General features: G+C 36.9%; 2 protein-coding genes and 1 pseudogene across 5 annotated transcripts; 1 reads left to right on the plus strand and 2 right to left on the minus strand.

Moving 5' to 3' along the window:
* The first annotated feature begins 19465 nt into the window (after nucleotides 1-19465).
* Nucleotides 19466-24188, plus strand: LOC145143640 (centromere protein C-like). The gene is made up of 12 exons (XM_079074815.1): nucleotides 19466-19708; nucleotides 20692-20867; nucleotides 20962-21050; nucleotides 21156-21252; nucleotides 21341-21504; nucleotides 21730-22373; nucleotides 22468-22542; nucleotides 22641-22728; nucleotides 23120-23205; nucleotides 23362-23455; nucleotides 23537-23644; nucleotides 23805-24188. Exons 1-12 carry the CDS (start codon nucleotides 19565-19567, stop codon nucleotides 23927-23929), a joined length of 1890 nt encoding a protein of 629 aa, XP_078930941.1. The 5' UTR covers nucleotides 19466-19564; the 3' UTR covers nucleotides 23930-24188.
* A 1199-nt stretch (nucleotides 24189-25387) lies between these two features.
* On the minus strand, nucleotides 25388-29222 carry LOC145143656 (nuclear pore complex protein NUP50A pseudogene; annotated as a pseudogene). The gene is made up of 2 exons (XR_013724691.1): nucleotides 29076-29222; nucleotides 25388-26843 (listed from the first exon to the last, which is right to left on the minus strand). The product of XR_013724691.1 is annotated as a nuclear pore complex protein NUP50A pseudogene (transcript).
* A 4551-nt stretch (nucleotides 29223-33773) lies between these two features.
* Nucleotides 33774-43573, minus strand: LOC145143672 (coatomer subunit beta'-1-like). 3 transcript variants are annotated; one of them, XR_013724713.1, is made up of 26 exons: nucleotides 43250-43572; nucleotides 43025-43045; nucleotides 42873-42934; nucleotides 42657-42711; nucleotides 41968-42004; nucleotides 41558-41883; nucleotides 40487-40618; nucleotides 40252-40400; nucleotides 39616-39684; nucleotides 39042-39192; nucleotides 38861-38926; nucleotides 38535-38723; nucleotides 38298-38438; nucleotides 38139-38213; nucleotides 37376-37552; nucleotides 37204-37295; nucleotides 36730-36846; nucleotides 36548-36662; nucleotides 36400-36471; nucleotides 36116-36312; nucleotides 35928-36021; nucleotides 35750-35856; nucleotides 35508-35637; nucleotides 35210-35422; nucleotides 34239-34298; nucleotides 33774-34131 (listed from the first exon to the last, which is right to left on the minus strand). XR_013724713.1 is itself a non-coding variant. In XM_079074816.1 (26 exons), exons 1-25 carry the CDS (start codon nucleotides 43250-43252, stop codon nucleotides 34270-34272), a joined length of 2778 nt encoding a protein of 925 aa, XP_078930942.1. In that variant the 5' UTR covers nucleotides 43253-43573; the 3' UTR covers nucleotides 33774-34131; nucleotides 34239-34269. The 3 variants fall into 3 exon arrangements, 1 of the variants encoding a protein (XP_078930942.1); XR_013724707.1 differs by having other exon boundaries at nucleotides 35188-35422; nucleotides 43250-43571; XM_079074816.1 differs by having other exon boundaries at nucleotides 35251-35422; nucleotides 43250-43573.
* Nucleotides 43574-72089: the final 28516 nt, after the last annotated feature.

Consider the following 72089-nt stretch of genomic DNA (forward strand, 5'->3'; position numbering starts at 1 on the left):
TTTCCGATAAAACCGGGATGTTTTTATTGGAAATCGGGCTTCTCGCGGGCAGAGTTTCGGCTTGGAAACTTCACTTCTCGGGATCTTCGGGGCATCGGAACTTGCTTCGGGGCTCGGGAATGATATTGGGGCTTCAGGGTATCTCTTGTACGAAAATCGATGCAAAATGGGAGAGAGAGAAGAGAAAATGAGCAAAGGAATCGGCTGCCCTCGCATTCTATTTATAGGGTGCTGAAACTTGATTTACGTTGGGCGTAATTTCGGAGTACGCTGGGCGTACTAAGCTCTACGCTGGGCGTACGCTTCGGATAAGCTTTGGTATGCGTGCCTCGAACTTCAAAAAATCATAAGTTTTGCATACGAGCTCCGTTTTCGACGTTCTTTATATCCACGCGTAGGTGAGACTATGCTCTACAACTTTCATTTAGACTTCGTTGGCTAATTTTGACTTTATTTTTATTATATTATTTTTAGTAGGTCGGGACAAGAAAACTCTGTTGTAAAATCATAACTTCTTCATTCGACGTCCGTTTTCGTCTGTCTTTTTACCGTTGGACTACTAACGACGAGATCTTCGATTCTCGTTTAGATTGTTTCGGCTAAATATCGCTCGATCTCATATTCAAACTTCGGGCTGTATACTGCTAAGCCGAAATTTCGAAAAATCATAACTTCCTCATACGAAGTCAAATTTAGACGTTCTTTTTATGCACGCTCTCAGTTTAATGTATTCTACGACTTTCGTTTAGATCGCTAAGTCCAAATATCTCTCTAACGTAAATTCACTATTTACGTCGCGAAACTTCGACAGGTCATAACTTCAACAGGTGATAACTTCTTCGTCATAACTCGGATTTCGGCATTCTTTATATTTTCGGAAACCTTGTGACATATAATTCAACTTGGTTAAGATTATTAATTCTAAATAAACTTCCATCAAAAAGTCATTTTTGATGCTTATCGTCTCTAAATTGACTAGCCCGGGTCTACGGGCGTTACACTTTGTCCCAAAAGTCCCAAGTTTGTGCATGATGCGTTTTAGACATAATAAGTTGTCCTTTCAGAGCCTATGAAGGGTTCTAAATGATAAAAATGAAGTCCCGATAGCTAAAAGTGTCCCATGCAAGTAGTAGGAAGGTCTTAATGGGTTAAGACCATGTATTAAGGGCTTTTTGGACGTCCAAAGTCTTAAAGTTCGAGACTTTATGATTCTGGGGTTCGTTTAGTCAATGGATCTGGAGTTTGGGCTTAAGTTCTTAAGTCATTAAGCACTTATTAGGGTTTTGGTAAAAGTCGCGTACGCCCCACATAAGTTTTGTACGCCCAACGTACCGAGTCAATCATCCTGATGGCGGTCAACGCATGGCGGAGTACGCCCAGCGTACCAAAGGAGTACCGCCAGCGTACGCCCTCTGTTGGGCTTTTGCGATTTGGGTTTTGGATTGGGCCACCTTTGGGTCATTATGGTTTGGTCCTTTGCTGGACTTTCCGAATAAATGTATTTTGGGCCTATTATGGAAATGGACCTTTGGGTGAGGCCCAATTATAGAGTTAGGCCCAATTGGGAAAATTGGGCCTATGATGGGCCTTGTATATGTGGACTTTTTGATCGTGGATTTGGTATTGGGCCTTGGCCCAAATTAGAGAAAAGGCAAAATGGACTATTACCCTATGTGAGACCCTTGGTCAAGATTGATATCCCAATTGTTGACTTAGTATTCGTTATTTTGGATAGTTCGGGATTTTTGGTGAGACAGCGGTCGGAGACTTTCAGTCCAGTTCAACACTACTTGTGAGGTGAGTTCTTCTCACTATATCAACATGGTCTAAGGCACCAAGGTTAACCCTTTATGATTGTATCCTGGTTATAGTATGATGTTATGTTAGTGATCTGTTAAATTTGTATCCTGGTTATAAAATTATGTTATGTTAGTGATCTGTTAGATCTATATCCTGGTTATAGGATGATGCTATGTTTAGTGATCTGTTAGATCGGTACCCTAGTGTATAGGAAGATGCTATGATTAGTGATCTGTTAGATCTATATGATTACCTGTACATGCTAGCTAGCGTATGATATTTATGTGTTGATTGTGTGATTGGGTGTGGGTTGAGGCGGTCCTGCTTTGTGCTCTAGGCCAACATACCCAGGGAGGCCCGGATAGACTGCAGACCCGGTAGGGTGTACTAGTCAGGTCGAAGGCCTGGAGAACGGTCCAAACAGGCTGAAGGCCCGGAAGGGAGGACCAGACATGCTGAAGGTTCTGAGAGTGGGCCAGAGTGACTGAAGGCCCGGTGAGCATACTGAAGACTCTAAGAGTGGACCAGGTAGACTTAAGGCCCGGTGAGGGCGGACCAGTCGTACTGTAGACTCTATATATGCATGTTGTTTGTATGATATTGTTATGGTTTGTATGGCGTTGGTATTTTGGGTGAACTCACTAAGCTTCGGGCTTACAGTTGTTGATTTTGTTTTAGGTACTTCAGATGATCGCGGGAAGGCGAAGGCGTGATCATGCACCTCCTCATATTTTATGATTTTGATTTATGGGATACCCTGACATGAAACTATTTTGAAAACACTTTGTAATAATTAATGGTTTTTGCATGGTTGAAAAAGTTTTAAATTGGCTTGAATTTTATGGATGTTGTAGAATCATCAAGCAACTCAGATCCACCCTTGTTGGCATCCTCTGAACCTTTGTAAGTCATCAAGACTTGATCTTTTTGGTTCCTTTCTTATAGATCTAGGTTTACTTGCATATTTTGGTGCATAATTGAGTTTTTAATGGTTGAATGTGATAAAGTTTGCAACTTTATGACCCATCAAGGTTCTTTGAGCATAACACCTTCTGGATCTAGAAGTTAGATGGGATTTGGAAGTGATGCATGTGGTTTTGGTCATTTTTCCATCTTTTGACCTACCTTGAGTGAGGGACATGCATGGGTCATGCATGTCCACAAATTTCAGATTTTTATGGACCTTTAGGGTCCCAAGAAGCTTCCTGGAGAATATGAACAGAGGGCTTGACGGATTAAGGACTCAATCCATTAAGTTGTCCAGATGCAGCAACCACGGCGTGGCAAGGTGCTTGCCACGACATGGTGAAGGGAAAAGTCATGAATATTTTGGCGTTCAGCTATCACGATGTGCCCATGGTTTGGCCACGACGTGGCGACCTTTTGAGTTGACTTTGACCATTGACTTTTTGACCTTGTTGACTTTTGGTCAAATGGCCAGTTTTTTAGAGTGTAGACTAAGGTTTGACCTTGGATGTTTCTTTAGGTAGGTAGTAGCACTGGTTTCACGACTCTACGAGTTGTGATTGTTTCGACTTCGAGTATGAGGTGAGTCTTCTCACTATACTATGTAGGTTGTTATATTGTATTTGTGACTATTACATGAAAGAATATGGTTGGATCACAACACATGTATAAAAGAATGTGGTTGGATCACATCACTTGTATGAAAGACTGTAGTTGGATCATAACACTTGTTTGTATTTGTGACTTGCATGGAAAACCATGGTTGGATCACATCACTTGTATGATTTCATATTTTTTTAAATCTTAATCAATTTTTTGCCACAAAAAAAATATCTAAACCTCATAAATACCGCAAAACACCTAATAGGCGATAAACGAGAGATAAAAAATTGTTTTATTGTCAATATGTTGTATCGCTAGTAAAGATGAGATCAATGGACAAAACCCAAAGGAAAGCATCATTGTGAACACAAGTGGAGGAACTATTGTAACGCCCGTAGATCCGGGCTAGTCAATTTAGAGACGATAGGTGTCAAAAACGACTTTTTGATAGAAGGCTATTTAGAATGAACAGTCTTAATAAAAGTTGTAGCATATGTTACAAGGATTCCGTACATATAAAGAACGCCAAAATCCGAGTTATAACGAAGGAGTTATGACCTGTCGAAGTTTCGCGACAAAACCGACATGGCACCAGGAGGCGTAAATAGTGAATTTACGATAGAGCGGCTTTTAGCCTTAGCAATCTAAACGAAAGTCGTAGAAAACGTTAAACCGGGAGTGTGCATAAAAAGAACGCCCAAATCTGACTTCGTATGAGGAAGTTATGATTTTTCGAAGTTTCAGCTTAGCAGTGTACAGCCTGAAGTTCGAATATTAGATCGAGCGGTTTTTAACCAGCACGACCTAAACGAGAATCAAAGATCTCGTTAATAGTAGCGTAACGTTAAAAAGACAGACGGAAACGGACGTCGGATGAAGAAGTTATGAATTTTTAACGGACCAATCTTGTCCCGGCCTGTTAAAAATATAACTTTTTAAACAAAGTCAAAATTAGCCGACGAAGTCTAAACGAAAGTTGTAGAGTACGATCCCGACTACGCGTGGATATAAAGAACGTCGAAAACGGAGCTCGTATGCGAAAGATACGAATTTTGAAGTCGGAGTATGAATTTACGAAGCCTGATGCGAACTCGATGACGTGGCCAAATCTCAGCCGTTCCTTGTTGCCCACCCCTCGCTTCGGATGGTGACAGCTGGTGCGAGGACTACGCCCAGCGTAATCCGAGAACGCCCCGCGTAGTCCATAGGATGCCTTGAGATGCGAAGTACGCCCCTCGTCGGAAGAAGTTACGCCCAACGGACTATTTCGTATGCGGTCCGAGACCAAGCCACGATGACCCAGCAGCGAAGCGATGCGTGTCTCGTACGAAGCCACACTACACCCAGCGTATGCCTTCGGTACGCCCAGCGTAGACCGAAGCTGGAGCCTATAAATAGGTTGCGAAGGCAGCCTCTTTTCTTCACCAATTTACTCACCATTTCTCTCTCTACTTTCTCTTACTACCCCTACCCCCCCCCCCCGGTCTAGGTAAACCCCCTAGCACCCGAAGGAAGCCCCGAGGCTCCCGAAGTCCCGAGAAAAAGGGTCTTTCGGCTCGGAAACACTGCTCCAAGCAAAACCCGGTTTTCGAGAAAACCCGTTGTAAGTGAGCTACGCCTACGCTATTTTTAATATAGCTTTTATTTAATTATAGTAACGTTATTAGGACTTTATAATAATTATTTAGGCTATTATTATGGGTTATATAAGTGTCGTTATAATATATTTTTAACCACTCGCGGTACGGGGAATCTGGTTTAAAGGGCCGCATAGGGTTGTTGGATTTCAGAAGTGCTATATGCCAAAATGGTCCTGCCCTCCGGTGTTTTATGTCTGGCCCTTGTCTGTACATAGTGGTTGGAAAATATTATTTAAACGCTTATATAATAATAATAATGCTAAGACTAATAATTAGTCACGGTAAATATTAGACTAAAATCTAGTGGTAATAATACTAGGTTTCGTCGGAGGAAAATAGAATCGTTAGAAGCGAAGCGCTGCCCGAGATTGGAATCATCACTTTAACAAGTGAGTGCATAGTTACTTGCATCTTACACATAGATATGAAGTATTTAATATAAATTACATGCTATGTGTGCATATTGTCTGTATACTTGCCGTCTATGCTGGTGAAAGATTTTTATACATGTTTTAAATGATTTAAACTGTATATGTATTTTATATCTACAAAATGTGTTGGGTAAAACATGGGTAGATTAAATAGTTGCTGTGTGACAAAAATAAAATGATGAGAGATGATATAGACTATGAGATAAGGGTGAGAGGTGAACCATGAGAGAAGCCTTTTACCCAAGTGTTGGCCCCGTCATCTAGCAGAGTATGGATGACAACACAAAAGAAATCAGAGACTCGCTCGAGTATACTCGCACTCGATACCCAACCCTACTTGCTCTTTAGTACCCTAAGGATTCTTACTTGGACTGCTCACCGATCCGGTGTTTCCAGTAGTACGGGCCCTTATACTACCTTCCACAGCGCATCGGTATTCACCCCAAGTCCTCCTCCTAGGATCCCAGATCACAAGTACTCTATATCTCACTAAACTCAGGCTACTCTCCGGTAGACCACTCATAAGCTTCTCGCTGCTACCTACTTACTCTCGAAGTATCTCATAGTAGCAATAACTCCTAGGCTAAGGCATCACAAATCAGGCCCACTCTAGTCCTAACCATGAATACCTAGCATACTCTAGCATGCATAACATACCACATAATATCTCATAACACATAATGTAAGGGTATTTTGGGAAATCACCGTTCGGGCGCTGGCTGATCGTATACACTGCTCTGCTCTGCTCTTTTCAAAATCCTTTTACTCTTTTAGAAAAGTTTTATTTCGAAAAATTCCTCAAATCCTCAGTTTGAGTTCAAATGCGCTCGAAGGTGCATCCGAATCCCTCAAACCAAGGCTCTGATACCAACTTGTAACACCGTAATTTTTCAAACAATTTTTCACATTTTTAAAAGCATACTTTCATTCATAGATATTATAAAAATCTCATTGTATCACATATCAATCCATAGAAACACATCCCAAGACCATAATGTATAAAAACTCCTCATGTGTGTACTGATCATGCCGACGCCTTCCTGCGATCCTCACTGGTACCTGAAACACATAACACAACACTGTAAGCATAAATGCTTAGTGAGTTCCCCAAAATACCACATATAACACATATTAGCCACTCGAGGCTGTAACTCTGTGGACCCTCCGGTCCTAACTCTGTGGACCCTCTGGTCCTAACTCTGTGAACCTTCCGGCTCTAACTCTGTAACTCTGGAACATACATGACATGAATCACATAGAAATAATGCAGTGTATCACAATCACATAAATAGCATACAAGATACTCTGTCACATAACTCTAATTACCACTCTAGGTAAAGTATAGTGAGAAGACTCACCTCGGGTAACTCGGTAATTCTCGAGCTCGGTAAAATCTGGTCTAGCCCCCGCCTAATCACATGGAATAAGTACTCTAATCAATAAAACCCTCAAGGCTAGACTAATCCCTCTCTTAGTACTCTCAGAAGGGTAAAAGACCATTTTACCCCTCTCATGTCTCAAAGACTCTAACATTGACCAAACCCTAAAAGTCAACAAAAGCCAACGGTCAGACTTGACCTAGACTCGTCGAGTGCACTCGTGTGACTCGGCGAGTACATGCATGTCCTCTTCGTCCCTGGTTCTCACTCGACTCGCTGAGTCAACCCTACACTCAATGGGTTATTACAGATCGCGAATCGCGGGGCAACCCGACTCGACTCGTCGAGTCCCTTATGGGCTCGGCGAGTTCCTCCCATGAAAACACTCAAACGATCTTTTGAGGTCAGATCTGCTTCACCAACCAGTAGATCCAACCTTCTAACACTCGAAAGTCATGTAAAGGTTCAAACTTTACGTTCATGCAATGCTTATAAGACCAAAAATGGAGAAATAACCTTTTAAATGGCGTTTTACTCTCAAGGCTCACTTGAAAGCTCATAAAGCTGGAAGCTTGGGACCTTTTGGACCTCTCAAGGTCCAGATCTATCATCTATACCCAAAGGGACCTCATATGCTTCTCAATCTAACTCAAAATTGTGCAAAGGAAACCCTAGATTCAAGGAATCTATCAAATACACGAAATGGGAAGGAACTTGTAGCTCAAAACGTGAATCTTAGTGTGAACAACACAGATCCAAGCTCCACAATCAGCCTAGCTTGTTCTACCTCCTTCCTTCTTGCTAAAACACACAAGAAATGGTGAGTTAGCCTTCCTCTTGCACCACAAACGATCTCTCTGCTCTCTAGGGTTTCTCAGGGGTGAAGTGGCCGCAAATGGAGGCCATAAAGGCCTTTAAATAAGGCTCAGGCCCTGAAATTTAGGGTTTCACTTTACAGCGCGGACTCGCCGAGTCCACGCATCGACTCGTCGAGTCCCTCATTAATCCAGACAAGAATTCGCGATCCTGCTCGGCGAGTCTGAGCGCCTACTCGCCGAGTCCCTCCCTAAAACTCAAGGTAAATACTTAAAATAAGATACCTGGGAATCCGGATGTTACAATTCTCCCCCACTAGAATCAGACTTCGCCCTCGAAGTCTTGCTCAGCAAACAACTCTGGATGCTGCTCTCGCATCTCCAACTCCGGCTCCCAAGTCAGCTCGGACCCTCTCCGATGTTGCCACTGGACCTGCACCAGGGGCACCTCCTTGTTCCTCAGAACCTTGATCTTCCGATCCCGGATCGCGATTGGCCTTTCTGCATAATTCAGGTTCGCATTCACTTGAATATCCTCCAGCGGCACCACCGCCGACTCGTCGGCTATACACTTCCTCAACTGAGACACGTGGAAGGTATCATGAATCTGGCTTAACTCCTCGGGTAGCTCTAGACGATATGCTACCTTTCCCACCCTCGCGGTCACCCTGAACGGGCCAATATACCGGGGCCCTAGCTTGCCCCTCTTCCTGAATCGAATCACTCCTTTCCAAGGGGACACTTTCAGGAGTACGAAGTCTCCCACCTGGAACTCAAGCTCGGATCGTCGCCTATCCGCATAACTCTTCTGGCGACTCTGAGCCGTCAACAACCTCTGTCTAACCTGCTGTATCTGCTCTGTCGTCTGAAGCACTATCTCAGTGCTGCCTATCACGCGCTGCCCTACCTCTCCCCAGCAAATAGGAGTCCGACATCTCCTCCCATATAACAACTCGAAGGGAGGCATACCAATACTCGAATGGTGGCTGTTGTTATAAGAAAACTCCGCCAACGGCAGATACGTGTCCCAACTTCCCCCGAAGTCCAACACACATGCTCGGAGCATGTCCTCGAGCGTCTGAATCGTCCCCTCACTCTGCCCGTCCGTCTGTGGGTGGTAAGCGGTACTGAAATGTAGCCTCGTACCCAACTCCTCATGGAACTTCTTCCAGAACTTGGAAGTGAAACGTACATCTCGGTCTGACACAATCGAGATCGGTACTCCATGTCGCGATACCACCTCCCTCACATACAACTCTGCCAATCTCTCTGCAGAAGAGCTCTCACTGATAGCAAGGAAGTGAGCGCTCTTCGTCAGCCGGTCGACAATCACCCAAATCACATTGACACCTCTCGCGGTCCTTGGCAATTTGGTGATAAAATCCATGGAAATCTATTCCCACTTCCACTGGGGAACCTCAAGTGGCTGCTACTTGCCGTGCGGACGCTGGTGCTCAGCCTTAACCCTGCGACAGGTCAAGCACCTCTCAACAAACCATGCTACATCCCTCTTCATACAGGGCCACCAGTAATCTTTCTTCAGATCCAAATACATCTTAGTGGCCCCGGGATGGATCGAGAACCTCGATCGGTGCGCCTCCTCCATCAAAGTGGTGCGCGTCCCGCCTGCATACGACACCCAAATCCGACCCTGAAAGGTCATAAGCCCACGGATATCGGTAACGAACTCAGGTACCTGTCCAATCACCCGCTCTCTCTTGCGGTTCTCCGGTCTCACGGCCTCTGCCTGGGCCTCCCGAATGGTGTCCAACACCGAAGTCATCACTGTCAATCTCAAACAAACATCTCGTATCGGGGCACTCTCCGCCCTGCGACTCAGGGCATCAGCTACAACATTAGCTTTGCCCGGGTGGTATAGGATCTCACAATCGTAATCCTTTACCACGTCCAACCATCTCCTCTGGTGCATATTCAGATTGGGCTGATCCATCAAATACTTCAAGCTCTTGTGGTCCGTGTATATGGTACACCGAACCCCATATAAATAGTGACGCCAGATCTTGAGGGCGAACACCACTGCCCCCAACTCCAGATCGTGGGTGGGATACCTCGTCTCATGAGGCTTCAGCTGCCTCGATGCATACGCTATCACATGCCCCCTCTGCATAAGTACTGCACCCAACCCTGATATCGATGTGTCACAATACACCATAAAATCCTCCATCCCTTCCGGGAGGGCTAACACCGGGGCTTTGCATAACCTCTGGCGAAGTGTCTCAAACGAGGTCTGTTGCTCCGGTCCCTACGAAAAAGCCACACCCTTCCGGGTCAACCTGGTGAGAGGCACGGCGATCTTGGAGAAATCCCTGATAAATCTCCTATAGTAGCCAGCCAACCCCAGAAAACTCCTGATCTCGGTGGGGGATCTCGGCACCTCCCAACTCATCACCACCTCAATCTTGGCCGGATCGACCAATATCCCATTCTGGTTGACGCGGTGTCCTAAGAACTGGACCTCTCGTAACCAGAAATCGCACTTGGAGAATTTGGCGTAAAGTCTCTCCGATCTCAGAACTCCGAGGATCTCCCTCAAATGCTCCTCATGCTGCTCTCTGGATCTCGAATACACCAGTATGTCGTCGATGAATACAATCACCGATCGATCCAACATCGGTCTGCACACCCTGTTCATCAGATCCATGAACGCTGCCAGTGCGTTGGTGAGCCCAAAAGGCATCACCACGAACTCGTAATGCCCATAACGAGTCCTGAATGTCGTCTTCTGGATATCCTCATCTCGCACCCTCATCTGGTGATATCCAGACCTCAAGTCTATCTTGGAGAACCAAGATGCTCCCTGCAACTGATCGAACAGATCATCAATCCTCGGCAGTGGGTAACGGTTCTTGACCGTTAACTTGTTCAACTCCCGGTAATCAATGCACATCCGGTGCCAACCATCCTTTTTCTTGACAAAAAGGATCGGCGCTCCCCACGGCGAGCTACTCGGTCGAATAAACCCCTTCCCCAGCAGCTCCTGAAGCTGCGAGGATAACTCCTGCATCTCTGGCGCCTTGGCGATAGGCGCTGCCCACGGAATCAAATCGATGCGGAACTCTACCTGCCTCTCGGGAGGCACGCCCGACAACTCCTCGGGGAAAACATCCGGGAACTCACGCACTATCGGGACCTCATCGACCGACCTCGGTCTCTCTGCATCTACTCTCGTATCCACCACATAAGCCACAAACCCACTACAACCCTGCTGTAGGCTCTGCCTCGCTCTAGCGACCGAACAAAATGCTAACCCAGAACGGGTACCCTCGTCATAAACCGTAAGAACTCCCCCACTAGGGTCTCGTATGGTCACCAACTGTCGCTCGTAGTCGATGACCTCTCCAAACCTGCTCAACCAGTCCATGACCATGATGACACAGACATCTCCCATCGCAATCGGGACCAAATCAATCGGAAACTCAACGCCGAAGATCTCGAGTACACATCCTCGGATCACATCAGTGGCATACACCGCTCTCTCGTCAGCTATGGAAACTCGCAAAGGTCGACTCAACGCCTCTCGACAGATACTGATGTGCTGACTAAAGGCTAACGACACAAAAGACCAACTCGCACCCGAGTCAAATAACACCAAAGCAGGTACAAAACTCACAAGAAACGTACCTACGCATATCATAATATAAGCATAACACCATAATCTCAAAATAAATAGATGAAAGAACACATACCCGCCACAACATCTGGCGCTGCGCGGACCTCCTCCGCTGTCAACTGGAAGGCTCTCCCGCGAGCCTTTGGCGCCTCGGCCTTCGCTGGTCGACTCTCTGCAGCTCGAACGGTAGCAGGGGCAGATCCCTGTGATGCTCCCTGGGCTAACCCCCACAACTGCGGACACTCGGCCTTCCGGTGTCCTGTCTGGTTGCAGTGAAAACAGACTACAAACCCCTTGGGGCAATCCTTGGCCATGTGCCCCTCCTTGCCACACTTGTAGCAAGACCCTGCTCTGCAAACCCCCTCATGACTCTTGCCGCACTTGCCACAAGTGCGGCTCTTCTGGTTCCCTGATCTCGAATCGGCGGGCTTGGCCCGCTTGGCTGCCGGCTGGGACTGTGTCGGTCGCCGATCCCTCCCTTGAGACTCCGCCTCCTCCCTGGCTTGAGTCTCGAGCTCAATCTCCCTCTTCCGGGCATTTGCCTGAAGCTCGGCAAATTTCCGGTACGACGAGTTCGCCACGGACTCGTGGATGTCTCTCCTCAAAATGCTCAAATACCGACTCATGCGTGCCTTCTTGGAAGACACGTGCTCAGGGCAGAACATCGCCCTCTCATGGAAAATCCTGGTGATCACTGTAACAGACTCGGTACCCTGCTTGAGGGTCAAGAACTCCTGGGCCAAACGTTCCCTTTCCACCGGGGGAACGTACTCAACACGAAACATAGCGGCGAACCTCTCCCAGGTCACCGCGGCAAGCTCTGCAGAAGAGTAGTGCGCTATCACAAACTTCCCCCAGTCCTTCGCTCCCAAGCGAAGCTGGTTCAGCGCGAACCGAACTCTCAGATGCTCCGGACAAGAACACGTATAGAAGCATCCCTCAATATCCGAAATCCATCTCATCGCAGCGATCGGATCCTGTGTCCCATCAAACTCTGGTGGCTTCGTGTTGCTGAACTCTTGGTATAGCAACGAGTCACCCCCCTGCGGTCTCGCAGCAGCGACGGCTGCGGTGGCCGCAGCAACAGCAGCATCAGTAAGAGCAGCGTAACGCTTGTCAAAAGTCTCGATCAGGGTGGTCTTGATAGACCCAAACATCTCTGGTATCTCGGCTCGGATGGCAGCAACTACCTCCTCATGAATCAACCTACGGATCTCCTCATCACTGTACCACTGGTACCACTGCCTCCTGGGTGGTGGCGCGTCCCAACCATGATGTCTCTGAAATACAACACAAAAGAAATCAGAGACTCGCTCGAGTATACTCGCACTCGATACCCAACCCTACTTGCTCTTTAGTACCCTAAGGATTCTTACTTGGACTGCTCACCGATCCGGTGTTTCCAGTAGTACGGGCCCTTATACTACCTTCCACAGCGCATCGGTATTCACCCCAAGTCCTCCTCCTAGGATCCCAGATCACAAGTACTCTATATCTCACTAAACTCAGGCTACTCTCCGGTAGACCACTCATAAGCTTCTCGCTGCTACCTACTTACTCTCGAAGTATCTCATAGTAGCAATAACTCCTAGGCTAAGGCATCACAAATCAGGCCCACTCTAGTCCTAACCATGAATACCTAGCATACTCTAGCATGCATAACATACCACATAATATCTCATAACACATAATGTAAGGGTATTTTGGGAAATCACCGTTCGGGCGCTGGCTGATCGTACACACTGCTCTGCTCTGCTCTTTTCAAAATCCTTTTACTCTTTTAGAAAAGTTTTATTTCGAAAAATTCCTCAAATCCTCAGTTTGAGTTCAAATGCGCTCGAAGATGCATCCGAATCCCTCAAACCAAGGCTCTGATACCAACTTGTAACACCGTAATTTTTCAAACAATTTTTCACATTTTTAAAAGCATACGTTCATTCATAGATATTATAAAAATCTCATTGTATCACATATCAATCCATAGAAACACATCCCAAGACCATAATGTATAAAAACTCCTCATGTGTGTACTGATCATGCCGACGCCTTCCTGCGATCCTCACTGGTACCTGAAACACATAACACAACACTGTAAGCATAAATGCTTAGTGAGTTCCCCAAAATACCACATATAACACATATTAGCCACTCGAGGCTGTAACTCTGTGGACCCTCCGGTCCTAACTCTGTGGACCCTCTGGTCCTAACTCTGTGAACCTTCCGGCTCTAACTCTGTAACTATGGAACATACACGACATGAATCACATAGAAATAATGCAGTGTATCACAATCACATAAATAGCATACAAGATACTCTGTCACATAACTCTAATTACCACTCTAGGTAAAGTATAGTGAGAAGACTCACCTTGGGTAATTCGGTAATTCTCGAGCTCGGTAAAATCTGGTCTAGCCCCCGCCTAATCACATGGAATAAGTACTCTAATCAATACAACCCTCAAGGCTAGACTAATCCCTCTCTTAGTACTCTCAGAAGGGTAAAAGACCATTTTACCCCTCTCATGTCTCAAAGACTCTAACATTGACCAAACCCTAAAAGTCAACAAAAGTCAATGGTCAGACTTGACCTAGACTCGTCGAGTGCACTCGTGTGACTCGGCGAGTACATGCATGTCCTCTTCGTCCCTGGTCCTCACTCGACTCGCTGAGTCAACCCTACACTCAACGGGTTATTACAGATCGCGAATCGCGGGGCAACCCGACTCGACTCGTCGAGTCCCTTATGGGCTCGGCGAGTTCCTCCCATGAAAACACTCAAACGATCTTTTGAGGTCAGATCTGCTTCACCAACCAGTAGATCCAACCTTCTAACACTCGAAAGTCACGTAAAGGTTCAAACTTTACGTTCATGCAATGCTTATAAGACCAAAAATGGAGAAATAACCTTTTAAATGGGGTTTTACTCTCAAGGCTCACATGAAAGCTCATAAAGCTGGAAGCTTGGGACCTTTTGGACCTCTCAGGGTCCAGATCTATCATCTATACCCAAAGGGACCTCATATGCTTCTCAATCTAACTCAAAATTGTGCAAAGGAAACCCTAGATTTAAGGAATCTATCAAATACACGAAATGGGAAGGAATCTCAGGGGTGAAGTGGCCGCAAATGGAGGCCATAAAGGCCTTTAAATAGGGCTCAGACACTGAGATTTAGGGTTTCACTTTACAGCGCGGACTCGCCGAGTCCACGCATCGACTCGTCGAGTCCCTCATTAATTCAGACAATAATTCGCGATCCTACTCGGCGAGTCTGAGCGCCTACTCGCCGAGTCCCTCCCTAAAACTCAAGGTAAATACTTAAAATAAGATACCTGGGAGTCTGGATGTTACACTAAAAACCCACTGACATGTATTGCGAGTGGATTCTCGAAAACGATACTGGTGATAAACGAGATAAACCTTGGCGACTATGAGACTTAGTGCCTAAACCCTGGCGACTATGCGGCTTAGTGCCTGTTGTATAAACCCTGGCGACTATGAGACTTAGTGTCTAAGCCCTAGCGACTATGCGACGTAGTGCCTGTTGAGTAAACTCTGTCAACGATGGATTTCATGCCGATTCCTTAGGATGATCCTTAGGAATGAATGAATAAGGGATAGTTAATTCTTAGGGTAGACCCTTAAGAGTAAGGAAGATAATTGGGATGGGTAATTGGGTTAACTGTTTGATGATTAAACATAATAATTATATTATTGTGGGTTGAAAACCCTATGTACTCACCAGGTTTCCCAACCTGACTCACTCAAGCTTATTTGTATCACAAGTGTCGATATGAAGTTACATTACACTGAGAGATTAAAGAGATGTAGATCACTAGTGTAAATGATTGTAAGTTCTGTTTATGCTTATGTTTCTGTATTGACGATGACATCTCAAATGTTTTAAAATGAATAAAAAAATACGTTTCTTCGGAAATGTTTTGATAACGTATTTACCATGTTTTTTTTTCTGAGAACAAATTCTGCAACATTTTTATTAAAAGAGATACTCTGATTTTTATAAAACATAAACAAAATCGGTCTTTTCTGACCGTGAAAATGGGGATGTCACAACTATATGTCGCAAAATAGGCGGAAAATTTAGGAAAACCTGGTAACAAGAACATTGAATCTTCCGTATTTGTAGATTTATATTTAAATTTATCGTTGTGATGGTGATGGCGAAGGTGGTGGTTGTGATGGCGTAGTGGCGGTGGGTTGATGATTGCATTAATATGACGGTGGTGGGTGTGTGTGGGTGTTTGTAAGGGTGGGGGTTGTTAGGGACTGGGAGTGTGTGTTTATTTATATTTTGAAAAAAAATTAGAATTATAAAAATATGAAAAACAATAATTATTAGTTTCTTAATTTTTTTTATTTTTATTTTTATTTTAGAAAACGATAAATTATAGAAAAAATGTTGAACTAAATGCATTTTTAAAAATTCTAATTTTTTTTCCAGAAAATTAATCTTATTTCCGTTATTAAATGCAACCTAAATCTCTTGCAAAAACATTTGGTATTTTTGTAAGTATTTTTTTTACGGTTTTAGAGCAATTCCAACTATCCTCCATTTACCATCATTTTTGTGTTTTGGAGGCCAAAAATCCTCCATCTAACCTTCAAAGTTAACATCATTTAGGTCTGGCAATCGTGTCGTGTTCGGGTTAGCGGGTCGCGGGTTGGTGGGTTGGCGTGTCAAAATATACCAACCCAAACAGAACCCATTTAACTATACAGGTCACAGGTTGGCGGGTTTGGAACACAAACCCATATATGACCCGTCAACCCACTTATTTATACGGGTTCAAAGGTTGGCAGGTTCGTGGGTTAGATTTGGGTTCGTGGGTTAGATTTGGGTTCGTGTGTTCTTAGGTTGGATCGCAACAAATTGATTATCTACTGTGTTGTGTGTTCGTCGTTCACGTTCAAGCGTCGACGTTGTTCGATAATGATTCAATCATTCATGCTGACGTTCTTCGTGAGTTTGTTCTATCGTTTATCGCAGAGGGGAGAGTGAGAGAGGGCTTATTCGATTTTATTTGTGAGATACTGAGATTAGTTAGGGCAAACGCCAAATGTCAAATGGTTAATGGTATCGGGTATCCTATCCTAGTATAAAGTATAAACTGTATCGTGTATAATACTTAATACATTTAAAAAATATATAATTTATTTTATTAAAATTCTAAATGGGTTGGCGGGTCAACCCATATATTTTTTGAAAAACCCATATATGACATGTTTAATAAACGGGTTGACGGGTTGGAAAACTCAACCCAAACCCGTTTATTTCGTGTTGTGTCGCGGGTCGTGTCGAGAATTGTCAGGCCAAACATCATTCTTATGTTGGCCTTCTTTTAGGAAAGATGACACATTAGTCCTACAATGTATTGCACATTTGCTCATCCAGTCCTTTAATTTTTTTCTATAAGGGCATAAGTTTTTTTTTTTTTTTTTTACCTGCTTATTTTACCCATCTAACCTATAATAACCTGTCCACTATGCCACATAATCATAAAGAAGATGTATATGTCCATTCATCATGACATGGTTGACACGTGGCTGAATCCATGTCATCAATTTAACTTTTAAAGTCAAAATCAACCTAAAAAAGTCAAAACTGTATAAACTCGTACCATAAAGAACGACGTCCAATCTTTCATTGCTTCCAATTCTCTCTCAAATCCTTGACCATGTTTTGTCGTTTCTTTTCGTAGCTTATTCACAACAAATGAGGGAGGAGGAAGAACACATTTGATCCTCGTAAAGAAAATGTAGATGTCCATTATGTATTGTTTTCTCTTCGATCCTTGCTGTTGAGTTTCATCGTCTTCTTTAAGAACACATTCGATTTTAGGGTTTTTATCCTGGGTGATCTGAACAGTACCAACTTTCCACCTTTGAAATTAGGTCAAATCTCGATCGTGTCTGCTCCAAAACCTCATTCTAGTTCTTGAACTCAACAATGATAATACTCAAAGGGCTATTGATGGAAATGATTACGTTTTGGTTCTAGGTTATGCTCCTTGGTGCATTAGAAGTACTAAACTCATGCCTAGGTTTATAGAGGCTGCTAGTTCTATAAATGAAATAAAGAGCCCCGTTTTAATGGCGAAAATTGATGCTGAGAGGTACCCGAAAATAGCTTCGAATATTGAGATCAACGGGTATCCGACTTTGCTTTTCTTCGTCAATGGTACTTCTCAACCTGGTGGATTTTCCACGTAAGATTTCGTTTCAATGATGGTTTTTGCGATATTTTGGTACCCGTTGATTGTAATTAAGAAATTGTGATGTGAATTAGGAAGAAATTGTGATATGGGTGAGGAAGAAAGCTACACTTCATATGGTATAAGGAGGGAGGAGGAAGAAGAAGAAGACACATGTGGTGGAAGGGGTGAATCAAGTCATGGGTTTAGAGGAGAAAAGATGGGTCAGGTCAAAAGAGGTGAGAGTTTTCAAAGTCAAAGTCTATGCGGCAAAGGGGTAACCGGTTGACCCCTTCAATTCTTACAAAATGATCAAATCGACCCCACAAAAAACAATTTGTTCCCTTAAAAGACTCGAAAAAAACTTTAGGGACTGAATGAACAAAGTCAAAATACATAATAAGGCTAATATGTCATTTTCCCTTTCTTTTAACACCGACAAAATTGCAAGTTTGGTCCTTGTGGTATGTCAAAAATTGGATGTTTGGTCCAAAAAGTTTTGGGGTTGCACCGGTGGTCCAAAAGGTTTGATTTGTTGTGGAATTGGTCCAAAGGCTTAACAACCGTTTGTGCCCTCCGTTTGTGTGAGGGTATTTCTGTCAATTCACACCCCTTCTTTTAATATTTTATTAAATTAAACCACATCCTCCTAATTAATTGATACCTACCGGCAAATCCCCTGTGCAGTTCCCCAGAGCAAACACGGGAGGCGACAAGCCCCCTTTTGATCCCTCACCATTGTACCTTCCAGCCGATACAGAAGAGGCGCCCTTAAGCCGCCATTGATGCTTTCGTCTTCTCCTCTGCGAAATAGTGAAGCACCGGAGGTGCTTCTCCCAGCCAACGACCGATCGCCTCCACCTCCCCTCCTCGTGGCTGCCTGACCACCAAACACAGCCTCCACTGGTGCCAGTCGCTACTACCGTGCCCTTCGTTTTTCCCCATCGCACCTCACGACTGGAGTAGAAGAAGAATGAATCGTCGACTACCACCTCCTAACACCCCTTGTTGCCTCCTCATTTCCCTTCCTCTTATTCGGCTTAAGTCGAATCCCGGAGGCCATCACCAATTGTGAATCAATCGACGAAAAATCGGAAGCCATCTGACCCCCTTCCTTCAGCTAGAAGAACGATCGAACCTTCGCTGACTTCATGTGCCTTCTTCTTGACTGCCTTCGGTTCATTCCCGTTCCAATCTCCTCTTCCTCCCGATCGATTATGCCTTCGTTATTCCCTTCGTGTTCTGTATTCGTTTCCTTTGCGTTCCCCTTGACGATCGATCAAATGACGAACAAAAAAAAATCCCTTGACCCCTTTCTAACCGGGTTCTTATTTTGACCACTCAAAGTGGAATCAAACTTGAATTTAATTTATTCAAAAGTTACCCTTATTTGACAAATAATTTACAAGATCAATCCTTTTGGACAGAAATACCCTCACACAAACGGAGGGCACAAACGACTATTAAGCCTTTGGACCAATTCCACAACAAATCAAACCTTTTGGACCAGCGGTGTAACCCCAAAACTTTTTGGACCAAACATCCAATTTTTGACATACCACAAGGACCAAACTTGCAACTTTGTCTTTAACACCAAATCACCAAATATCACCAAATATGAAGGCCAATATAAAGACTTCTTAAAAAAACACAAATTTAAAAGTTGATGTTATACAATGTTATGTGGGTGGAGAACTCATACGGGACTTTCAGGTTTTCGGTTTCCGAGTTCAACTTAACGAGAGAAAGGAAAGGAATATGTGGAAATGAGAAGAAAACAAAAGAAATTGGTGTTCCCAAGTTTTACTAAATGAATGAAGTAGAGAGAAATTGAATGATCACTTTCCCTCCTAACTTTCATTCCGATTTGAAAAGAAAAGAACAAAATGATTAATTTTGTTTTCCTTTATTTTTCTCTTTTTTACTTGACTTTATTTTATTTTTTATTTATTATTATTTTTTTTAACAAGTCGACATAAAATCTTTAAAATTTGTGCGGACTCACTCCTCCCGCCTGCCACTCTTAACAATTTCGAATCCCTATCAACTCTCCTCTCTAGGGTTTTAATTTATTCACGAAAATGCAACAATGAATCAAACGCAGAGCTTCAATCTTGTCGATCCATTTGAAGAACAGTCTGTTCTCTCTCTAAATCCTCGAACACTTCGACTTTCAACCGATGCGTTGAAATCCAAAGACCTCGAAGCTGTTCACCAGTATATGAAATCAATGGTGAATTTTTCGATCATCTGCAACTTTTTTGTACAGTTTAATCATTCAGCAGTTATGATTTATGCTAATTGTTGTGTGGGAGCACAGTACTTCTGCTTAGGGTGTTTTGTTTCGATTTTTTTGATTTTTGAGTTACTAGATTTGACTGTGTTACTTTCACAATAATAACTTCTGAGAATAAGCAAACATGTAGATGAGGTGGATCATCTGGATCTGTTGATCATCAGGACGCGGTTTATACGAATTTCACACAATGTTCTTATTATGTGTCTATTTCATGGGAGTTGGGTTGGAACCCGTGTGATGGTTTAAAAGTGCTTTCATATTATTAGATTCAAAATATGCATGCCAAAATTGTAGTACATTTTGATTATCTGGAGCTGTAAATCACCATAACTTCTTAGATACGGATTATGCTTGTGGATTTCTATTTATTTCTGGTTAAACATTCTCAGAAGCAACAATCTTTGGAAGCATTTAAACTATGTTCTCCTACCGTTTGCATAAAGTCTTTAAGCTGACATTTTGGTGTCAAATGAATACTTTTTAACCTACAATTGACAAAAATAATCTACTTGTGGAGAAATTTAAGAAGACACACCTTTACTTTAACTTTTTGAGAATTTATGAAGTGGAAATTTAGAGGGACAGACTTCATAAAACTAAGAAAAATCAGAATGTTATTGTGTATGTTATTAGAGGATAATGTATAATGTATCCATTCCTAACCATTAGGCGAATGAAATTCGATAGTTAATCAGTTAATAGAAGAAGATTTTGTGTCACTTGAGTTATTTGGGAATTTCTGGGCCAACTCTCACTGGACTGGCAGATTTTGAAACAAAATATAAATCCAATTTGCTCTGGAGAGAGTATTGATTATTACAAGTGTGTTCACATTCAATTGCTGTAGGGTGTACAATGTGTCATGCAGATTACTATGTGATCTAAATTTGTTACTTATTGTCTCTTCATTGTTTAAGGCATTACAAAGCCCTGATAAGCATTTTGAGAAAGCAAAGTCGGTTGTAGATGGTGGTTTAGAATTCCTCAAAACCAAGAAAAGTGAAGCTGATATAAATGAGAAGGAAAACCCTCAACAACACAGACCAGGTTTGGTCCGGAGGCGTGCAAAGTTCTCTTTGAAGCCTGATACAAGGTAAAGTTTATTATACATACTACTTTCTTGTGTTTCCACATAAACATTTAATCTAGAAACCTGGAGTTAGCTTAACACACATCACTGTTGACAGCCAGTCTTCTACAATCCTGGAGCCAAGTCTTGAACTTGATCATCTGCAGGATCCAGAAGAATTTTTTGCAGCCTTTGAAAAGTTTGAAAGTACATTGTTCTTCTCTAATCTTTGTGTTTCAGTATTCATGATGTTTGTTGATATCATATTCATATCACACAAGTTACTAATACCAAGTTAAAATTGATTTCTAGACACCAAGAAAGAGCTCAAGAAACAGAGAGGAGGTGAAGATGTAGATGAGGTTGAAACTGCCACTACTGTTAGGCATCGTCGTCCAGAAATACCTAGGTATTATTGATATAAGCAGTTTAGCCTTTTTTACCGATTTTTTTTACCTAGTAATTTCTCATAGAGTAATCTTGAACTCATATTTCAGGAGAAAAGTTAGTTATAAGCATCATGAATACTCCAGTCAGTCTCAAGAGGATACATCAGTTGCTCAAGAGACATTGCAAGACAACATTGGAAGTCAACCTACTCAGTGTTTACAACAAGAATCTTTCACCCCCAATCATCAATGTGAGGAAGAGGAAGTAACTGGTAAGTTGATCCTTCTAAGTTTAATAATTATACAGTATATTTATGTAAGTATCTTTGCTTCTTCTTCTTGTTGTTGTTGATAAAGAATCTTTAGGATCATGATGTGGTTGACATAGTGGAAGAAATAACAAAGTTACTTGGCCAAAAGTTTTTTTAAATGATCAATAATCACAGACTCTTAATATACTATGTAACTTACACGATTTGTGTGTTTTGTGTGAACAGGATCAATAAGTAAAAGCGAGAACAGGGTCCAGGAGCTCTTTGATGAATTATTGGCTAGTAATATTCACAATTTAGATGGAAATCAGGCATTATCCTTTTTAAAAGACCGTATGAAGATTAAATCTGTTGATATAGACGAATTACAACTTCCAGACTTCCATGAAATTCCTAGAATTGACTTTATTTCTCCAGTCAAGAATTTAGTAGAAAACCCTGAGAGCATATTGACTAATACACATGCTTTGCCAGATGTTACAAAAGGGAAAACACTTGCTGCACAAATAGGGTTATCTAACAACCATTTCCAATCTCTAGGAGGCTCCCCCACGCCACCTAGGAGTCCATTTTCAGCAATTGCTGCATTAGGAAAACAAATGCTGAAATCAATTGTATCAAAGGATCCATTCTCCTCACATGATCTCGATTCACCTCCCATAACTTCTACTAAAATCATTGGTGGAGGGTCAAGTCATGCCAGCAAGGACAAGGAGTTCCCGGTTTCTGCCACATTGCACTTGTTAGCAAAAGAGAATATTACAGAAACTGCCACTGATGATATGGAAGACAGGGACCATAATATGGAAGAAAAGGATGCAGATGACAATGTAACTGATGTTCGAACAAACAAAGACATAAATGGAAATGTAAGGTTTTCTTATATCATATATATTTGTTATATATATATTTTCATAGTTTAGAAGTAAGTCTGAATGCAATTGGTTATGATATATTATGCAGGCTGCAGATATGGTGCAAGAAACATCATCTGTTACAGAAGTTAATTTAAATGTTGAGGACATTACTGAGGAGAATGTAAGTTCTGTTTAAAAACTGCTTTACAAATTACAAGAAGTTTTTGAAGATTGACTGAATGTAACTAATAACAAATGTCCCATTTATTGACGTAACAGGTTGAAGATGTGACAGAGAAAGCAGGAGCATCATCTTTACCAGAAGTAAATGTTGAGGTCTCTGAAGTGGAGGATTTGAGTCAACCAGGTTTATGTTGTTCGAACCTTTCCCTTGTTAATTGTATGCTTTCTATTTATTATTATTATATGAAGTAACTTTATCATCTCAATGTGAAACTGCTTATTGATGATCACTACTGATGAAGTTACTTTATCATCTCAATGTGAAGAATAGTTTTGTCATATGTAGATTTGAAATGTGATAGATTTTGAAAATGAAACAAGATTTTTTTTTACAAAATACTGGATTTCAACTTCATTTTCATTCCATTCGAAATCCTATTAGTTCATGATAAGTAACTTTTAGTTTGTGCATCATCTGTTATGTTTAGTTTGCTTTTGGGATTGTAATTTTTAGCCTTTTCTAGAATATTACTGTGGAGTGGAGTGTTGACATATTGATTTTGATGCCTTTTCAGCTCAAACGGATGCCAACTCTATTCAGGACCTGGATGTTAGTGCACCCACTCAAATTCTGGATATTCTTCCTCAACAGCAAAATGAGGTTGTCAGTCAATGTCCTTCCACTTTATTATTTCTTATATATAAATATATTGCCAGCTGTAAAGTCAAAAAATTGCGTGTTATGACTTATGAGTAACACTAACAAACAGTCTTTAATATATATATATATATATATATATATATATATTATAAATAGGAGGAGCATCCAAGGACAAGAACGAATAAGAGAAAGAAGATAGCAGCACGGAAGAATAAGATTGATCCGAAAAAGCGTCGCCAGAGCCTTGCAGGTTTCTTCATCTGTTCCTTGTTAAAAATTATGAATCAAACATATTTATTTATTTATGATATAATGGGGATGATTATGATAGGAGCGGGGTCTTCTTGGACATCTGGAGTGAGACGAAGCAGCAGAATTAAAAGGAGACCTTTGGAATATTGGAAAGGAGAAAGACTCTTATATGCTCGAGTCCATAACAGTAATTGCACACTTACACTTACACTTGCACTTCGTTTTTAACATATCTTACTTCATATCACTTGACATAAAAAAAATTGAATATATATATATATATATATATATATATATATAATGTGGTGGCTATTTTATGTGAAAAAATGTGGATGGGTTGGTTGCAGGCCTGCCTACAGTTATCGGTGTGAAATATTTATCTCCAACAAGTAAGGAGGAGGGTGGATTCAAGGTGGAATCTTTTGTCTCTGACAAATACAAACACCTTGTTGAGTTGACCGCTCTGCATTGACTTTGACCCACTTTCCCCAACTCTCAATTACCCTAAATTTGGTTGGAACAAATGATCAGATTTCAAGCAACAATTTCAAAATCTGCCTTACTTAGTAATCAGTATGTGAAAAATGATATGTACTCTGAAACTGTAGTTTCATATGGCTTGTGAAACAAAAACCCAGGTATCCACTAGTTAAAATAACATGTAGCTACCCACCTGTAAGGCTGTAACTCATTTTCACATTTTTATATATAATCTTCAACATTTATCTTTATGTGTATATGTATCATTTATCACGTATGTGTGTAGTTTGTTTCTTGCTTGTAAAGTTTATAAAAAGTGTTTTTTTTTTTTTTTTTTTTTTTTTTTTTTTTTTTTTTTCTATTTATTTTTGTTTTAAAGTTTGAAGTTACATTGTTCAATATTCATATTTTTCAAACTAATAAAATCACAAAGCTCTTGTCTGTTTTGGAACCAAACTGGAATTGTAGTGGGTTTAGTTTGGTTCGGTTTTTAGTTAAATGATTGGGGGTGTCTGGTGTGCTTTTATCCTTGATGAAAGACAGGTATTCATCTGTAATAGGTGGCAGATTTGGAATCATGTGCTGCGAACGAGATTATATATTAGGATTTCTGCTTAATTTTACATTCAGATTCAAAAACAACTCTATTTGTAACTGGATCAGATATGGCATGTTACAAGAGTTTGCCACATATAATCTTGGATCGACAAGTTTTTACTTAAACAACATAAAAAAGATATAAAAATTAAAGCATGCTATAACTTTAATATTTGTCAACCATCAACTTTGGCCTAGTGATGACTGAAACATTCCAAAATGTCTCTTTTATCATTTATTTTTTTCTAAAGCATGTACAGTACAAATATTTGCTACTAGTATGGTACCAATTATATTATAGTATCAATTTGTTTGGTTGGTACAAATTGGTAATTGTATATATAAACTTTTTAATAATTTTTTTATTGCAAGAGTTAAAGACCTCTAAGGACATGGAATAATTTTGTTGATTAGTAAAAAAAATTAGTAAAGTGATTATTTTAGTTTACTAATGAATTCTATTGAAATAATTTTCTATCTTTTTAATTGACCATAGGAATAACGATCGACTAATGCAACTAAACGGTTATTCCCATGATTATACCCCATTCATTTAAGATTGTAATCATTAAACACATTTCATATTTAACATTTGAAATATACTAGAAGTTGCACTAACTATATAGCTTGATCTTAGCATACATATATATTGGTATTAATATAATAAAGGTTATATTATCTTGTTTTAGATAAGGGTTGGGAAAAAGAAAAAAACGTGATTAAATCACCAAACTCAAAAAAGATCTCCATCGAGTGGGTGGGAAAATCACGTTTAACTAAATTGAGCTTCATCAGACATGATTGTATTGGCACTCAAAAGCCGAGATAAAATTTGCAGGGTAGAAGCCATCAATCAATAAGCAATTAAGACTAATAATAAAAAACCAATTTGCACAATGTACGAGAAACATTCAACCCAACTCTGCTCTATCTAATAGCAGCATTTAAGACTCCAGACTTTGGCCTCAACTGAATCCTAAATAAAGTTAAGTTATTCATTCTCCCAAATGTCCATCAAAAGACAACAACAAAATGGATACACTGTATAACAGCTTTTACATAGACACTACTATCATATATGATTTTGCCCTACAAGATCCAAACATAAAACATGATACTTTTTTTTAACCTTATTACTCATCCGATGCTTTTGGAGAATTTTCCGGCGTCTTGAGCACCGCAGCAGCAGCACCACCACCACCACCGCCGGTGTTTCCTTTGTGTTCGTTAACAACCTCACGGAACTCATCAACAATAGCTGGATCTTTAAACTTCAACGCAAACGTCGAAAGACCATTTTGCCCCTCACCCGTACTATTCAAACACGCAAACGTGATTCCTTTCTTCTCCATATTTGTGAGCTTCATATCAGGAAAAATACTCGCGTTCAAAATCAACCGATAATTCCCGCGTGCCCTCATCACAAGTCTTGCTTTTTTCGTCCCTGTGGTCAAAACATTGACTTTAAGTTCCCCTTTCCCACGCTCTTTCCACCCGCCATCCAGAAACTCAAAAAGAACAGAATCCGCAGTGAAAACCGCCTTCTCGTTTTCTTCACCGGTTTCCACATGGACTTCCTGCATAGTTGGAATTTTAATTCCGGAAGGCTTGTCAGATGTTCCGGAAGGTGTCCCAAACAAAGACGAGTTCCCATTTGTTCCAAATCCAAACGAAGGAAAAGTCGGCGAGTCGGTTTTCGGAATCGAACCGAACGAAAACGTCGAACTTGAAAACCCCGTCCCCACAAGCCCCGTGAACGCGTTTTGGCTACTCGAAAGCTGTTGGAATGAGTTGACAGATGCTGGTGCGGTAGGGGTATTTTCGTCATTTCCTAACTTTTCGTCTTTTTTGGGTTCAGGATCGGTTGGTCCAGGTTTTCTCACCTCACTCGCACCTTCGGGTTCTGTTTCCTTATTCACACTACTTGGTGACTCCACTTCTTCGGGAGCTGTTTTCCCAGGTTCTTGGAGATTATCAGGGGATGTTTTGTCGGGTTCTTGGGGATTAGTGGGGGTGGGGTCCGGAGGGGGTACGAGGCGGATTGCTGCAAAAGGATTGGTGGAAGGGGCAGAGGAAGGTTGACTACGGCGGACTTTTACGATTCTTCGGTTTGCAATGACTTCTTCACTTGCTCTTTTGAAAGTAGCGTTTTCTTGTCCGGAAACTTCTTCTTCATCATCAAGACCGGGATTATCACGGGATAGTTCCCGTCCGGCTGCTCGTTTTTTGGAAGGTGGAATTGAGTTGTCTGTGTCCCCCATCACGTGATTTTATGTTCCTTCCTACTGGATTCAAGTAAAACTCTGACTCTGCAAGATGAATACAAAGAAATGGTTGTCTTAAAAGAGAATTGCATTTAATGTAAATAAAATTAAAAATCTAGTTCCAACAATAAGCTAGCTAGTACTAAACAAGTAATAACTTCTGGATTTAATAACAATCTTGAAAAATGATTATCAAAGGAACATGTAAATATGATAATCTTGTTTTCATTCTCTCTCCCCAATAATCAAATTGATATGGTTGTATTTTCTTTTCATCTCACACCTGATAAATAGTGGTTTCCAGTAAAAAAAAAATTAACTTTTATCTAAGGCATATGGTTTTACTTCTAGTTAGCACACAATTTATAGCAAAAACTATCGAACTTCTTATTTAGATATCAAAAATGAATTCATGAAAAGCTCAACGAGATTACAATATAATTATATCCCTAGTTATTATAAGTTAATCTGAGTTTTATAGTTTTTAGAGGGGTCGTTCTATTAAAGACTACAAAAATAAAGATAGTTGTATTGTAACTTTTCTTTACGTTCTATGGTTAAATAACAGAAAACCCTTTTCATTGGAAACAAAATCAACCCACTTGAAGGTCCTAGCTACATTGCATTATCGTGTAATAACAAAACATAATTTTCTCATTCTATGGCAAGATAATTACATTATGTTTCCAAGCACTACAATATACCAAACGCAATTTCAGTGCAAAATAGTGAAATCCTACATCTACCTCTTATATCATCATTTCTGTCTCAAACTGTGGAATGTTTATCAGAATCTAGTTCTTGAAAAGGATACACGCCTACCACAAGGGTTGACAAACTCGTTTGTTTTTCATTGTCCAAAGTACATAGAATACCTCATCTGGTTACAGCACTTAAGTCACTAAAGAAAGCCTCCAAAGTTGATCATGTTTTCCAATATATTGAGCTTTTATGGTGCTAATACTTAATCTTTGATACACCAGGGGTTAATTAACTTTCAAAACCACTGAATCACTAGACCCTCATTGGTGCAAAAACAAATTCCAATAAGAAGATGTTCTACTCTAGTAGCATGTGCAAACTACAAGTAGAAACCATATGAAATGATACAACATATAAATCTACCAATAATGCTCTACGAATATCCTCATAATTATGTTAACTGTGGAAATTCGATCAGAATCTTGTTCTTGAACAAAATAAGCACCCAACCACAAGTTTATAATCACATTTGTGTTTCCTTTTCAACAGTAACTAAAGTATCTCATAAAAGTATGGTCATTACAATTTTAAATCGTTAAAGTAAACCTCCTGAAGCCAATCAAAATAGGCGAAACTTAGAGACCTTGACCTAATATCAAAAAAGTTGTCTTGTAGTGACATGTCATTCAAATATCTATTTATAAAAACACATACCAGCCAATTGCTACGTTTAACAACAAAAGAAGACTGTCCTTTTCCTCAGTTTTCTAAAGCTGATGGTCATTTCCAAGGTCTGGACCTTTTCGTGCTGTAGATATTTATACTTTAGCACGTGTCAAGCTACTAGTGGAAAACATATAATGCACCGATACATATAAATCTAGCAAAAAATGCTACTGTGATCCTCATTAGTTTCCAGCCTGCAGTAAGTGCATAAGAATCTTTGTTTTTTAACAAAGGGCCACCACAAGATTGAAGCATGTGAGATTCAAACTTGGGTCAACTCTATTTTGAGGTGTTTCATACCAAGTGATCACCACTACGCCCCCTTGTTGGTGGTTATAAGAATCTTATTTTTGAACAGGATACACAGCCACCACACAGATTTACAAATGTGTTTGTGCCTCTCTTCCATAGCAAATTAGCAATTATAGATTCTCTTGAAGGTTTTAAGCCATTAATGAAAGCCCAACGAAATCAACATGAAAGCACAATCTGAACACCATAACCTAACTTTGCAGAGTCCTCTTTAGATAAATTATCGTCGAACTATCCAATATCTTAGAAGGAAAAAAACCAAAATAAACAACAACTCGAGCACTAGGGCAAAACATATCATCAAATGCGTAAACAACAAACTACACAAAAACAAAATTACCATGATAACAAAGATTGACAACATTTCCTGCATAATACCACACAATATAACAAGAATGATATACAATAATCCATCAGAAAAACAACCACGTCCAACGATTCCAAAATCTATAGACGGAAATGGTACGGAAAATGAACAACAAACAAGTAAACAATAGAGGACGAACGATAATGAAGAAGACGAAGACAAATCGGTACCTTGGAGGTGTTGGGAGGTTGCGTTATCACGGTTGTGTCGCCGCTCCTTTGGGTCGGTATATGAACCCTAGATTGACGAGCAAAATGTTCTGCCACGGTGATCAATCATCCTAGCCTTTTTCGATTCCTCCTAATGCTATTTATATATATTTTTGAATTAAAGGACAGCAGAAAATGAGTAAAATTGATCCAACGCCCCTATAGTTAGATTGGATTTCATATAAGTATACACATTTTTGCGAAAATGGTATATTAACCCCATAATTGGTAAAATTAAAATGGAATAAATTATTTAATTGAATTAATAAGATAATTGCAATCATAATCCTCGTACTTAATCCATAAAAATTCAATTTTACAACTCCAAAAGGTAATAATTAAATAACTATTTATATCACATAGCCATCCAAACATCCTATATGTGGTTATTTTTATGCTTTTAGCAAATATAGTAATGATACTTTAATGCAATTATTAAAAACCTTATTTACCTAATTTTCCGACTTTCAGAATTAGGTGTAGGATATATTTTCAGTCATAAGCCCATGTGTGCTATCTTACCTTATTTGAGTTTGGCAATTACAAATAATGTATGGGAGCTTTTTACCTAATTTTTCAATTTTTAAGTATTGTATTGGATAATTTTTATAAAACATCAATTGTTGTGTATAGAAAAAAATTAAATAAACATAAATTATATTTTTCGTACGTTTACGTTAAAATCATGAATTGAGTCTCATTCTTTCTTGTCGATTTAAATTATATATTTTCAATTATTTAAATTAACTATTTAACACCTAGTTTCACACCATAAAAATAAAACAAATTTTGTTTATGTAAAAATACTTTGTGATCCCCTCTTTATGTAATTTATATTCCATTTTAGTGACTATTTATATTCAATGTTATTATATGGAGAGGAGTCCACACATAATCCCATCCTTTTATAATTTTTATTCACATACATTTTTGACAAATTTCAATTTTACCCGTTTAACATATTTCTTATTTAACAGATTTTTTCTTTTAATTTTAATAAATTGACTGGATAAAGATAAAATATAATTCAAGTTGACCTAAATATATATAAAAATATCAAAAACTGTAGCTCTAATTTAAACTAATGATATATATATATATATATATATATATATATATATATATATATATATATATATATATATATATATATATATATATATATATATATAAACTGCACAAATGGTCCCGGTGGTTTGCTCAAAATTGTCACTTTGGTTCAAAAAAGTTTGGACTAGCACAAGAGGTCCAAAGTTTTCATTTTGTTGCTTTCTTGGTCCAATCTGTTTTGATTTTTTTAAAATTGACGGATTTGCCCCTGTTAATATGATTTTCTATTTTTTTATTTGTTTTTTTTTATTTTTAGATTTAAAAAAAATAAAAAATAAAAAAAATAAAAATAAATCTCTCTCTCTCTCTCTCTCTCTCTCTCCTTCTTCATTTGTTCTTCAAGGTTCTCAAGAACCCCTTATCGTCGACTCCACCACCGTGGTTGCCGTCAGCCACCACCGCCTTCAGCTCCACCTTCAGCCCCTATCGTCTCCGCTACCACCGTCCATCTGTAAACCCTTGCTTTAATCTTGTCGTCATTGTCCATATCTGTAAACCTTCGTTTTTCCGGCGAATTGAAAAACTCCGCTACAACTCGACAAAGCTCCAGATCTGTAAACCACAGTTCTTCCGGCAAGCCTCGTCTATCTCCATCTTTCTCCGCTTTCTTCATCAGCAAACCCTAGCGATTTTGTGACGACGTTCCAGAGAAGATGAAGGGCGGCGGCGAGTTAGGGTTTTCAGAAAACCCTAATCGGTTATTCTTGTTTCAACGCCACTATCATCTACCTAAAACCCTTGCTCCATCATCTTCATCTCCCTAGCGATGGTATGTGTTGAACGACGCCCTTACCTTCGTCTCTCCAGATCCGACAAGAAAAAAGAGAAAGTAGGTGACAAACAGATCAGGTGACGTACAGATTTGCTGATTAATTTCTTATTCTTATTTTTTGGTAGATTTGGTGTTGCTAGTGATTTGGCGGTCATTATGTGTTCATGACAGTCGATGGTGTTTCAATGGTGGTGTGATGATCCTGATGGAGAAAATGATGGGTTGTAAGGTCGGTGGTGGCTAATGTTGGGTAGTGTAGGCTCTAATAGAGAAATGAGGGTGGTGTTTTTGGGTTGTGTCTGGTGGTAGTATAAGGTGGGATGGTGGTCACGGTGGTGGGAATGGAGACGGAGAAGGGAGGCTTTGGGTGGTGATAGAAGATGAAAGGTTCAACTGAGGTTGAAGGTTGGTGAAGGTAATGAATAGTGAGGGTGGTAGAGAGAGAGAGAGAGAGAGATTATTTTTATTTTTTATTATTATTATTTTTTTCAAATCTGAAAATCAGAAAAAACAAATAAGAAAAAAGAGAAAATCATATTAACAGGGGAAAATCCGTCATTTAAAAAAAAAATCAAAACAAATTGGACCAAACAAGCAACAAAATGAAAACTTTGGACCTCTGGTGCTAGTCCAAACTTTTTTGGACCAAAGTGACAATTTTAAGCAAACCACAGGGACCATTTGTGCAGTTTAGTCTCTCTCTCTCTCTCTCTATATATATATATATATATATATATATATATATATATATATATATATATATATATATATATATATATATATATATATATAAACAAATAATATCTAGATGACATATAGGTAAAACTCAAACAAAACGTCTCACATATCAGACATACTACTATGGTGGCCATAAGATCATGTTTGTTAAGCATAATAGAGATTGCAATTTTTGTCTGATCCAAGAGGGTTGGATGCAAATTAGCTCTCAGACTTATGTCTGTACAAAAGACATGAATGTCTTGTTTCTTTTTATCATAAAAATATAGAAAACAATGCTAGAAAGCTTGTACAATTTTCATCTCCTTCGATCCATTTTCATCTCATTTTTTCCATCTCTTTTAATCCAATTTCATTTGGTTATATCCAAGCACTTCCCATCTAGCTATGTTATGTGAAACAAACTCCTCCTAACGGAATACGGGGTCCTAAATAATTTGGATGATGGGATGGGTTGGTACCGTGGGTACCGTCGACAAACCATACCTTGAGCAACGGGTTGGTGATTTATTGGTTGTCAGCGGGTCTTTGAACCTATTCATTTGGTGTTTAATGCAATGATGCATGCAATTTGAAAATAATATATTTTATGCATCACATGAGGAAGACCAAGGAATACCAAAGCTGCCAATTTTCTTGTTTGCCTTTCTTCATTCCTTTTTTTATAAGCAATACAAAAACATTTATATAAACAATACCAAAACATTTATCATTTATTAAGATATTACATTAGTTAAATGTTCTTTTTAATACTATTTTAGATTATTTTTTTTTGTTTTAAACTATCAAAAGTTTATTTTTAAAGAAAAAATGATATGTTTTATTTTATTTTATATTTTCTAATTTAATTAAATAAAAAATAATGATATGGCAAATGAGTTGAATGGGTTGGGAAAGATAGAGTTTCCGTGTATTGTGGATTGGAAGAGAGTGGACAAACAAAACATGATGTGAAGTTGATGTGACAATGGGTTAGAAGGGAAACCTCCCTAATTGTGAAGTAGATGTGATTTTGGTTTGATTTTAACTTGACTCAAATTGATTTGTGGACTACTATAATTTAATGGTTTGTTTACTTAGAATATCTCTTTGGGTTACTTATTTATAGAAACTATGGGATCACGAAAAGCAAATATACAAATATAATACTTTGTTTACCAAATATACAAAGTTTGAGAAAAGACACTTTGTGGACGGCTAAAGATGGTTGAACATGTTTGATGTAAAACTGATTGCTTAGAAGACATATTATTGGTATAAGAATATATTCGTGTCAAAAAAAGGAAAAAGCAATCTTGCTGAATTTATTTATCATAAAATCGGGCATATGTCAGAATCAACAATCAAACAAATAAAAAAAAAAAAAAATGAAAGCCAAACAAAACAGTTTACTTTATGAACCCTAGCCCCTTAGGTAACAACATATCTTGTCATCTTGACCACCAACACCCAGCACAACAGATAAATTAAACATATTTTTATATTAAATAGGTTTTTTTGAAGTTGTATTTTTATTGTTAACATATCAAATTAATATATATATATATATATATATATATATATATATATATATATATATATATATATATATATATATATATATATATATATTAGAAACTTCAACTAAACTGATCAGGCAGTTTAAAAGTCGTCGAAACCATACTTGAATATGTACAACTTTTTAAATGATTCTTTTAACATTATATTATTTTTTCAATATTACTTTTGTAACAAAGTTAGATACTCCTTCCGTCCCAATATTATTATCTACAGACAAAAAAAACACACATATTAAGAAAAACATTAATTACCACTAACTTTATTTAATAAAATGACAGTTTTGTCCTTACTTTGCATTTAATGTTCCATTAAATGCTTAGTTGGTTAAGTAATAATGATGAGGTATTTTGGTAAAAATGTTAATTATTTTTAGAAGTTGACTATTATTTTGGGACAAACCAAAAAGAAAAGATGGACTATAATTTTGGGACGGAGGGAGTATTAAATATGTATGAAATGTAGAAGATAAGAGAAAAAGATGTCAGAAAGTAAACACAATGGAAGTCGAAATAAACGTGTTACAATTTAATGAAAACAAGCTATATAATAATTGTGTGACCTGGAATCGCACCACCCCTATTACATGCTATAGTCGTTTGTTTTTTACATTCACAATAACAATAATAATAATAATAAGTAAATGAGTTGAAGGGTGAAAATTACTTACTGCCTCAGAAAGAAAGAATAATGGATGGAGTGCCTTGCCTAGCGAGTAACTAAACTCAAACTACCAAGCTCAAGCTCAAGTCTCAAGTCTATATATTTATATCATATCATATCATATGTCCCAAAATACAAAAATCGACGCGCTTACAAAATTACACCACAAACAGGTACCTAAACAACAAGGGCTAATTAGTATTATATGGTGAGAATAGGTGTTAATGACATGGTGTAGTGTAATAGTATATACAAGAATTACTTAAACTCATATATATACCTACCTGAAGGAGTTGCATAAAGCAGGAAACATCTTTAATCGACTTGGTGACGTGGTGTAAGCACTGCAAATTCAAATATGAAGATGAGATGGTGAGTGTGAGTGAGACAAAACTAAACAAATACACTGCTGCTAGTAGACAGGAAATATATGAAATCAACAATGATTGATAACCCTTTAAAAATTCTATGCACATTCAACTTTCAAGTGTAAGGTTTGTAATTGTGGAATCTGTTCTCATTTAGGCAAGTTACTTTTAGGCTGATATATGCAAATATATAAGGGTCTTTTTGGTATGATGGGATGGAATCACAAAGCAAAGCAAAGGAATGGATCATTACATTCCGTTATCATGTTTGGTTGGCTTTAACTTCAAGGAATGGAATGATTCATTCAAACATGTTTGTTAGGCACAGTTAAAAACAACGAAATTGAATTGATAAAAAGAGGGGAAATGTTATTTTTTAATAAAATAAAATTTAATCAAATAAAGATATCAGTAAAAAATTAAATGTAAACATATTTCTAATAGTAAAAAAAGTTTACTTATCATCTTAATTAATTGTTTACAAAAATAAGATATTAAATACCATGAAATCTTCCAATAGAAAGAAATAAATTTAACTGAACTTTTAAAAATATTATTGTTATTGAAGACCACACAGATAAAAAGTAATTTACTAATAATAATATATCACATAGAAAAAAACCCTCCTCATGGACTGAAATTAAGCCTAGGAGAAGGAATAAGCCATTCCAGTCCTATGTGGCAAACAACCATGATTTTTTTTATACTAGCGTAAATGTAATGTTCAATTCCGTTCCGTTTTGGATTACTGCATACCAAAGACTTGATAAAAGTTATTTGATACGATTACGAGGAGTGGAGTGGAGTTAAGTTGGATTTGCTGAAAGATGAGGGCAATTAAGAGAAAATTCAATTAATTAATCACCAGCAATAAAATTAGCCCCAACCAATTGCTTTTAGGCTGACGAAGTTGCTGCATTATTCGTACCCCACTCTTCTTCTTCTTCTTCTTCAGCCTCGTTACCATTAACGAAAACTGCACCATCTGAAGAATCGTTATCCATTGCATTTGCATTTGTATTTGCATTTTCAGCTGCTGCTGCTTCTTCTTCTTGACCATCAATATATTCCCCTTCATTTCCGTTTTCTTCTACACCCTCCTGTATCATCACAAAGAAAAATGTCTTTTTTAAATTGGAAAAATAACAAGAGCTGTTTATTTAACAAAAATAAACACAAAGTTACCTCATGATCCAACTCTCCGTTTTCATGTGGTTCATCATCATCCAACTGCATGTGTTTAAAAATATCCACAAGATTCACATGTGATCTATCAACATAATTCACATACTCTTCTGCTGGAGGGTAACTACTCCTGAAAATATATTTAGTGGAAACACAAACACTCTTTAATTTTATATCCACATTTTGAAAGTTGCACATAATAATAATTATTGAGCTCAAGTTACAACATAAGCAAACAGAACCTTGTTTCTGTAGCTCTTTCTTCAACTTCAAGTGCAATTTGCCAGTCCTCAAACATATTTGGATACTCTTCAGGATCTGCTAATGATTCTGCTGCTTTCTGGTTAACCTGCATTTCAATTTCATAAATAAAAATACTTCAAAAACTAAATAAAATGAAAGAAAATATAAAAGATTAACCTTGTTAAGGTCTTTTCTCCAAAGAGCAACTATTTCTGAAACCTTGCTTGGAAGATAAGACCGGGCCATCAGAGCAGCCTCGGGTATCCGGTTGCTGAAAAAAAAATAGAAAGGGTATTTTAGGAATTTCATATCATGTTCATTGCCCAACTTCATATTCATTGATGTATGGAACGTGAAGAACTAACCTGTCCACCAACAACTGTAAACAGTCTTCCAATTTACCCAGCATAAATAGACAAGCAAAAGCAACATTGTTTTTTCCATTTTCTTTTGCAACAAGTGCAAGTTTTGCCATCTCTTCAGCATCTCCCAGAGAAGAATACAGCAAAAGCAGACCACTTAAATCGTTTGCATGTTTCAAACAATCTTCAGCCATTTCCAACTGCAATGTTTTCATATTACTATTATTTTAGATTTATTTATTTATCTAGAACCAAAGGCAAAATTAAATACCGAAATTAACACATACCAGTCCAGTAGACATAGCTAATTCACCCAACTGCTTCCATTTCGACTCACTTTCTGCTACTAGTGCAATATCCTATATACACATAAACAAATGTTATTATTAATTACGATTCATAAAGTCAAATAATGGTATTATATCTTTAGCTTACCTTTGCAATCTCTAGTTTACCAAGCTGAATGGCCAGTTCAAATCTATAGTCAGGATCTGTAGCAACTTCTAAAGCTTCATCAATCATTCCACGTGACTCCAAGAAATGAGCAACACTATTGAAAACAATTCATATATTAAATTTCTTTGGTTTATCTCAATTCTTAATATAATAAACTATACCTGTTATGATGCTCCTTTGGAATAGAAGGCAATACAGTACTAGCTTTGTCTAGGTCTCCACGCATCACAAGTGTTTTATACTCAATCAAGGTGAGCAGCAACGTATATCCAATGACACTAAAATATAAAAAAGGTTAAAATTGAGATTATGTATAAAAAGAGTAAATTACATTTTCGCTTTTGCACCCTGCCTGAGTATAGCTGGGTTTTTTCAACTTTTGGCCCAATAATTTCTCTTGCAATTTTGGTCCTAATATGTGGTTTTCGTTTCCTGTTCCAAGTAAAACAACTATGTTTTTTGGGACCAAAATCGAAAAAATCAGCTATACTCAGGGACCAAAACCATTACAAGAAACTCAAATAAGGACCAAATTTGCAAAAGAATACTATTTAGGGGCCAAAATCGCAAATATATGCAGTGAACAAAAATGTCATTTACTGAATATAAAAATACAAACATCAAAGTCTACTCACTTGAATTCCTTGTCAATGAGAAAAACCCTGCTTTGATTAGCTAGATATCCTAGAAGATACATTGGGCGATCCAAATGAAACATTGTGGTTACCTGAAAAAGAAATATTAGGTCAATTAATAAAATCTGGATGTTTTTAAGGTATTATGAAAAGTATTGATGACAAATCATACCTCACCACCAACACAGTAATTGAGTCGCCATGAAGAATTAGTGTAAATAAAACAGTCACCAACCCACAATCCAGTTCTAACTCTTTCACTCACTTCATACAGAAGTTTAAAGGAATCTTCAATACCTTGCTCATCTACAGATCTTCCACTGTCTAGATGTGCAGACACTACATCATGCTGTAAATATAACCAAATTTATAAATATTAATTGTAACTTTTATAAAACATAAGTACATAAAGAAAAACACGATAACAGATTGTGTATTATGGAATTGGAAAAAGGACCTGTTTGTTTACCCAATGGAATGGAATGGACCATTAAAGGAGTGTGATTTCTTCCATTTTGTTAACTAGTGTTTTTTTTTTCATTCTATCATGGAATAGAATGAACACTTGCAATATAACCCATTTTTAGTTGTGTAAAGTGTAATTTCTAACGACCAAATCTTTTTTAAAACTTTCACTATTTTAACTGAATTGTTATTTTATTCATTATGAAATAACTATCAAATAATATTTTTAATTATAACTTACTTAGGTTTTAATGAGTTTTAGTTATCTGAGTAAAAGTTTGTTAATGATAATTAAAATAATGTATAGAATAGAGTTAAAGTTAATACATTGTATTTACATATAAATGTAAAAAAATCATTCTATTTCTACAGCCCAACCAAAAATGATCTTGGAATGTAACGACTCATTTCATTACCCTGCCCATTCCATCCAACTAAACAGACCATAAGGGGGTGTATAAGGATCTTACATTGTACTGTAGTATATAGAATGATGAATCACTGGAAATTGCTAACATATCACCACTGTCTGCCCAGTAAAGGTTCTGGAAACATATAAAAAAAATATTATAATATCACTCATATGTTCATGTTGTTGACATCTAATTAAAGAGGTAAAAGTTGGTTACCTTGACATTGACATCAATCCTTTGAATCAATCTGCACTCGGCCCAATCATAGAAACATATAAAATCATTCGAGCACATCGCGAGCAATGATCCTCCATACATGCGTTCAGCAGAAAATGTTGGTCGGATACTCTTTTTTTCCTGTTTATAAAGAAATATATCCAAATAAACAAATGTGGACCCACTTTAGCTAATTGATAAATTCTAAGGATATGTGGTGGAAGAAAGTCCACAAACCTGAAAAGATTTGTTAAAAATCTTGATCTTAGTTGTGCTCTCTCTAACAGCATATTCACCATCAGATGACCACACGATCTCCAATGCAGACCCAAAGGATCTGTTTCTCCATGCCAAAGCTGTATATATGATGTATTCACCATCACCACACACAACAACAAACCTCCCATTTGGGTTGTGTTTCAAGCTCTGCAAACAACACCAAAACATACAAAAATCAAAAAACGACCAACTTACCCGCTATACTTTAGTAATTATCATAAATGGTCCTTCTTATCTCATTTTCAATTGGTAGGAAGCTAAAAGACATAATAGGCACAACTCACTTGTGGGTAGAGATCACATGTTCCCAATTCTTTAACTCCTAAAGGCAACCTCTCTCCATCAGAGACCTGAGAATGAAAGAAGGAAATAAGTTACAGTCATTTTGACAGAAACTGGAATACAAGAAAAAAAACCCTTTTTATTTCTATCTTTGAATAGACAAAAAAGCATATGGACACAAACCTCAAAATCAGCTCCCACACTCTTAATGTTAACAGTTTGAATTTCATTATGTTTAGCCCATATAATTTTTCCGCTGTTATCCATACTAACTACAGGCTCTTCCCTACCAACTTTCACCATTATAGTCCCTTCATCATACCCAATAGCAATCCTGTACAAAAGGAAAAGGGTACAAGAGTCATAAACAAGCATCCGAAATGTTATGACACAATTTGATTGCAAACATCTTGCTCCACATATTTCACTTGAAAAAATTGTAATAAAACAAGGGAAAATTACAAAAAGAGTACATAAAAAAACATTATATTCACCAATTCTTTATTTTTCCAAATTAACCCTTTTGACCTGTTATATCAGGTTTCACCAGTAATTTTGTTATATCAAGTTTCACTGGTAATTTTCCAAAATAAATATTTTGACTTGTTACATCTGATCAAAGATGTTAATTCGAAGAAAAGTCTGAAACATTAACGGTTGGATTGGGAAAAAAAAAAGTATAGCAGAATTGTCCAAAACATAATGACTTTTTCTGTAGTTTGCCAGGAATGCAAAAATAGTCAAGAAACATACTTACCTTCGTGAACCTTTCATGTATCCAACAGCCCAAACCCTTTCGAGTCCATAATTCAAAGTATTCTCAAGTCTGCACAAAAATAGAAATTTGTGAGTATTTTCAGAAAATGTAGAAAGAAATAAACTCAACATGACTAGAACTTTACTTTAGAATTACAAAACTTTGAATATGATACACTGACTTTACCAGAAAAAGAAACTTGTACATTTAGGGGATGTTCCTTTTTTACTTAATTAGCTATATACTGGGTTAAGCACTTAATCTGGATACATGGTTGTTTCTTTTTTACTTAACGGTTTAATCCCACAAAACATGGCTTAATGTATTACTATTAAGACACAAACCCTTTACCTATTTACCCTTCTTTTTGGCACCCAACTCCTCTTGTGTTAAAACTGATGAATATTGTGAAAATTGTTTGCTGGAATGTAAGGTGAAAATGGCCATTGATTTAGTCACATTCAGACAGTTTATTCAGTCTAGAAAAGAAAGAGACCTTATGTATACAGTACTTCATCCAGACCAACATCATTACTCATTCAGCCGCTTTCCCCATTTAGGACTTAATGGGATAAAAAAACAGCCCCCTAGTGGTGCGTATTTTTAGTTTAATGTAATTATAGAACCAGAACATACCTATAAGTAGTTGAATGCCATATACGTACAGTACCATCCTCAGAACCTGTGATTATTATTGGCAGCTCCGGGTGAAAGCACACAGCTGAAACATTATGTGTGTGACCTTCTAAAGTCTGAACACAAGTTTTGGTTTGATAATCCCATACCTGTTTCAAATATTCCAGAATGTAAGTCCACATTATAAAACTTTATAAAAGATTAAAAATGGTGAAAGCACAATGACATAACAGACCTTAGCAGTGTGATCATCTGATCCAGTAATTAGATAAGGTTTATCACCACCCGTGAAATAATCCACACAATTCACTCCTTTGAGATGGGCATCTAGTGTAAAGTTAGGATCAGGAGACCCAAGATTCCATATCTGAAAAATAGGAAAAACAATGCTGCATAAATGTTCTTATTAAAACTTATAAAAGCATCCACAATGCTTAACATCTTGAAAAGCTTTTTCTTTTTGCCATATCAGCTTTTCACTAACTTCATATAACAAAAACCTATCTTTATAAATTTTCTCCAATTGAACATTAATCCTCATCTATTTGAATGCTTTATAAATCCCCCTCCTCTAATTTGTCTTTTTTAAGCAACTTGATGTCATTTTATTAAGGTATATTGGTGTTAATGTGATCAGGTATGGAGTTATAAAAATGAAAGACAATAAAAAAAAATAATATATGATTGCTTGGTATCATTTTGATTGTCTTGATGAATGCTTTTTAATGATATTTTTTCTATAAGAAATATTCATTCTTATTTTGCATATTTAATAAAGGGCAAATTACAGAAAACCACTATACTTTGGGCAATTTTGCGGTTTAACCACTTATATTTTATTTTTTTTCCAATCAAACCATAAAAGTATTAGATATTTTCTAAATTAACCAGTTTGACCAGATATAACATTCAAAAGGGTTAATTTGGAAAAATGTCTTAAAACTTTATGGTTTGATTGAAAAAAATAAAGTATTGGTGGTTAAACTGAAAAACTACCCATAACACAATGGTTTTTTTTTTTTTTGTAATTTGCCCTTTAATAAGAAAAAACAATTACTCAAAAATCACTAAAGATTTAAAATTAAAATATAATTAAGGGTGATATGAATATGTTACTGAGATGAGGGGATGAAATGTAAAACTACAAAGTCTACAATAGACCATTAAGTGGTTGGAGAATAGTAACAAAAAAGTGTTCCACTCCAATGGTATTAAGTATGGTTATGCAATAGCAAAAAGCTATAAAAAAAAAAATAAAAAAAATAAATAAATAAAAAAACTGCCATTAGAGATGCTCTAAGATTACCTTTATGGTGCGATCAAGTGATGCACTTGCAAAAGTATTGGTGTCTTTAGGATTGATTGTCACTTGCATGACATAATGGGAATGTCCCTCAAAGATTTGAGTACAATACCAACTCTTTTCCCAGTCCCAAAGCTTTATAAGCATATCATCAGAAGATGAAAGTATATATGGGAGGGTAGGGTGGACAGCCACACACCGAATGTAATCTGTATGTGCCTCAAATACTTTAACTTTATCCATTGTATTGTAATTGTACACACGGATAAACATGTCATCTGCTCCTGCAACAACCCACTGCTTGCGGGCTACAAACTTTGCTGATCTGACTGTAAATACATTTTGTAAGCATCAGATGTTTGAGTTTAATTTCCAATCATGCTGAAACTGTGTATGGAAATATGTATTCTGACCTGGTAATTCAGTAACCTCAAAGGATTTTGCCATAGCCTGTGACAATGCATATGATATGAGGCTTACATTAGATGATGGTATTGGAACTTGTATTATAAGAAAATAATGGTAAAACAATCTACAAACATATATGAAGGAGTTTGATCATTGACCTATATAAATTATAAAATGCTTGTTTTTTCTTCACTAAAGAGATTTATATCACCTTTTATATAATTGGTGATACCGGCTATTTAGTCTACTATGTTACCAAAACCAAACTTTAGTTACTGTAAATATTAGTCACTTTATAGTGCATCAAAATAAACTGCTACTCGATATCTGTTCGAATTGTATGTTAGCAGCAATACCTTTTATGAGTTATGACCAAAACTTTGGTTGCATTTCCAGTAGGTATTGCCAACTATGCTTTTGACTAAATATCTATAAACTCAATGTTCTACCAAATGATACAATATTAACTCCATTTATGATGGATGGGGACAGATTTCTATATGAAAGGAATATGTTGAACCCTATATTCTGTGATTCAGCTGTATCAACTGCATTGATACTTTATACAAGAGAATATACATCTTAAAAACATGTTCGATTTAGATGGGACAATTGAATTCTATATGCAATTAGGAATATCCTGTATTTTAACTAGAACTTGCCCTTCCTTTAAATTGTTAATATAGTTTCATACCTGAGACTGGTAATCCCAGATGCAGACTGTTCCTGAATACAAACTTGTGAGGATCCTGCAAAAACACAAGTACCAGTGTCCATTAACAGATTAATCAAAAACCACTTGAATGAAGTTCCCGGCAGCTGTAATCCGTGCCTAGGTATGCTGGATCTTTCCTAACAAAATGCACGACTATTTGAGATTTACTCAATTACAAGAAACAGGTATACGTACCATGGCTCTGTTGGATGCAGATCCACGGATTTTACTCTTTCTGATCTTTGAGCAAGTTTCCTCTGCAGAAAATGCTCCTCATTAGCATGATTATCGAGTAAGTGTCTAAAATTAACAACAAAAATTAATCCAAATTGTATAGCTAAAAGTACCTTGATCTCGAGCCTGAGAGGCTGCCCCAAAGCGGAATACACATAAAACAGATTGAACTTTCGGTTAGTAAATCAGATCCGAGTAGTTTATTAAATCTCATAAGTAAATCAGAACAATGCTCCAATAATGTGATTGGATCAACGATCATACGGATATAGATTTGTCACTGGATCTAAATCATAATTGAACAAAATGCAAATCAAGAAAATACACTGCAAACTCACCATTGTTGAAGATTAAAATTTAGCCTCTTGATTGGAAATCCGTGACTGAATCCTGAACCCTAAGATCCCAGTGGGAGATCCGGCAAGACAACTCGAACAGAGAGAGAACTAGACCGAATCTCCGTCCGAATTGAGAGATTTGAAGGCCTTCGAGTGTCGATTTAGATTAAGATCCAGAGGGTGGTTCTGCTCCAATGATAGCAACCTCTGTAAATAGTGAGAGAGAAAGAGGGTGGGGTTTGAAGATGCAAAGAAATGTTGAGTTAGTACTCGATATGCGAAATGCAACGACCGATGCTTCCTTCTTACGAAGTATTTTCCATGTTTCTTAAGCTCAAACGAAATTACCGTCGGTTGATTTTTGGGAGATAGATGCAACTTCAAAATAAACGGATTGGTATGTTAATGTTTTTATGTAATTAAAACCAAAAAACAAAAAAAAAAAAAAAAAAAAATGTATTGTCTTTTATTTGTGATGGATTTTTTCTTTCAAAAATAGTTTTTTTTTCTAAACCGTAAATCTAATAAACTACTTTTTAAATTTCATTTATGTACACAATTAAGACTTGAATTCTCAATCTAAAAAATAAATGATAACACCACATAATGCTAGGCTATAAACTCTTTAGTTTTCATAGTTCACTAAAAAGTTTTGAATATATGAATATTAGAACTTAAGATATTTTTTATAGCCTTTAAAATCCAAGTGATTATTATTCAATAATATTCTTAACTATTAACCTATCAATATTTTTAAACTAGCCGAATACTCACCTTTTTTATAGAATAGTAATTATGTTACTAATAATAACCATGAAATAATAGTTTCTTACATTAATTTATCATGTAAAATTGTAATGATTTTGAACTATATTATGACATCTATTAAAATCATATCATTTAATGACCACTACTTCCAGTTAACGTATTAATAAAATTAAATATAATATTTGATTTATGTTACTTTTAACGTTATGATTAACTAATTTATAAATTACATATTTAATTTTATTTTTGTAAGTTAGTGCAATGTAATTTAAAGGTTATGTTATTTTTAATTATTATTATTGTTAATGGTTATGATTTAAAAACCATTTATGTGAAAAAAAAATCAGTTATTATGAAAAAATAGTTTAGATATTTTTAGTAAATTCGACATGTCGATTTAGTTTTATATTTAAAACATTTAAATGTTTTACACTATTTAAAAAAATCATTGAACATTAATATTTCACATTTAATAATTTATATATATATATATATATATATATATATATATATATATATATATATATATATTAGATTGGAATATGAAGAGTTTTTTGGGTTTTAAATACATATGGTGAAAAAAAACGATTCTTTTATATATATATATATATATATATATATATATATATATATATATATATATATATATATATATATATATATATCCTATAATATACAAATAACCAAATGGTTCAAACGAAAGTAATGCAAAATTTACAAATTACCAATGTTTTAGATAATTTTGAATTCTCCTTTTTAACAGCCATTAATTTAATTTTATTTTATTTTGAATGGCTAGTTGGTGGTTAGCACAGAATTTATAGAAATCGCCAACCCCATATTAAAACATGAGATCTTCAATCTAAAAGATGAAGGCCCCGTTTGATAGATGCTGACTGAGAAAGTGCTGATTGGAAAATATATGTCTGGGTAAGAAATTTTGACTGAGTAAGAAATCATGTTGTTTGATTGTACATCTGACTGAATGTACTGACTGATGAAAAATAATCATTTTACCTTGCTGTTGTATATAACGATGGATGAAGTTGCTGAATAATTATAAAAACATACATATTGACATACAAAATGTAAATTACACACAAGTTATTTAAAAATCCAAATAAAAATTGTCATACAAAATGTAAATTAAACATAAATCATTTAATATCCACATAAAAACGTAATGAAATTTAAAATAACATAATAATTTAATGTAAAGTAGGTGAAAGTAGTTGATTTGTAATCTAATCACGCAAAACACGCATATATTGGATGGCTTCTGGACCCCATTTTATGCCTTGTATGTTTTCTCTATCAATTCCCCCACCTTGGACGTCAGGAGTAACCATAGTGTTCTCCTCAAATTTTGTAAACAAGTCATCTTCTATATTGTATTTCTTTATAAAATTATGGACCTCGACACAAGCAATGACTATGTCTCTTTGCACTATAAGGATAAGGAGTCATTTGTTTTAAGATTGGGAATCTCGCCTCCAATACACCATAAGCACGCTCAATAACATTTCTAAGTTGTGCATGGGCATAATTGAACCTTTCTTCTCTAGTTAAAGGTCTGCCTCTTCGAAAATCGGCTAACCAATACCTAGTATTGCGGTATGGGGCCACAAACCCACAAGTGTTTGTATATGCGGCATCACAAAGGTAATATTTATCTGCAAATGAGTGTGACACATATTATATAAAGAAGATAGATAATAAAAGTTATATAAAGATTACATACCTGGTGAAGGAAATGGAAATCCAGAAGTCGAATTGAATGCAACTTCTTTCAAAACTCTTGAATCATGTGCTATACCCTCTCATCCAGCCCAAACAAAGGTGAATATCATATCAAAATCACAAATTCCTATTACATTTTTAAAACATTCTCCTTTTCCTCTTCCCCTATAACGAGTTTGTTGATCAACGGGTACAACCGCATGTACAAGAGTTCCATCTAATGCACCTATTGCTCAGGAAAAAAATCTCTTTTAACCGTCTATGTCGTCCCGAGTTATGTCTTGTTGGATTAGGAGTTGTTGGTACTATAATTTCTTTTGCAAAATACATCATTGCAGTTAGGACCTCGTGAAAACATTGATGAATCGTTTGTGTGGAGTGATGAAATCTTCCCTGGTTCGTTATGTCCTATAACATGTAAGAACATAGCTATATTCTCTTCAATGCTTATTGTCCTACTAGCTTGCAACCAATTTTTTGGGTAAAATGGTTGCATAATAATGCAAATGCCTCGTGTGTAAGACACATCAAATCGAAACATTGTATAGGGTCTCCGTACATCAAATCTTGCGTATACGCATACCCGCTTGAATCGTTATCTCTAATTCTATGAATTCTGATTAGCCTGCGCCAGTTTGACCTCAACCAATAAACACACAAATAAAAGAAAAACTACAACTTCACCATCAGAAACCATACTTGACATGTTACAAACAATTAGGTAACATGTTAAAGTAAAAAAAAAATTGTGCACCAAAAAAACTAGTAAACATCATCCAAAGTAACAAAAGTCATATAAGAAAAAGTCATATTCAATATCCAATAACATATCAACCAAAGTAACAAAAGTCATATAACAAAAAACTAGTAAACATCATCCAATTTAACATCCAAAAAAGTCATCAAACATAGCATCCAAAAGTCATGCAGATAACAAAAAGCCATGCAACCAAAAAACTAGTAAACATCATCAAAGGTAACCATACTTCCTACCCGCACCCATCACCCACGACTCACAGCTGTTGGATTAGTGTCTAAGTCCATAACTATTTTGATATGTACTTGACCCGATTATGAACATGGTCCTTTTGGGTTGCCTTCACCATAGCAATATGTAGGATGAATTAAGGAGAGAAAGGTTTAATTATGATTTATTAATATATTATAAGAATAATATATTAAAGGAGAAATCATAATGTTTAATTGATATTAGTCAAGAATTAATTAAGAATTAATTTTGTGGCTAAAAGAGATTAATTAAACTTAAGGGACTTGTTGTGTAATTATAAGATAATTATATAATTGGGCTATGGATCACCTTGGAATAATAGGTTGGACGAATTTTAAGGGGAAGTCCATTAGAAATCGTCCAAGGCATGTTCCAGAAGGGGTCCATGGGCTGCTTAGGGCTTAAGCAGTCAGATTAGGGTTTCCTAGTTGTAAACCCTAATAGCCTACATGTATATATAGGACCCCTATGCCCCAAAAACATGGACAAGTAATCATTTAGGGTTTCCAGCCGTTTTTGGTGCCTCCTCTCTCCTCCCTCTTCATCCAAGTTGCTTAGTGGTGTTTGTGACTCCATTAGAGGTGCAACACTTGAGGCACTAAACTTTCTGAAGCTAATCAAAGCAAGGATTGATTATTATTGCTATATAACAATCAAAGGTAATTATTAAACCCTTATTTCAGTTCTTATTTGATAGATCTAGGGTTTGTAAGTCTTGGATTCATTGCATGTACAATAGAGAAACCTAGATCCAAGCATTAGGGTTTGTATGAGCACATAGGATTGTTCTTATGCTTAAAACTCATTAGTGGTATCAAAGCCTTGATTGGTTTCTGTTGTATGTGATGCAATTGTCGTTTTTCTGCTGAAAATCAATTTTTTTTTCCTCTGCCCGACTCAACTCGGCGAGTCAGTATCTGGACTCGGCGAGTTGGCCCTACTCGGCGAGTTCAGGACTGACTCGGCGAGTCCGGGAGTCTGACAGAGTATATTTCGGGATTTACTTGTTGTTTTGCTGTAGGATTGATGCCAAAATCGTTTTTTGATAATAAAATCCGAATTTTATTGTATGTAAATGATTATCCTTACCAAAACAAAAGATAATTTCAAATCTTTTGAATAATAGTTTCTTTATATGATAAATATAGATTATTCAAATTATTTGGTAATTATCTTGTGACTAAAATTGGATCAGGTCAAATATAGATAATCACTAAATTAATTGTTTGATTTATATTATTTGTTATTTGATCCCTAGTAAGTTTGAATAGTTTCAAATTACTCCCTTTAGGTTTTATAGTTTAAATTTGAACTTAACAGTTTTGTTTTTTAAATTTAAATAGTTAAACCCTAATGTTTTGAAAAGTTTCAGAACTTGCCCTCAAGTTTTGGAATTTAAAATTTTGATTAAAAGTTTAATGTTGAAATATTTAAATTCTAAAACCTAATGTTTTGAAATGTTTCAAAACTTGGCCTCAAGTTTTGGAATTTAAAATTTTGATTAATAATTTAATTATGTAATATTTAAATTCTAAAACTCTAGTATTTTGAAAAATTCAAATTACACCCTCATGGTTTTGTTAAGTTAATTAAAAGTTTAATTAAAAGAGAAAGTTAATAAAACCACCTAGTATTTTAAAAGTGTAAAATACACCTTATACTATATATATGTAACATTAAAAGTCTAATATTATATATATGAGTAAAGAGTCAGTCTTACCGTTAGTAGGCCTCATTCACGAAGCTGATCTATAAGGGGTGTTTAAGGAAATTGCCTATAATATGGCGATTGAATGGGTATCCACTCTTACCCACCGTACTCTTGACTAGTGGAGGGTCGTTAGTCGAACGGGTAGGATATGACGAAACCTTCCATTATAAGTATAATGAAGTACAAAGTAACTAAATGCTTTTACAAATTCCCAATCTTAGTTACTTTAGGGCAAAATGTGAATTTGTATGCTAATCCATGGAATTACACTTCGTACCCTTGTCAAACGTTAGTGGAGCGTGTGTGGCTAACCGGCACACTAATTTGGGATTGACATTGGTGGCGAAGGGTGGCTCGATGTTTATCATAGATCAATGGAGCGTGTGTGGCTAACCGGCACATTGATTAGGTGATAGTAGCAATTGGGTGCACCACGTGATTCGTATGGTTATTCACACCTTGTTTGTGATCCTCGGCATCCCAGTCACAAATAGAAGGGCATAATCGAGATTAAACATGCCATTGAAAAGTTCAATGAATCTCAAAAGATCTAGGAGTTTCAATTCATTTAAAACTTAAATTTCTTTTTCGTTTTTCATGGTGGGAATTGGTAAATCGTCATTTACCTACCTTCAAATATTCTGTAACTAGATTACGACATCCCTCTTCTAGGTTGTAGAATGTTGTGTTGGATCCTAGCCTTGATGTTTCATTTGGGTGTTACATCAAGGATTCTTATCAACTAACTTGATTTTTCTCCCGTTTTGTAGATGTCTAAATCTTACAATGGTCTTCCCAAGTCCCTTGGAACAAGCTTTCCAAATAAAGATGATGTTCCACGATACGATCAAGGAAATGAGAGTCATGCTTCACTTCCTCCACCTCCTACAATTATTCTCCCTAACCCACAAGTTCAAAGGCTTGAAAAGTTCAAGCTCACTCAAGCCCTTTTGGCAAGTAAACACGAAGATGGGAAACCTGTGTGTGCACACATCTTAGAGATGAAGTCACACATTGATAGGTTAAGGATGATGGGTGTCGATATCTCAGAAATGTTGGCTGTTGACTGGGTTCTTCAGTCACTTCCTGAATCATATAGTGAGTTCGTTAGAGAGTACTATATGATGGACCATGACGTGACCCTCATTGATTTGACCTATTTGCTTATAGCTGCTGAATCAGAAATGATTTGGCGTGCTGATCGAGCAAATTTGTCTGGCAAATCAAACTCCCAAACTTCAATGGACATTGAAAATAGTGACATTGGAAATCCAGAAAAGGTAAATTATGATATAGTTCCTTGTGCCATTCCAAAAGAGTCCATCTGCTTCTACTGCCAAGAGAAGGGGCATTGGAGACGAAGCTGCCCTGTTTACCTGAGAGATTTAAGAGATGGGAGAGTCAAGACGTATGGCTCTACTTCAGGTAAAATCCAATAACTAACTCTATAAGTTCCTATTCTTTGATTTTCAATACATGATGTGATAAGATTACATTTTGATGTTTTGAAGGATCGAAGAAAAGAGAGGAAGCTTAAGGGAAGAAGTAAGCTGAATCTGATCGTGAAGAAATGGATTTCGATCGCATTGCTTGAAGATCGGATTTTTGAGCTACTACTTTAGAGTTAGAATAGATTGCTTAGAAATTGAAATAGCATAGTTTTCATTTGAATTGCATTGTAAGGACAAGTTTTTCTGCAATAAAATGAATTTTGATTTCGTCCTATTTATTTATCCTTGCAATGGCATATGTGAAAATGGATGTTTATGTATTTCTAATTTTAGCAATGTTTAATTGGATGTGATTCTTGATTATGTTATTTGTGAAATGTCGAGGATTTGCCAAATAAAGGAAGATTCTCATCGCCCAAGTTTCAATTGGACAGAAACTTGGAATCATACAACTTGGTTGCGTGATGAATGAGAAACTTCATATTTTGGAAATTAGACTAATTCTTTGGCAAAGTGTCAAGAGAAGGACCAGGAGATCGAGTACACTAGGTTGTGCGTTGATCAAGTCCACCACAAGAGTGATAAAGATATTCGTCATGATTTACTAAAGTTTAGTAAATATGATTATACTTATAAGATTAAGTATAATTCTGAGTTGATTGAAAGAGTTTCAATCAATAATAGAACGAATAAGAAGAATCAAGTAGGCAGAAATATAAAAGTTTCTCTATTCTAAGAATAAGGGAAAGTACCTTTTATTGTGTTTTATGATAAGTCTTAATGATTAAGAACCATATCTCAATTGATCCTCTAAGTGAGTCTTAGTGCAATTGCACGTCTAAGAAGAGGAATCGAGAATTGTAGAAATGGTTAAATCAAGAAGTCAATCATACTTCGTTCCAATATCAAGTCTTAGAGTCAAGATTCTGACATGAGTGACAAGTCTTAAGTAGGTTTATAACACTCGGTAAATGTGTAATTTGGAAAAGTTTTCTTATTCTTGCACATTTGAAATTGGTAAGTTGTGATGTCTTGGATAAGACAAAGACCAACCAGGACCAATTGTGTGAAGTGTTAAACTTGACAAAAGGCTACACTAACTCTTGAATATTTGTTTTGTCAAGAAATGTTTCTTGACAAGAGAACCCTATATGTCAAGGAGTCAGTGGGAGTCTTAATGGTCTTGAAAAGTTTCAAGAACAAATCAAAAGTAAACCTAGTTAATCATCATTAGCGCACGACTTGAGGTTTATAACCTATCGTGTTGACATTATTTGTTTCTGTGCCATTCCAATTAAGCTAAATATGTATGTGAGTTCTATGAGTTCTCATTTGAATGCATAAAGACAAAGCACCTTGATCAATGGAAAGTACATTGAGGCAAGAAATCAAGATTGAACAAGTTCAGTCCATATGGTTTTGGATTTGTCGCAAACTTTCGTTTTGACAAATTCACATGGATAGGAACACATACATCATAAAATCTAAGTGTCATAAGGTTTTCCTCCTTCATGAAAATGATTGTGAGGAAATGCTTTCACTAAGAGAGATTTTAAGAAGATAGCAATTGTGAAAATTGTATTCTCAAATTCGATTATGATTACGGCATCCCTTTTCATAGTTCGAATTGTGAGATTTGGCAATTGATCTGAACATTTGGGACTTAGTAACATAAATTCTGAATTGTTTAGACACACATGTGAGCTATCTAAGGCAAAGGTGTATGAGCTTAAAAAGCTTAGATAAAGGCTTATCAACGCATTAGGTATTAGAAATGTGAACTTAAGGAATTCAATAAGCATTGTTTTCTAGAAGTTCAATTGTTTTCTGAATACATGTCAAAGCTAGTGGGAGCATAAGTGTTATGCTGGTAAGAAAATAATCTTCATTTTAGTGGGAGCATGATTATTATGGTAAGTATTGCAAGTTAGAAATATTAATAATAGAAAACAAAGATTCACTTTGCAAAGTTGCAAGGGTTGAAAAGTTGTTTTGCTATAATTAAGGGAGAGAATATTATACTTCATTTCAAAATTCTAAAGCTTAGATCGAGAAATGTTAATAAATTTAGTCAAGGATACATAGTGCATTCCCAAAATTCGATTATGATTACGACATCCCTCTTCATAGTTCGAATTGTGGGAACATGGCACATAAAATATTATGGCAGAAGGATGATGAAGTATCATGTCTTTATGTGAGACATTATGCATCGTGTCCAATACGTTTCGGGTATAGGATCGATTGCATATGCTATAATATTTGACCATTCTAAAATTTTCCAAATGTCTAGGGCATTAAGAGGGAAAAGGGACTAGAACTGGTTTTGACTAAAATAATTAAACAACTATCAAAGGACGATCTGAGGTTCACTGAGGATTTGTCGCTTGTGAGTAGTTGGAAGTATAGTACTGGATGGACTATATTAACATTATTATGAATAGATAAGATTCTATTAAGAATGAGTTGTCATATGGCAAATATGGAAATGTTTCCATTAATGGGAGTTGGATATTAAGAAATATGTCTAGATTAGAAACTTTTATGCGAGAAGGATGTTCAAAGGAATGTACTTTGAATGTGAGACTTCACGTCTATTGAATTGTCTTGTAACAATTTCCGATAGAATACCTTGTAGTTTCATTAGCCGGGTCTTGGTGACTTTTGTGCTATGACATTATGAAAGAATCATTGCATAAAATGTTAGAATCTGACATATTCGAAAGGTGGCAAGAATTTGGTATTCTTATACTAATAATAAGGATTGGGGATTGTGAAATGAGTTTCATTGGAAAAGTTTTCAATTGATCTATTTCACAAAGTATGGACCATAGGAAACCAAAGTGTGTATGCTTGGAGCATGGGACGATTGTGGTTATAATTCGAGTAATAAGTTGATTTTCTGAAACAGTAAGCAATGAATAATGAGTAATCAATATGGTGTTTAAATAAAAGTGTTTTTATTTACGCTCAAAAGTTTTGGGACCATATAGGATTAATATTATTATTGCGTTTCATTTTGCATGTTTTGACTTCCAGAATAACTAGGTTATTCGAACCTCTACAGTCGGTCATACGTTGGAAGTAGGTATGAAGGAAGACTGTCATGAATCTGTCTGTAGATTGTCTAAAGTGTTTAGACATAGCACAAGTTTGCTGCAGAGTTCATGAGTGCTTTGATAAGATTAAAGTATTGGATTAAACCCACGATCACTTGAATCACTTCATGGTTTTATCACGAGTGATTGGTGAGACGATAACATTGTATATTCTTAAAACCGAGACGTGTGAGTTGTTATTTGCTGGTCGGTTGCACATTGATGATAAGTAAACAGACCAGTAACTTGGTGTTATAAAACTTATTGTTGTGTGTGATTCGATTAGTAGGTGCAAGCATTTGAGTCAAAGTTTATCCATTTCTTTTACCCAAGGTGGGATAAAAGCGATATCTGTGGGCCCCTCGATGATTTAGTGATGACAAAGGAAAGTGCTCGGCCGGGCCAGGACTGATTTGATTTGTTCAATTAGTCAGTCGTCATAAATCGGAATTCGGGAAACGACACATAGACTGAGAGAATGATTTCAATCCATGTCTTATGTCTATACGATATCTTGTAGAATGGAGGAATATATAATCCCTTATCTAAAGGACACGCGTATCTGATAAGATCAGAGTTGACAACGGCTTTTGGAAGCTACGATTGCTGATCAGGTTCTGAAGTCATACGCAGAATAGTTATTAGACTTATCCAAGTGGGAGACTGTTGGATTAGTGTCTAAGTCCATAACTATTTTGGTATGTACTTGACCCGATTATGAACATGGTCCTTTTGGGTTGCCTTCACCATAGCAATATGTAGGATGAATTAAGGAGAGAAAGGTTTAATTATGATTTATTAATATATTATAAGAATAATATATTAAAGGAGAAATCATAATGTTTAATTGATATTAGTCAAGAATTAATTAAGAATTAATTTTGTGGCTAAAAGAGATTAATTAAACTTAAGGGACTTGTTGTGTAATTATAAGATAATTATATAATTGGGCTATGGATCACCTTGGAATAATAGGTTGGACGAATTCTAAGGGGAAGCCCATTAGAAATCGTCCAAGGCATGTTCCAGAAGGGGTCCATGGGCTGCTTAGGGCTTAAGCAGTCAGATTAGGGTTTCCTAGTTGTAAACCCTAATAGCCTACATGTATATATAGGACCCCTATGCCCCAAAAACGTGGACAAGTAATCCTTTAGGGTTTCCAGCCGTTTTTGGTGCCTCCTCTCTCCTCCCTCTTCATCCAAGTTGCTTAGTGGTGTTTGTGACTCCATTAGAGGTGCAACACTTGAGGCACTAAGCTTTCTGAAGCTAATCAAAGGAAGGATTGATTGTTATTGCTATATAACAATCAAAGGTAATTACTAAACCCTTATTTCAGTTCTTATTTGATAGATCTAGGGTTGTAAGTCTTGGATTCATTGCATGTACAATAGAGAAACCTAGATCCAAGCATTAGGGTTTGTATGAGCACATAAGATTGTTCTTATGCTTAAAACCCATCAACAGCTAGTATGCGAAAGTCGTAACCAAACTTTCCTAACATCGACACTTTCACCAAATAGCAAAAGAGCGGTCTTGTGTCTTTCATCTTCTTCTCCCCATTCCATTTTGTTCAATTTCTCCATACACGCATCAACATCCTTATACATTTCACTTTTTTCAATTCTTTCATTTTTTTTTCACTAACGACCTTGCAAGCTTGACAATCTCCTCCTCAACTTCTAATACCCTTGCATCTCTTTTTTTCCACCAACTCGTTTGTTTCCACCAACTTCCTTATTTTTTGAACGCCCCGAAGATTCTTCACTTGCACCTACGTGTCACACCCCCAAACCGGAACGGCGGAAACGTTCAGGGGCGGAGGACATCATGTTTAGTATCACAAGACATGTATCATAGTAATCAAAGTAACAAACAACCATTGCATTAATATTAAAGTGTTTACAAAGTAGTGATTAACAAAAGAGTGAATCCAAAAGTAAAGAACAAAACAAGACATGAAGCTACTATGCTCCATCTTCTGAATCCCAACACGCGTACTGTCTACTAGTTACATGAGAATACAAATTATTTTGAAATAGTAGATCAACATTTAAGCTGGTGAGTTCATAAGTATTTTAGTGATGTATTAGTAAGTTGAAAGTTCTTTTAGAAAAGTTCGTCTGTTCCTTTAGAAGATCCTATATCTTCTGATATGATGAAAGATAAGTAAAAATGACTCTACAATCCTTTCTATGAATACTAAATGGATACAAATTATATAAAATCCAGATCAAACAAACAATCGATTGTGTGAATCTGCCCTAAGCCCACAACCAAACAAGGAACAGGGAATGAGGCGGAAGTCACACATCCCATTGTTTGTTAGATCTTTACAGTATATAACCCTAGTGTATTCATTTAGTACTCACAGAGTTAACTGTAATAGTTCCTTTATATTTGAAGAAAACATTCTTTAAGATTAATCCTTATTTCCTTTAGTAAAAATTGTAACCATAGTAGTTCCTTCTATAATCACTTAGTTTATACAAGCTATATATAATCTAATATCGAATGGATAGTTAATTGTGTGAATCTGCCCTAAGCCCACAACCAAACAAGGAACAGGGAATGAGGCGGAAGTCACACATTCAACTACCTATCGAATATTAATTATATATAACCCTAATGTATAAACTAAGGTATTATAGAATTAACCACTTAAGGTCCTTTAAGTTGTACTGGTTTAATAAAATGGATTAAACCTTTCACTGATAAGTTTCTAGTTTAGTTTACTCAATGTTTTATCTGAAAGTATGTTTTTGTACTAAAAAACAGTGTATTGAATTTGTATACTGTGACCTGACCTATACCTGGTACTCCTTATGATTTCTTGGTGTATATGGAATATATATATATATATATATATATATATATATATATATATATATATATATATATATATATATAGTTAAGATCGAATAGATAGTAGACCGGGTGCATCTGCTCTAAGGCCACAACCAAACAACGAACAGGGAATGAAGCGGAAGACACACATTCTACTATCTGCTGGACTCGATTAATATATATTCCTAATGTATCTACCGATGAATCATAAAGTTAGCATTATAGGCCCCCTTCTAACTGAATGTTTTGTATATATTTATGTGTTTTATTTATTATTATCTGGTACTTTGTAGATGTACCTTTTATAAATAATTTCAGTATCATACTCGTGTTTGCTAACCCTGGTACGTTGTATTTGTACCTTTGTTAGTGTAAACCCGGTATGATGTATTACCTCGTGTTTGCTAACCCTGGTACGTGGTATTCGTACCTTTGTTAGTACAAACCCAGCATCGTGTTTGCTAACTCTGGTACGTGGTATTCGTACCTTTGTTAGTGCAAACCTGGCATGATGTATTACCTTAATTTGTTATAAATAATGAGTTAAAGATACGATAACTTCCTAGAATACTATGAATATATAGTATAAGTGTGTAATTCATGATTTGTTCTTTTGTTATAGTTATAGTATGTTCCTCCCTGTACTAGTTATAGTATGCTTCTCCATGTACTAGTTATAGTATGCTTCTACCTGTACTAGTTATAGTATGCTCCTCCTTGTACTAGTTATAATATGTTTCTCCCTGTATTAACTATAGTATGAACTGAATCTCTAAATTATACCTATTATAGTTTACTAGTATGTTTGTTTGAACTATTATTACCTTGAAATAAAGACTCATTTATCTACTAAGTTATGATTGTACTTTAAAAACGGAGTTTTATAAACTATAAAGTAACATAACTTTTAAAAGAGTTTTTGCAATGATTTGATCACTTATAAACACATAAGCAATCCTTAAAAATGATATTTATCACAAAACATTTACACAATTATCATTGTGTTAAACTTGTACCCCCCCCCCTTAAAAGCATTTAAAATATTTAAAAGATTGATTATAGGGGTATGAACTCACCTTATGTGGGTGATTCAATTGCAGCTTCGCGTAAGGATGAGAAGTTCCACGAATGAATTTCCGAGACACAAACGAGTCCTAAATGACATATAATGGCATATATAGGCATGTAATTAGTGTTTTACACAACTAACACGTAAGGAAACACCCTTAGGGACTAGGAAACACTTGGACTAAGTGTTAGAATCACATGTGATGCACTAAATGGAGTATACGACCACACCATGGAGTGTACGACCAATGGGTGTACGGCCATGGAGTGTACGGCCGTACACTCATGGTAAATCATGCAAAAGAGGGTGTTTGAACCATGGGGAAGCTAGTGGGTCTATTGCTCAACAAGAATATGAACTAAGTTCTCATTTTGGAGGGCCTTTTGGAGTGTTTTGAGGTGTGTACGGCCATGCAAGGTTGTACGGCCGTACACTCCTTTTGTTCCAGTAAAATGGTCGTTTCTAGGGTGTTAAACAAGAGTTCCTAACGTATACTAAGCATATGGAAAGGATACTTACGATTTGGAAGCTTGAAGAGGGTTCACGGCCACCAAGAACAAGTGTGTGTTCTTGGTGTTCTTGGTGAAGGATGAAGAACTCGATGATACTTGAGAGAGAATCGATTTTCTAGACTTGTAAGTGTGAGAAATTACTAGAAATGAAGGGATGGCTTATATATGGGAGGTGGTGTACGGCCACATTGAGTGTACGACCGTACACTCCTCTTGAAGGAGTGTATGGCTTGAATACAACTCGATGAACTGACGACAACATATCCCTACACCCAATCCTTAAGTGTACTAGGCTTAGAACTCATAAAACGATCCTTAACAATGCTAAAAGATAGCAGAAATAAGTCTGACTCTCAATTGATTGGTTGGACTTACAAGGCAAAAAATTTTGGGTTGTCACACTACGTGTTGTGTTGAGGTTTCCATTGGAACATCATCATCAAATTCATGGGCACTAAACTCTTCTACAGGACGAGGGAGTGTAGAAGATGGCCCCCAACTTTGAAAGTCAATTGAGGTCGAGCCTTCAAATAGTAGGGTGCAAAGATCAGGGAACAGCAGAGGTTTAGTTTTCAATGACAACACGAACTTGTTCAATTGTTTACAATTTTTATAAATATTAGTATTTGTTATAAAAAATAATCATACTAGTATTTGTTATAAAAAGTATTACCTTCCCCTCTTCCTTCCATTGTTCATCGGTCAGATTAAATTTATTTTTTATAGGATCATATATATTGTCGGATTTGTTTTTTAGTTTCACCCAAGCAACATATTTTGATTTGTAGTAGTCAAAGTGGTTTCTCATTTGCTTCTGATCAACCTCTTTACCGTGTTCGTTTATCAATTTTTTGCGTATTGTCTTCCATGAACTTGCCTTAAGCTCAGAACCCTCACGACCATTAGTGTTTAGTTCATGGATACATGCATCAAGGAACGTTTTGTCCTCACTCTCGTTCCAAACCAACATCCTAAAACATTAATATTTAAAGTAATTTATCATAGTTTTTATCAAGATCAAGAAGAATTTTAAACATAAAACAATTTTCAACCAATGAAGTTAACATCATCCTACATAATAATAGCACAATCAAAGTAAAAAAATTATGATTTGATAACTTATACACAAACAATTTCAGATTTCATAAAACATCAATATTCAAGTAATTCAAATCATGACAAAGGTATAAACCAAGATCCTAAAACGTAAATATTTAAACTAGTTTATCATAACGTCTATCAAGATGAAATAAACACCGAAATTGCTTCCAATTCACAAAAGATAACAAGCTAACAATTAAGGTCAACAATATCAACATATACTTAAACAATTTCATAACATTTGGATTTAGATTTCGATTTCATAATACAACAAACATAATTTCTGATTTTATAGCTTATAAACAAAAAAGAACTTCAAATTTCATATCTTGTACACAAAGAACTTCAAATTTCAATTCTTATACACAAAGAACTAAAAAAAAACAACTTCCAATTCACATTCAATTTCAGAATTCATAACATTAGAACAAAGAACTTCAAATTTCAGTTCTTATACACAAAGAACTGCAAAAAAGAACATAAAAAAAACGTCCAATTCACATACAATTTCGAAATTCATCATATTAGAACAAAGAACTTCAAATTTCAGTTCTTATACACAAATAACTACAAAAAAAAAAACAAAAAAAAACTTCCAATTCACATACAGTTTCAGAATTCATAGTATTCTAACAAAAAAATATTTTGATTTCATAAAGAACTTCAAATTTCATACCATCAAAGCATAAATGGTATCTGATTTTAAAAATTATTAACAGAAAAGTTAAAGAATATCTTACCTGTTTGATGGCGTTGAGAAGGCGTCACCGATGGAACAGAACTCTGGCGGGGTCCGACCGGCGAGATGGCAGAGGTCGGACCGACGACCTTTGTTTGGCGTTCGATGTGGAGTTGTTCATGTATAGCGGTTGTGCTTTTAGGTCACTGGGAAGGGAACGAACGAGGGAAGAAAGAATAAAGAGGGAGGGGTAGGATGGTCTAATTTCCAGTCAGCGATTGTTAAGAAACTGAGCGAGAAAGCAATTTGGGCCAGCCGATCTTACCGAGAAAGCACAAATCAAACACTTAGGGTTTGACCGAGTCAGCCCAATTTGCTGACTCGACCCAGTCAGACATTTATCAAACACACCCGAAATCTCTACCAAATGGGTTGGTCTCATATTGGCAACACTCACTTTTCTTATAATATACTTGTTTTGTCATAGCACCCTAATAGACCCTCCAAGGTCATAGTCATGTACATTACACTGATTAGACCTAACGTTACAATGTTTTTAATTATAGCACACCAAAACATTATTTTTTCTGTTATAATAAATTATGGGTATTTTAATTTGACTGATTAATTTTATGATATCTAAATAATCAGATATAAACATCAAAATAATATAAAACATTATATACTCATATGACTCATAAAACAATATTACTAACATTCATTAAAATCAAACTTTATAGTCATCATTTCTATCATGATCAATTATATTGGTAAATGAATGTGAATAAATTTAATAGTGTGAAAAAATATATTCAATATGTTAAACATATAGGAAACATGCAGACTTTTAACTCTCAATAAGTTACGGGGACTTCAAATAATCCAACAAACCATCTTATGGGTAAAACGTTATGGCATATCTTGAGGTACAAAAAACGGAAGGCACCTAGTTGTTGACCTGTTATAATGGGTATGCATCTAAATGCTAATCATTAACCATGCCTTTTCGTGACCGGTGTCGGATGCCCGAGTCCTAGTTGTTGACCTGTTATAATGGGTATACAAGTCTTTCCTTTTTGAATTGTTTTATAAAAAACAATAATTATTATTGTTACTATCTATACATACACAAAAAAATTATATTAAATGTCAGTCTAAAGAAAAACCTTAAATCAGTATACTCTAAAAAATAGGCAACTCTTATAACTAAAACCGATCGTGCTTATAGAATAAAGGGAAATGACTTAAAATGACAACTAATAACCTGAAATTTGTTTTTTAAGTCGCTAAACTTTTAATTACGTCCAATGAGGAAACAAACTTTTTATTTTGGTTTTAAAATACCAACGATTATGATTTTTATCGATTAAAATGACAACGAACACTGCCATTGCTACTGTCACATCTAACTAAAATCCTCTTGTAAACATTTTTCTCAAACCAAAACCTATAACCATCAGCAATGTCATATTGTTTTGTGGCATTACCATTTTAATCAGTAAAAATTTGTGTAGCTGAAGTTGTGGTTTGAGAAAAATGGAAATAATAGGCTATTAGTTAGACATGGTGTAACGTCTCATTTTCACAAACATATTTTTTTCATTTTTAATTAAGGCAAAAACACCATTGCCATAAAACCCAAGTTAAGAAAACCCATCTGTCTCATGATACAATTGTTTGAAAGTCAGAGTATTATGGTAAGTGCAGAATCTCCAATGTTGTTGATAAGTGTGTACAGTCACGCCTTCGCCTTCCCACGGTGACCAATGTACCTGAAAACATTTAATCAACAACTGTAAGTCAAAGCTTAGTGATGTTGAATCTATATGCCCAAGAATCATTATTGAGTCATATTGCTAATAATATATAATCATATAGGGTCACACATTTATCAAGTTGACACATTTTGTATATTTATTATTAATATGATTATTCATAAATAATATCAATTCTTGTATTCAATTAGGGAATAATTATTGTTTTATGAAAATAATAATTAAAGAGAGTATAACTAGTTTATTATATCATATGGTATGATTTAATAAGTCATGTGCAAAGTTTTGGACACTTTGTGATACCATAATGCGATCTTATTACACTCGATGAAGGTTAATTATGGACGTATCCCATTTTGTGTTTTTCATTCGTGGTGCAAGGTTGAAGGTTTTGATGAAGTAGTACAATCAGCTTGGGTGGAAGATGGAAATATGCATGGTGGTTCATATTCCATCAAATTTAAAGAAAAGCTTAAACAATTAAAGGTGGTCTTGAAATGGTGGAATAAAGGCATGAAAGAAAATGATAACAACTCTAAACAAGTTTTGGTCAAAGCTATGATATTGATGAGAAAGTTGATGGTGGGGTGGCATCAAGTGATGAGCTACAGGAGCGACTACAGTTACTAAAAAATCTTGATGAGATTGAACATCATCAAGCTCTGGATATTGCTCAAAAAATGAAATTAAAGTGGGATATAGAATGGGATGAAAACTCAAAGTTTTTTCATGGGATACTTAAACAAACTCAGAATAAACAAAATATTCAAGGTGTTATGGTAGATGGCGTTTGGCGTACGGATCCTACTAAAGTTAAAGATACATTTTTTTAACTATTATAAAGAAAAGTTTGGGCCAATATCCGTGGCTTTACCAACAACAACCAATTCCCGGTTTGCTACATTATCTCAGGAGGATCAAGAAATGCTTCAATTTATGGTTTCTCATGAGGAGATAAAAAATGCAGTGTGGTCGTGTGGTGGAGATAAAGCTCCGGGCCTCGATGGATTCACGTTCTATTTTATTAAGAAACATTGGTCATTTTTCGGACTAGATATAGTTGCTTATACACAAGAATACTTTCAGACGGGGATTATTCCAAAGGGATGTAATGCATCGTTGATCACACTAATTCCTATGGTCCAAAATTCGATTGTGGTTAAAGATTCTAGGCCTATATCTCTAATAGGGGTGCAATATAAGGTTATTACGATGATTTTGGCATTACTTCTTGCAAAAGTTGTGGGAAAGTTAGTGTCGGAAAAGCATACTCATTTGTCAAAGGTAGGAAAATACTTGACGGCCCTCTAATGTCGAGTGAGATTGTTGATTGGTATAAGAAGAAGAGAAAAAAGTTAATGATTTTTAAAACTTTGAAAATGCGTATGACTCATTAAGCTGTGGATATCTTGATTTTGTAATGCAAAGGTTCGGTTTTGGTGTTAATTGGAGAAGCTGGATTCATGCATGTTTATCTACAACTAGAGCTTCAGTGTTGATAAATGGAAGTCCGACAACTGACTTTTCTTTGTTTAGAGGGCTACGTCAAGGAGACCCACTATCTCCTTTTCTATTTATCCTCGCGATGGAAGGACTTCATGGAATGGTACAAGAGGCGGTGGAAAATAACTTCATTCGTGGAGTGACTGTGGGTTCTCAAGGAATTCGGTTTTCTCATCTACTTTATGCAGATGACATGGTGTTTATATTAGAGTGGAATCCAATGGAGATATAAACTATATCACAGGTGTTGCATTATTTTTATATTGCTTCATGTCTGAAGTTAAATATGCAAAAATCTACTATTTATGGTGTAGGTGTCGATGGGGATGAAATCAATTAGATTGCCGCTCAATCTGGTTGTAATATTGGATCTTTTCCCTTTACGTATTTAGGCTTACTTGCAGCGAACATGAGTAAGAAAAGAAATTGGGAGGTTGTGGTAAATAAATTCAAAACAAGGCTTTCTAAGTGGAAAACAAATTGCTTATCAGTGAGTGGTCGCCTAACCCTTATCAAAGTAGTGCTTGGCAGTATCTCTATATATTACATGTCGATCTTCAAAGTCCCAGAAGGGATCCTTAAAACCTTGGAATCACTTAGAAGTAATTTTTGGGGGGAGGTAAAAGTGGAGAGCGAAAAATGCCATGGGTAAAATGGGATCAAATTTTGCTAAGTCTTGAAAAGGGTGGACTTGTTGTTGGTAGCTTGTCTGCTTTTAACAAGGCTCTATTGCAGGTGGTTTTAACAGAGATGAAAATAAGAGTGGTTATGTGGGTGTATAGTCGAAGCTTGTTGATGCGATTATAAAAATGGATGTTGATAATCTTGTACCGTTGCAGACACTTGAAAAAAGATTGGGAAGCGGGAATTCTATTGGATTTTGGAATGAAATTTAGATGGGTAGTTGAGAGGTGGAATAATGGTCAATGGATGTGGCAATGGAGGAGGCCAATATGTGGTGGATGTGAGGAAGAACAACTTCAACTGCTGATGTCTTTGTTACATGGTGTGGGTGTTAACGACTCCCCTGATCGGTTATGGTGGGGGCTAGATGCTTTCGGTGAGTTCACGGTAAATCAAACCAGGAGACACATAAATGATGTTTTAGTTTTGGGTCATTCTCAAGCTACTAGGTGGGGTAACACCGAAATTTTTCAAACCAGATTTTTCATTTTTAAACATAAAAATCACATGTCATATTTCCTGAAAATCTCAAGTATCAACATTAATACAATTTATTTATCAAAAGTTGTTTATCACATAAACCAGGATCCTCCAAGACATATCTCCATTGCGAGTGTGTGCACAATCAAGTTGGGGCCTTCCCGCGATCATCAGAACTACCTGAAACACATAACACATAACACGGTAAGCACGAGGCTTAGTGAGTTCCCTAAAATACCGCTTACAACTCATTAGCCACTCTAGGCTATAACTCGATAAGACCCTCCGGTCAATGTGTCTCAGTGGGACCCTCCGGTCCCAACTCAGTAAGCTCATAATAACAATACTCAGCATAAATCACAAAGACATAATTCAAAATATCAAATACACAGATAATCACAATAAATAGCTCAATCACACAAGGTACCACTCAAGGCAAGTATAGTGAGAAGACTCACCTTGCAAGAAGTCAGCAAAACTCGAACTCAAATCACCGGTCTAGCCTCCGCCTAACATACACAACAATTATCCCTAATTAATCACGGCTCTCAAGAGGCTACACTAACACACAGAAGGGCAAAAGACCATTTTACCCCTCAATGGCCCTAAATGTCCATAATTTGACCCAAACCCTAAAAGTCAACAAAAGTCAACGGCAGGGAGTACGTCGCGCGTACCAGCTCTTTACGCTGGGCGTAGTCGGCTGTCATGCAGATATCGGGAATACGCGACCCCTACGATGCGCGTACTGGAATTACGCCCGACATACGCTCCGGTTTCACCCTTCTCACTTGTTTGGTCTTAAACAGTTAAAACCTTGGCTCATATCTCAGATCTAGACTCTCTAATAGCTCTTAACCCATAAAGTCAGGGAATTTAAGCCTTTGCATGGCTGGAAAGGTCCCAAACACACAAAACACTCACCCTCTTATGACAAAAAGCGCATATCTCATGCATGGCTTGATCCCAACATCCAAGATAGGATTTTTATGACACTACACTACTGAATATACTCAAAGGGGGTGGATCATGGTCTCTGGAGTACAATATCACATAAAGTCTCCAACTTTTGGGACAAAACCCTAAAATACTCTACTAAGATGCAAAAACCAAAAGAGTGAGAAAGCTCTGAGCTTTATACCTCAAAATGAAGCTCCACACTAAGATAAGCCCAGATCCAAGGCCTGAAATCCCACTCCTTCTTCTTCAAGACTCCTTCTTCACTCCAAAGAAACTCAAGAATTCTCCCAAGGCTCTCAAATGCACTCACAAGCTCTAAGAACGAAAACTAGGGTTTAGGAGGGTTGGTGACTGAGAATGGTGGCCAGGAATGAGGCCATCATATCCTTTAAATAGGGGTCTCACCCTAAATTAGGGTTTTCACTCTGAGCCTAGTACGCCCAATGTATCCTTTGGTACGCCCAGCGTACTAGGTGGCTTCCGCGTCAAATGCACGCATATGAGTACGTTAAGCGTACACTCGCATACGCCCCGCGTACTCATTCACCACCTTTTCTCATAAAGGGACTAAAATGGCCAATTTCTCAAAAGACCAAGGGTTACGAGGTATACCTGAACTCAGGATGTTACAATTCTCCGCCATTAGGATCAGACTTCACCCTCGAAGTCATGCTCCGAAAATAATTCGGGATATTGCTCTCGTATTTCTGACTCCGGCTCCCAAGTCGAATCGGAACCTCTACGATGTTGCCACTGCACCCGAACCAGGGGCACCTCTTTGCTCCTCAGAACTTTCACCTTCCGATCCAAAATCACGATCGGCCTCTCGATGTAATTCTGGCTCGCATCCACCTGAAATGTCCTCTAGGGGTACCACTGCCTTCTCATCGCCTACACACTTCCTTAACTGGGACACGTGGAAGGTGTTATGAATCTGACTCAACTTTGCAGGTAGCTCCAACCGGTATGCTACCCTATCCACTCTGGCGGTTACTCTGAAAGGACCGATGTACCGGGGACCCAACTTGCCCCGCTTCCGGAATCGAATCACCCTTTTCCATGGGGATACCTTCAAGAGTACAAAATCTCCGACCTGGAACTCCAGCTCGGATCATCGCCTGTCTGCATAACTCTTCTGGCGACTTTGGGCCGTCAGTAACCTCTGTCTGACCTGCTAAATCTGCTCGATCGTCTTCAGCACTATCTCAATGCCGCCCATCACTCGCTGCCCTAGCTCTCCCCAACAAATGGTAGTCCGACACCTCCTCCCATAAAGAAGCTCAAAGGGAGGCATACTGTAACATCCCAAAATTCAAGACCAAAAATTTCATTTTGATTAATTAAAAACCGCTTAATAAATTTTGCTCAATCATTTAATAACATTCTTAATAAAACAATTATCAGAGTTTTAAATCCCAAAGATCATCTGGTGCAGAAAACATGGTGTGATGCGCTGCGATCTCCCCGAGCTCCTTCCTTGGAAAAACATTAGTACCTGAAACAAATAGCTGAAAACCGTAAGCACGAAGCTTAGTGAGTTCCCCAGATACCACATACCATACATATCAATTGATCCATACATGCCATACGTAACCATGAGCCATACATAACAAACATATCCATAATCAAGTAAGGTGCTATATGCCAGACATAGTCTTGCACATAGCAACGGGCCGCACGTGGTCTTTCTTGTCAAACCTGGGGCCACTCCCTGGGTCTTACAAACAAGTGCCAAGGGCCACCCCCTAGTCTTCCATGCAAGCATCACAAAGACAACTATACAAACTACTCTACTAGGCTACCCAGCATATAGTGTGCCAGGAGCCACCTCCTGGTCTTTCATTTATAATAGCATACAGCGTGCCAGGAGCCACCTCCTGATCTTTCATACATGTTGCCTAGGGCTAACCCCCGGGTCTTCCTACTATACATAATAACATACTGTATGCCAGGAGCCTTCTCCTGGTCTTTCATGCGTAATGCCTAGGGCTAACCCCCGGGTCTTCCTACCATATATAAACTAAATGGGCCGACATTGTGATCGTAGACCCATACAAACAGTGAGGAGACTCACCTCGTACTGCTGAAGCTGCTGATAGCCCTCTGGCTGCTTTCCAACAACTCTCCGAACTGCTGCTCCTCTAGCTCCCCGAGCTACCAATACCAAATAGAAACACTTAGCCTAACTGTCCTCAAGAAGTCAACTAAGTCAACTCTGGTCAAAGTCCCTCTCAAGGTCAAGGTCCTGGTCAAAGTCAACCTTCCAGTTGACTCGACTTGTCGAGTTGTTCTGCCAACTCGCCGAGTCCATGCTCCTCAAATCCCAAAACAACCCCGACTCCACTCGTCGAGTCTAGCGAGAACTCGACGAGTTCCCCTTCATCTAACACTTCGGGACTATCTTCAACCAACTCGTCGAGTTCATCCTTGAACTCGTCGAGTTCGTCATCATCGAATGAATGTCCAGATCGTGACTCGCCGAGTTGTATGAACAACTCGTCGAGTTCATCTTCATAACTAAGGAGATTGTCTTGGACTCGCCGAGTTCCTCCTTGAACTCGTCGAGTACTATGATCTTCAGGTCCATTATAGACCCAGTCTGGCTGAATCCTTCACTAACTCCATTCACTTATCCGAATCATAACAGAAGGGTTTGGGTTTACGACCTGACTCGCCGAGTCCATGAACGGACTCGTCGAGTCCACCTTGTGACATCTCTATTTTGTCGATTACAGTCCATTCCTATTGGAATAGTGTCCAAGGTCATTAACTATTGGTCATATTTCTAATAATAGCAGGGTCCTTTTGGGTTGCCCTCAAGACCCAAATTGAGTAGAATAAATAAAGGAGAAATTGGTTTATTAATTATTATAGTTAATAATTAATTAGAAACTAATTGGAAATATATTTTGGGAATTAATTAACAGTTTAATTAATTAAAGGGTCGAATGTTCATTAATCGATAGTTGGTTAATCAGGAATGTTCCAGAACCTTATGGAATTAGGGTTGGATGAAAATCACTCCATCCCACATGGGAAAGGAGTGAAATTTCGTGGTTAGGCCTCCATCCCACATGGGAAGGAGTACTAAACCCTAGGAGGCATCCAAGGCTATAAATAGGGCCTTAGGGATTTCATTCCTCCTTGCACCTTGGCTTGAAGTTTCGCCATCCCTTCTTCCTCCCCCTCTTAGGGATGATTTCTAACCCCTTTGGGTTTGTGAAATTGACCCTTCTCCTAGTTATTTTTATTCCACTCTTTGGTGTCATTGGGTGTGATACCATTAGAGGGATTCTGGTTTGGATCCTTTCATCCAAGCAACTTCATGGAGGTTCAAGATCTCAAGCATGAAGATCAAGGGCTACATAAGAGGTATGTTTTCTTACTTATGTTTTAGTTTTCTAGGGTTGACGTAATTAGCATGAAGCCATAGATCCATAGGTTGCATGTACACTTAGGTATATCGTTGTTTCGATTTTTCCGCTACCTAGTTTTAGAGTGTATTTGATGTGTAGAAAACCCAACAGTGGTGTCAGAGCCATTTGTTCATGGTTATGTTCACCCTAGATCCATGTTTTCTGTAAAACTTTGTTTGAAATTGAATGGTAGAAGGATTATTGAAAAATTCGTAATTGATAATACCTTAGTCGCAGCTCACAACGTGAGAGCTTAGAGCTCACGACGTGAGCTCAGCAGAATTAGGGTTTTCAGATTTTTTCCATTTTTCAAATATGAAGCTTTATCAAATATGGATAATTACCAAATTTTAAAATGTTTTAAATCTGGAAATTGATAAATATTATTTAAATGTTTTATTTGAATTTGAATATTTATTAATAGATAAATATTGTTTAAATATGTTTATTTGAATTTGAATATTTATGTGTTTATTTGAATTTGAATATTTATTAATAGATAAATATTGTTTAAATATGTTTATTTGAATTTGAATATTTATGTGTTTATTTGAATTTGAATATTTATCTATTATTTAAATAGTGAATTTAAATATTTAATATTATTTATAAAAGAGATTTATAAATTTGAATATTACCCCTTCTGATTTATTAATTGTTACATTGCGTCCTCGCAATTAATTAGAATTAATAATAGACAACTAAATTTAAAGAGTTTTAAATTTACCCCTTATATTTATATATATTAGAATTGTGTCTATTATATGTATAAGAAAGTTACAACATGCGCCCTCGTGTGTTTAAATATTGACATTGTCAGTCTTACATCGACTAGGCTCACCCGTTCTAATGTAGGGGTTTAAGGAGGTCTCTTTGATTCCTAATGAGGTCGGTTTTTAATATGCTTCGCGCTTACCACCCTCACCGCCCAATTGCATTTTGTGAATGGAGTTACCGAAAGGGTTTGATAGTGATAATGGTCAATCTAAAAGTATTTTAAATACAAGTATAAAACAAAATCCCGTTTTATTAATAGAATGTGAGTTTATATTATCCATGAAAATTGCACATTCTCTTTATATTCTGTTGATGGAGCTCGTGTGGTTAACCGGCACATCAATATAGGGTATAGTTGAGAATGATATGGAACTCGCAAGAGTCGGGGACCATGCGATTTTGCAAGGTTAATTCTCAATCTATTTAATGTGAATTTTATGTTATCCATAAAAGTTGCACATTCTCTTTATAACTTGTTGATGGAGCTCGCGTGGTTAACCGGCACGTCAATTGGAGAGTATAAGTAGAGAATGATGTGGAACTCGCGAATCTCAAGCGTAACTTGAGCCGGGGACCATGCGGTTTTGTATGGTCGATTCACCATCTGTTCAATGATCCGCGGCGACCCTGTCATTGAATTTGAGATGAACATAATTCGAGATTAACATGCCATTGATAGTCAATGAATCTCAAAGATCTAGGAATTTCGTGGTGATCGAAATTGGCAAAGGGCTTTGCCTACCTAAATAACTTTATGGTGTGTTTACGGCATCCCTTTACACATCATGGAGCCAAATATGGATCCTAGCCTAATAAAATAGTTTTATTTAGGGTGATTATTTTCTAAGGATAAGTAAAACAAACTATAATGGAATTTGTTATTGAATTATGTCTATAACCTTATCCACTAAAATCTACTGCTATAAAACCTTTGAAAGGATTAGCTATGAGGATGATCAATCTTATCAAATTCGTAGTTTGGGAGTAGTTCTCATAAACGAAAAGAAAGATCATGCCTTTGTTAAAGCTATTCCTTGGTTACTTCAAACATTGCATTCTAAAGTGTTAGAAAGAGCAATTGTCAAATGTACGTTGTAAAATGACATATTGAAGTAAAATGGAATTTCCTTGAGTTAGGAGTTGACTAGGATTAATCGACTAGCTGACATGTACATATAATCAATTCATTTTGATTTTGATATGAACAACTTGGAATGACCATGAAGGAGTTATGGAGAATGTTAAAGTTTCCTTTTGGAATTAACATGGCAGTCATAGAAACTCAAACTTCGGAACACTCTCATATTTTACTATCATTAATAGAAGTGTCAAGAAGAAGAAAGCCAATTGCACACGGTTTAAAAGGCGATTAGTGTGGGTATACCTAATCTAGGCCCTAATACCTAGGACAAAGGAAGGCTTATTCTAAGACATGTTCTGATAGTTGCTCGTTTCCATAACAAGAAAAGGACTAAGAAATCAAACTTGCCCAAATGTATATTTGAGGTGAAAGGACTGGAACATGAAGAAGTTAAAATTGATCATGGATCACGAGCCCGTGCTACTTTCCATTGGATCAAAAGATAACTAGTTCTTTCATGTTTGTTATTAAAAAAAAAATATGAATTTATAATGCCATCAAAACATTACTTCTAAACCTTGAGTATTTTACAGAGGATTAGTACTGACATTTGCAAGAATGTGCAGTTACTAAAATGAAGTAAGAAGACTAGAACATGGAGAAGATAATTTGATCATGAATGCCAAGCCCTTGCTACATTCATGGGATCAAATGACAATTCTCCTCAAGAGTTTAGTCTATGGTAATATAACTAAAAAAAATTTATACTATAATTCATGAGATAGTTCTGACTTATTTAAATGTAGAGCATTCTAACATGTTAAAAGAAAGTCATGAAATCTATGAAGCTAGTATAATAGCAATCGTTCAAAATTGATTCGAACATTTAAATAAGGTGTATTATTGTGAATATTTGTTGATGTTGGTTCAACTAATGGATCGTTCAGAATGACCACAATATGTACTGATTCAAATACATCCAAAGTTTTGGGTGAAATGTATTTATGGAATCATAGTCTTGGATACATAAACGAGAAATGCATTACCAAGTATCCAGTTGGATCGGATTTTGGATATCATTTGGCCTCGAGTCCTATGATAAATGCAAATCTTGTTTATCAAGATAGATGATGAATACATCACTAGGTGATGTGAGTATTTGTTGGAATTAGTTCACTCTAATAGACCGTTCAGATTAACCACGATACATGGTGAGACCAGCTTCGTATGAATGTGAGTCTGGAACCTTTTAGGTGTTCAGAGCTCTCATAAAGCGAGGTTAAGAATCAACTGGGCAATAGGATGAGAGACTCATAGTGAGAATCTCAGTCCAAACTTTATCGATCATCTAAGGAATTGTGAAAGAGTTTCACGATCCATCTCCACCCATAACACTAACGCTAGGAAGTGTTAGTTGGATAGAGAAACAAATCATTAATTGATTTTGTGCCAGGTGAGTCGCGCTATGTCTGCTAACAATTCGTGGATTGTACCATGAATAGTGTTACAAGAAGTCCTTTGGTCTTGTACCAACTAGTAAGGTTCATAAAACACTCTATGTCATGTGAAGTGGGATTCTATCCTTACTGCCATATATGGAAGTCTACGATTATGAGGCTTACGCTCGTCGTGAAGCGCTCGATAATCTAGGACTTTGAATAGAGATGTGTTATCCTCGTTGGAGAACCCATCAAGCATTTTGGATAATTGTTTAACAACCTTATGAGAACAAAGTGTATGCTGCTCAAAGGACAGTCTTCCAAGACAGGGAGCTAATTTCCAAAAGGGCTAGTGGGAGCCACATTGATCTCGATAAGATTCAAGAGTCAACCAACGAAGAGCCTAAAGTTGGACATAGCATTCAATTTTGAATTGAAAGAGCTATTAAGGAAACTGACATATTTCCATTTTTCCTTATAGATCTGATAGAAGACGTCATGGACCTAGTTATATAAGAGTTTATATTGCTAAGGTATTTGAGTCACTGGTAGATAGTAATCAGAGTGTACCAGCTATCGGAAGCTATGGTAGGCCCTAAAGGCAACAACATAGAAAGAGGAATTGGAAAGCAAGATTCAATCCATGTATGTTGTTATTTGGTAGATCTAACACTTGACCTTAACCCTTAGGTGCAAGTGGATCTTCAAGTAGAGACAATCATGGATAGGAACAAACACATAAT

The sequence above is a fragment of the Lactuca virosa genome, chromosome 1 (assembly GCF_052849685.1).
Source record: "Lactuca virosa cultivar CGN04683 chromosome 1, Lactuca_virosa_CGN04683_v6, whole genome shotgun sequence".
Lineage (NCBI taxonomy): Eukaryota > Viridiplantae > Streptophyta > Magnoliopsida > Asterales > Asteraceae > Lactuca > Lactuca virosa.

What these genes read in the sequence shown, in the direction of transcription:
- LOC145143640 (XM_079074815.1), top strand. Translation starts at nt 19,565, where the DNA reads ATGAATCAAACGCAGAGCTTCAATCTTGTCGATCCATTTGAAGAACAG. An exon ending in TTCCTCAACAGCAAAATGAG is followed by an intron (nt 23,206 to 23,361) that starts GTTGTCAGTCAA and finishes TATTATAAATAG; the next exon opens with GAGGAGCATCCAAGGACAAG. An exon ending in ATATGCTCGAGTCCATAACA is followed by an intron (nt 23,645 to 23,804) that starts GTAATTGCACAC and finishes GGTTGGTTGCAG; the next exon opens with GCCTGCCTACAGTTATCGGT.
- LOC145143672 (XM_079074816.1), bottom strand. An exon ending in GTGTGGGAGCTGATTTTGAG is followed by an intron (nt 38,927 to 39,041) that starts GTTTGTGTCCAT and finishes TTTCATTCTCAG; the next exon opens with GTCTCTGATGGAGAGAGGTT. An exon ending in AGAAGAAGAAGAAGAGTGGG is followed by an intron (nt 34,299 to 35,250) that starts GTACGAATAATG and finishes TTGAATTTGCAG; the next exon opens with TGCTTACACCACGTCACCAA.